Genomic DNA, 60,948 nt, shown 5'->3' on the forward strand with positions numbered 1-60,948 from the left:
AACACACCCACTTGGACTTTTGCAAGCCTCATTTGCATAACTACAAAAATGGTCATAACTTGGCCAAAAATGCTCGTTTTTTAAAACTAAAAACGTTACTGTAATCTACATTGCAGCGCCGATCTGCTGCAATAGCAGATAGGGGTTGCAAAATCTGGTGACAGAGCCTCTTTAAGTGGCTTTTGCGCACGCAAAACGCCGCATTTTTGCATGTGCAAAAACGCCACGCTCGTGTGAATCCAGCCTAAGACAGCACATAAGGATCTAGCAGGATCCCTATGCGCTGACTAAATGAATGGAGAGGAGTGCATGATGCTGATTGGTCACTGATTGGTCAGCGTCATACACTCCTCTGTACAATGCCCACTTGGTCTAAAGTAAAAACACGCCCAGTTGGGCATTAAGCAACTCATTAGCATAAATCAAAAATCGCTAATAAAGTGGTAAAAATAGATCGTTTTATTAAATAAAAAGCACTGCTGTCACCTACATTACAGCGCCCATCTCCTTATGTAGGAGACAGGGCACTTATAATGTGGTGACAGAGCCTCTTTAACACGAGAAGCGGCTGTGTGGTATTATTTCATTTGGTCTTCAGTGATAGGTCGCTTCAGTCACCCTCCCATCGTGTGTCTGATCTGCGATTGGCTGCTAGCACTGCCCGGCTGCAGCAGCACTGGGACGAGCCTGCGAGTTTTAAGGTGGAGCAAGGGTAGACGCTGTGGGAATGACAGCTATAGGGCAGGGAAGGAAGAGACCAATAGTGAGCGCGCTGAAGAGAATCAGACTGGGAAGCTTGTAAAACCTGGGGCGGCGGCACACGTAGAAGCGCGGTACTATGTGTGGGTGACAAGTTGTGTTTACAGCTTTAAGAACCCGCTCCGCCTATGATACATGGCAGCTGTCTGAGCTAAGGTGGCGGACTCATCACGCCGACAAAAACCTGGAAAAGCGGGAGGAAGTAAGAAAACGGAGGGGGAGGCGGAAGAAGAGGAAAAAGCAGAATAGTGAGGAGAGCGGCGGTGACAGGAGGAAAAGGATGGGGCTGGCATGGCCCACCTGTGCCCACTGCCTGTGCCTACTGTCTGCCCTGAGCCTCGTCCTGCTGGTCAGCTGCACCAGCTCCTCCATCAGCAGCCAGCATGCAGACAGTAAGTGCGTCTTCCCATGGCCTTATACTAGGGATCTTCCATCGGATGACTGATACACTGGTGACATGGTGTTTGCTTCACCACTTGTATATAACGCCTGGTCAGTGGGCACCCACTTGGCACTGCCCACTATTCATTGTGATTTGGTTACTGCTACGAAGAAGAATAAATATTGTGTTGTTGCCTTTGAGCTTATGAAATAGTGACATTCCTGAGGTTAGAATGCTGGATTTAGTTTTCCTAGAAGTTGTGATTCATGATATTTTACATAAGTGTTGGATACATTTATTAGAGAAGTTGATCAGGTCCTGACATGTCAATAGTGTTTTCAGGGAAAGTAAAATGAAACTTTGGGGGTAATCAGATAATGGCGCATACGTAACAGTGGTCAGGGAGGTCCTTGCAGCGCCATCCGCTGTCCCCGAGGTCGTACAGAATGGCTACTAATCTCCCAAACATCAATAGGGCAGAAAAGACCGCCTGTCCCTTATGCCAAGCGGTGCCCCCTTCAGTAGTGACAGATGATGAACCTGTGTGACCGCCCTGCCCAAAAGTATTCTCATTAGTTGCTTTTTGACATTTCATTGTTTGGTGGCACCAATACCCACATTCAGGAACAGAAGGATCTTGTAGAATAGAAGGGCAGTGTGACGTCCAACAATGGGGGTAGTCACCTAGAATGTTAAAAATGGTAACATGCACGGTTGATTCTCTCAGAACTTGGTTTATGGTGAGATTTCCAGGGAAGACAAATGACTACAAATAAAGTAATGCCCGACTCCTGGAAAACGCCATCATGTGTTTAGTACAGACACCCCTTGATCTTGTCAAGGACAGAGAATTAAATTCTGGACGCTGCTATACCACATCCATTGTAGAAGATAAAATACAGTAAAGATTAGGAACCAACTTGAAGCTTATTAGCCGGGCAGTAAGGACTTTCAACCCACCGCTAGAAAACAAACCAAGCGGTTACGCACCCAAAACCCCTATTTTAAGGCGCACTAGCGATCCTTTTTAGGCTCTAGGGAAAATTACCGACGTGCTGTAAAAATGCCACTAAGCCGTAACACTAATGCGATACGTGGATCATGAACTACCATTTGCTAAGGCTCTGGTCACGTCTGTGTTTAGCGGCCCCGTCAGGTGTTCCATTACTTTTGACAGGAAGGATAACCCAATTATAAGTCGATGGGGTGCCATTCGGATCTGTTTTAACGCCGGTCCAGCACACGCCACTATGGCTTATTTTCTCAGACCTCAATAGACCCCTAGATCAGTCCTGAAATCCATGCTTGCTACTGTAGCATTGAGCTGTCCAATGATCGCTATTTAACATTGCTCCCCTCATGACATCTCTGTCGACAATAACACTGATCAGCCATGACATTAAAGCCACCTGCGTAATATTGTGTAGGTTCCGCTCGTGCCGCCAAAACCGCTCTGACCTGTCGAGGTATAAAGTCCACAAGACCTCTGAAAAGTCCTGTAGTATCTGACACCAAGACGTTCGCAGCAAATCCTTTAAGTCCTGTAAGTTGCAATGTGGGGCCTCCATGGATCGGACTAGCCTTCGCTCCCCACTTGAATTGATGAGCCATGGGTGCCCATGACCCTGTCGTCGGTTCACCAGTTGTCCTTCCTTGGATTACTGTTGGTAGGTACTAACCAGTGCGTACCAGGAACAACCCAGAATTGGAGATGCTCTGACCCGGTAGTCTAACCGTCACAATTTGACCCTTGTCCGTGTCGCTCAGATCATTACCCTTCACTTGCTGCCTAATATATCCCACCTCTTGACAGGTGCCATTGTCATGATATAATCAGTGTTATTCACTTCACCTGTCAGTGGTTTTAATGCCATGGTTGAATGGTTTATACGGAACGGTAACTGTCAGTTCAAATTCCAATTGGAGATTCGATTTTTTTTTTTTGAGGTTCAATTAGTAAAATTCCAATTTGTTTCTCGGCCATGGCAGATCTCAAGGGACAGTCAGGATGTCCTCGTAGACCTGGTATTATCATCAGGATCCTAAACATCTCATGTCTATGTACCTTCTAGGTAGATGATATATACTAATACTTCTCAATGAATTAGAATATCATCAAAAAGTTCATTTATTAATTCAATTCAAAAAGTGAAACTATTATAATATTATATACATTCATCACACACAGAATGATCTATTTCCAGCATTTTTTTCTTGTAATGTTGATGATTATGGCTAACAGTTAATGAAAAGCCAAAATTTAGTCTCAGAATATTCTAATATTATATAAGCCCAATTTCAAAAATGATTTTTAGTACCGAAATGTTGGCCTACTGAAAAGTATGTACTGTATATGCCCTCAATGGACCAACACAGTGGACCAACATTTGCTCAGCGGTCCAAAGTCCTGTTTTCAGATGAAAGTAAATGTTGCATTTCATTTGGAAATCTCGGTCCCAGAGTCTGGAGGAAGAGTGGAGAGGCATCAATCTAAGTTGCTTGCGGTCCAGTGTGAAGTTTCCAGTCAGTGATGGTTTGCGGAGCCATGTCATCTGCTGGTGTTGGCCCGCTGTGTTATATCAAGTCCAGAGTCAGCGCAGCCGTCTAGCAGGAAATATTTAAAGCACTTCATGCTTCCCTCTGCTGACAAGCTTTATGGAGATGCTGATTTCATTTTCCAGCAGGACTTGGCACCTGCCCACACTGCCAAAAGTACCAATACCTGGTTTAATAACCACAGTATCACTGCGCTTGATTGGCCAGCAAACTCGCCTGACCTAAACCCCATAGAGAATCTATAGGGTATTATCAAGAGGAAGAGGAGACACCAGACCCAACAATGCAGACGAGCTGAAGGCCGCTATCAAAGCAACCTGGGCTTCCATAACACCTCAGCAGTGCCACAGGCTGATCGCCTCCATGCCACGCCGCATTGATGCAGTAATTCATGCAAAAGGAGCCCCGACCAAGTATTGAGTGCATATACTGGACATACTTTTCAGTAGGCCTACATTCCGGTATTAAAAATCATTTTTGAAATTGGGCTTATATAATCTATTTTTCTGAGAGACTAAATTTTGGGTTTTCATTAAGGGTATGTTCACATGAGGTCATTACGTCCATAATTGACGGACGTATTTCGGCCGCAAGTCCCGGACCGAACACACTGCAGGGAGCCGGGCTCCTAGCATCATAGTTATGTACGATGCTAGGAGTCCCTGCCTCGCTGCCGGACAGCTGTCCCGTGCTGTAATCATGTTTTCAGTACGGGACAGTAGTTCCACGGAGAGGCAGGGACTCCTAGCATCGTACATAACTATGATGCTAGGAGCCCGGCTCCCTGCACTGTGTTCAGTCCGGTACTTTGGGGCCGAAATACATCCGTCAATTACGGACGTAATGACCTCATGTGAACATACCCTAAGTGTTAGCCATAATTATCAATAGATCACTCTGTGTGTAATGAGTCTATATAATATGAGTTTCATTTTTTGAATTGAATTCCTGAAATTAACTTTTTGATGATATTCTAATTCATTGAGAAGGACTAGTATATGTATGTATATCTCCCCTCTGTTTCTGTTTCTTCCTTTTTAAAAAGCAAAAAAACAGCATGTTCCCACTGCCAACTCTTTTCAAACAATCTTATGGGCAGGTCATCAAATTATTCTGTGTGACAGCAACTCATTTGACATGAGTGACCCACATCAATCTATTAATGAGGAACGCAGAACGCATGTTGGAGTTTCCTAAAAGCAAACAAAATGTTTTTGTCCTGGGAATTTTTTTCGATCCACAATTCCCATGTTTCTTTATAAGACGTATATTAAGCCTTTTTATTGTAGAATAAACTGAATAATATAAACTGAAGCTTTCTTGCTGGGGCAATGTATCTTGTTCTGTTAGATGTGGTAGCCTAGATATCTGTATTTCCAACATTAAAATTAGTTTCTTAGGTTTTAACCCCTTCCCGACATTTGTCGTATGCATAAGTCATTTAAAGCCTGTGCTTCCCCCAAATTGCTGTAGCCATACGATAAACAGGGAAGCGGTTACTGTGTAAAATGACACAGTTACAATGTAAGGCCTCATGCACACGACCGTAGTGGTGTGCACGGGCCGTGACTTGCGGCTCGGACGGCCTCTGAGTGTCACATCCGGCCGCTCGCAAATCGCGGGCCGTACACATGGCCGTTTGCGTTCATTTCTGGCTCCTGGGCAATGCACAGATCGTGGAAACCACGGTCGTGTGTATGGGCCTATTGGAATGAATTGCGGCCGCAAAAATACGTTTGTGTGCATCGGGCCTTAAGATGACTGCTGTCCATTCAGACCGGTCAATTACAGCTATGTGCAGCTTTAGCAAATCACTGCACCGTGATATGGTGGTGATTGGTGCTGTCTAGGGCAGCACTAATCCCTACCACGTATTGATGAGGAGGTCGCGGTGGTGCCACCGCCTGATCGCTACGATTGGTCGGTCTGCATAGACAGACCAATCGCAGCCATGTGTTTCTAACACCCTGCACTAGCTCTGCCCGCCTCATTCCGGTTAGGAACGGTGAGCAGAGCTGGTGTGACCGTCTGTGAGCCAATAATTACCGATTCCGAGGCTTTCTGGTCTTGAAATCCTGCTGAGTCGTCTGCATCCAGCTGCTGTGTGATCCCTCTGAGTAGTCATCATCCTGATCTGTGCGGCTGCAGGTTATTATTTTTTTTTTTTTAGCAGCAGCACTAGTTCTGTTCCTGTATTTCCCAGCCCCTGTTCCTGTACCCCATACCGCTTTTTACGTCCTGCGGCCACTGAGTGTGGATCAGTGACCGCCATCACTGGTTTTTGGCACAGGACTTTTTTTTTTTGGTTTCTGCACCGTCTCCCTGTGTGCCCCCTGTGGACACGGAGTGCTGATCAGTGACCTCCATCACAGATCAGCATCTGGGGTAATTTTTTGGACACAAGTTTTATTTTTTGTCTTTTTCTACCCGCACCAGTTCACTGTGTGTATCCTGCGACTCCTGAGCACTGATTAGTGAGCGCCGTCACTGATCGGCATCTATGCTCAATTTTTTGCCCTTTTATTTGTTACTGCACCATCTACCAGTGTGCGCCCAGTGGCCAGTGAGTGCTGAGTCTAGAATCCGTCTCAGTGGTAATTTGTTGACACAGGCTTTTTTTTGGGTATATACAGTGAAGGAAATAAGTATTTGATCCCTTGCTGATTTTGTAAGTTTGCCCACTGTCAAAGACATGAACAGTCTAGAATTTTTAGGCTAGGTTAATTTTACCAGTGAGAGATAGATTATATAAAAAAAGAAAATCACATAGTCAAAATTATATATATTTATTTGCATTGTGCACAGAGAAATAAGTATTTGATCCCCTACCAACCATTAAGAGTTCAGCCTCCTCCAGACCAGTTACACGCTCCAAATCAACTTGGTGCCTGCATTAAAGACAGCTGTCTTACCTGGTCACCTGTATAAAATACTCCTGTCCACAGACTCAATTAATCAGTCTGACTCTAACCTCTACAACATGGGCAAGAGCAAAGAGCTTTCTAAGGATGTCAGGGACAAGATCATAGACCTGCCCAAGGCTGGAATGGGCTACAAAACCATAAGTAAGACGCTGGGTGAGAAGGAGACAGCTGTTGGTGCAATAGTAAGAAAATGGAAGACATACAAAATGACTGTCAATCGACATCGATCTGGGGCTCCATGCAAAATCTCACCTCGTGGGGTATCCTTGATCCTGAGGAAGGTGAGAGCTCAGCCGAAAACTACACGGGGGGAACTTGTTAATGATCTCAAGGCAGCTGGGACCACAGTCGCCAAGAAAACCATTGGTAACACATTACGCCGTAATGGATTAAAATCCTGCAGTGCCCGCAAGGTCCCCCTGCTCAAGAAGCCACATGTACAGGCCCATCTGAAGTTTGCAAATGAACATCTGGATGATTCTGAGAGTGATTGGGAGAAGGTGCTGTGGTCAGATGAGACTCGCCGTGTTTGGAGGAAGGGAAATGCTGCCTATGACCCAAAGAACACCGTCCCCACTGTCAAGCATGGAGGTGGAAACATTATGTTTTGGGGGTGTTTATCTGCTAAGGTCACAGGACTACTTCACCGCATCAATGGGAGAATGGATGGAGCCATGTACCGTCAAATCCTGAGTGACAACCTCCTTCCCTCCACCAGGACATTAAAAATGGCTCGTGGCTGGGTCTTCCAGCACGACAATGACCCGAAACATACAGCCAAGGCAACAAAGGAGTGGCTCAAAAAGAAGCACATTAAGGTCATGGAGTGGCCTAGCCAGTCTCCAGACCTTAAGCCCATCGAAAACTTATGGAGGGAGCGGAAGATCCGAGTTGCCAAGCGACAGCCTCGAAATCTTATTGATTTACAGATGATCTGCAAAGAGGAGTGGGCCAAAATTCCGTCTAACATGTGTGCAAACCTCATCATCCACTACAAAAAACGTCTGACTTCTGTGCTTGCCAACAAGGGTTTTGCCACCAAGTATTAAGTCTTGTTTGCCAAAGGGATCAAATACTTATTTCTCTGTGCACAATGCAAATAAATATATATAATTTTGACACTGTGATTTTTCAGTTTTTTTTTTTGTTTTTTTTTAATATAATCTCTCACTGGTAAAATTAACCTAGTCTAAAAATTCTAGACTGTTCATGTCTTTGACAGTGGGCAAACTTACAAAATCAGCAAGGGATCAAATACTTATTTCCTTCACTGTATATATACATATACAAAGGGCCCACATATGGCCATGTCCCAAAACAGGCCTTTTCCTATATTGGCATGACCACGAGAGAACTTAAAATGAGAGTCCAGGAACATGTTAGAGATATTAAAAGAGCTGGAAAAATTGTGGCAAATGATTGGGAGACGATTAACAAACTCAAATCTATCCCCAGACATTTTCGGGACCATCATAACAACAGGTTTTTCACTGTTTTGGCGACATTGCCTCCGCAAACCATTCCAACTAAATTAGAATTTTAAATGGGGCTCCTTCCCTTCTGAACCCTGCCGTGTGTCTAAACAGCCGTTTATGACCACATATGGGGTATTGTTGTACTCGGACGACACTGCTCTAGAATGTTGGGGTGCTTTTTCTTCTTTTTAGTTTTTGTGGAAATGAAACAAAATTTGCTAAACCTACATCTTATTGGAAAAAATTTAGATTTTCATTTTCACGGCCTAATTTCAAAAATTTCTGCAAAAAGCCTGTGTTGTCAAAATGCTCACTATACACGTATAGAAATTCCTTGAGGGGTGTAGTTTCTCAAATGGGGTCACTTTTGGGGGGTTTCCACTGTTTTAGCCACTCTGGGGCTTGCAAATGCGACATGGCCTCCGCAAACTATTCCAGCTAAATTTGAACTCTAAGAGTCAAATAGCGCTCCTTCCCTTCTGAGCCCTTCCGTGTGTCCAAACACACGTTTACGCGACCACATATGGGGTATCGTTGTACTCAGGAGAAATGGCCTTACAAATGTTGGGGTGCTTTTTCTTCTTTAGTCCTTGTGGAAATATAAAATATTCTGCATGTTATTGGAAAAACAAATTACATTTTTATTTTTCACGTCAAAATTCTAATAAAATCTTTGAAACACCTGTGGCGTCAAAATGCTCACTACACACCTACGTGAATTTCTTGAGGGGTGTCGTTTCCAAATGGGGTCACTTTCGGGGTGTTTCCTTTTGTTTTGGTACCACAAGACTTCTTCAAACCTGACGTGGTGCCTAAATCTAATAAAAAGAAGGCCCCAAAATCCTCTATTTGCTTCTGAGGCCAGTGTTTCAGTCCATTACCACACTGGGGCCACATATTTCTAAAAACTGCAGAATCTTCAAAATAAATATTGATTTGCGTTTCTCTGGTGAAACCTTCTGTGTAAGGCCCCATGCACACGACCGTATTTTTTTCATCCGTAATTACAGACCCGTTCATTTCTATGGGCTACGGACACCTTTCCATATTTTTACGGATGGTTGTCCGTGCCGTAGAGATTATAGAACATGTCCTTTTTTGTCTGTAATTACGGCACGGACTCCCCATAGAAATCGATGGGTGCTCGCGTAATTACGGACGGCTACAGATGTGCATCCGTAGCTGTCCCTAATTACGGAAGCATGAAGCATTACTATGCGAGGCCATGGGTTACCCAAGATTCCTCCCTGTCGTCTTTTTTTTATTTTTTATCTGTGGATCCGTAAATATGGATGCATTACGGTCCGTATATGTGGATGATTTATGGATGACTATAAATTGCTACGGATCCGTATTTACAGAACGTATTTACGGATGGATGAAATTGACGGACATGTGCTTGGGGCATTACAGAAAAAATGGATTAGAAATGAATTTCTATAAAAAAAAATGAAATTTGTAGATTTTACCTCTACTTTGCCTTAATTCTTGTGACATGCCTAAAGGGTTAAGAAACTTTTTAAATGCTGTTTTCAGTACTTTTGAGTGGTGCAGTTTTTAAAATGGGGTGATTTATGAGGGTTTGTATAGTATGGGCCCCTCAAAGCCACTTCACAACTGAACTGGTTCCTGTAAAAATAGCCTTATGAAATTTTCTTGAAAATGTGAGAAATTTCTGCTAAAGTTCTAAGCCTTGTAACGTCCTAGAAAAATTAAAAGGATGTTCAAAAAACAATGCAACTATAAAGTAGACATATGAGAAATGTTAGAAACTAGTGACTGTTTTGTGTGGTATTACTATTTGACTTACAAGCAATTCCATTCAAATTTATACAAAATTCCAATTTTTGCAATCTTTTGCTAAATTTTTATGTTTTTCACAATTAAATACTGAATGTATAGACCAAATTTTACCACTAACATAAAGGCCAATGTGTCACGAGAAAACAATATCGCTTGAATAGTTAAAAGCATGATTATCACATAAAGTGATACATGTCAGATTTGAAAAATAAGGCTCTGTCAGGAAGATCAAAAGTGGCTGCAGCGGGAAGGGGTTAAAATACTTGCTTTCTTATTTGGACTGTGCATTTATGATGAATAAAAATGTATCGGAATTCAATGAAGAGTTACTGTGTGTGCACCACCAATGGCACCACCACCCCTAATGTTTATGGCATATCGAATTGAAAGCATAAATGTTAATTGTGGGAAAACCTCAACACTGAAGCTGGCCATACAGAATAGATAAATATCTGGATTGGACTCGCAGTTTGTCAGGATCAGTTGGCAATCTAATGTGCATGGGGCCAATCACACGCTGCAGCGGTCACATGGCCTGCAACATCAACCGGAGGCCGGACTAGCACACAGAAGAGAGGGAGGCGGTAAGTATAACGCTTTATTTTTTTCTTAGCGCTGCTTTCCGCAGCGGAAATTATGTCCGAAAAGCCGCACCACATGGAGGGAATGCGCTGTGGGTTCCAGGCTGGATACGTTGCATAGTTTTTATGCAGCGTATCCGACTTTTGGGAACCTGGCCTAATAGTTATTTAAGTTGGTGGAGGTCTGTGCACATGTATTTCACCAAAGTGTTCTTATGACGTCACCGTGTGTTGGATTTCCTCTTTTAGAAATTGATTGTTGAAGTTTTCTAATATACAATATTTAGTGTAATATGAGTATACCACAGTTTGTGTGTGCGTGTGTGTGTGTCACTAATCCTATTCCTAATTTAATTTCACAATTCTTTTGCAAATATGGATTATATGGATCCGTTATATCTGTCATTGAAGCCACGTATGCCACTATACGTGGCTTCACGTTTGCCACATGCACTGAGATATTTCTCTGGTTCACGTGCCAAATGTTAAAGAGGCTCTGTCACCAGATTTTGCAACCCCTATCTGCTATTGCAGCAGATCGGCGCTGCAATGTAGATTACAGTAACGTTTTTATTTTTAAAAAACGAGCATTTTTGGCCAAGTTATGACCATTTTCGTATTTATGCAAATGAGGCTTGCAAAAGTACAACTGGGCGTGTTGAAAAGTAAAAGTCCAAGTGGGCGTGTATTATGTGCGTACATCGGGGCGTGTTTACTACTTTTACTAGCTGGGCTTTCTGACGAGAAGTATCATCCACTTCTCTTCACAACGCCCAGCTTCTGGCAGTGCAGACACAGCCGTGTTCTCGAGAGATCACGCTGTGACGCCACTCACAGGTCCTGCATCGTGTCAGACGAGCGAGGACACATCGGCACCAGAGGCTACAGATGATTCTGCAGCAGCATCGGCGTTTGCAGGTAAGTCGATGTAGCTACTTACTTGCAAACGCTGATGCTGCTGCAGAATCAACTGTAGCCTCTGGTGCCGATGTGGCCGACACGATGCAGGACCTGTGAGTGACGTCACAGATCTGCACTGCCAGAAGCTGGGCGTTCTGAAGTGGATGATACTTCTATACACAACGCCCAGCTAGTAAAAGTAGTAAACACGCCCCGATGTACGCACATAATACACGCCCAGTTGTACTTTTACTTTTCAACACGCCCAGTTGTACTTTTAGTTTTCAACACGCCCACTTGGACTTTTGCAAGCCTCATTTGCATAAATACAAAAATGGTCATAACTTGGCCAAAAATGCTCGTTTTTAAAAAATAAAAACGTTACTGTAATCTACATTGCAGCGCCTATCTGCTGCAATAGGAGATAGGGGTTGCAAGATCTGGTGACAGAGCCTCTTTAAGCCCGAACATGAAATGAACACAGCCGTGCCATGTTTTTTATATTGTTTATTTTTAATGTAGGCCATTCAAAGAGATCAGCTCATCTAAAAATGGACCAAGCTCTTCTGCTAATCAACAATGAGTTGCCCAGTGAGAAGTTTATGGTTTTTTGGCGTTCCGACCAATGTTTCCAGGTATAACATATATTTATTTATTACATTTTTCTTTTTTATCAACTGGGACTAAAAATGATCATGTACCTAAAATGAAACTGTCAATAGTTAACTGGGACATGTTTTAGACCTCCTATGAGTACAACTAGAAGGCTCTTTTTGACTCTACAAAGTGGCCCTCTCACCTTTGCCCCTATTTCATTAGTCTCTTGAGAGTAGGAATTTAGGTCAATTGGTTAAAAGGGTTATTCCCATCTCAGACGTTTATGCAGATCTTGCATGAATGTCTGGTAGATACGGGTCCCAGCTCTGGGAACCGCACCTATATCGAGAACCGGGGTCATCCGAACCCCGTTTCGCTTGGCGAAACAGATGCTGACTGCCGATTCTAGACGGCAGCCAGTGGCCACCTCGCCAGGCAAATGGGGGGTCGTGACCCATGTTTTTGATATAGGTGCAGGTCTCAGAGCTAGGACCTGCATCTATCGGACATTTATGACATATCATGTGGATGAAACTTAGTTTTCCAGCTTTATTAAAGACAAGAACTGATACCTTTTTTATTTTGTGTTATTTCAGACTGTTTTGATAACTCTTGGTTATACACCATTAGGCCCTGTTCACACTGAGTTTTTTTTACACTTTTTTGCCGCGGAAACTGCGGCAAAAACCGCAGCAAAAAACGTCCGAAATTGCCTCCCATTAGTTTCAATGGGAGGTGGAGACTTTTTTTTTATCGCGAGCAGAAAAAAATATTTGCGCGAAAAAATAGGGTCCCAACCCAATCGCATATAAAATAAATATTCGGCACACAAGGTTGAAGTTTTTTTTAAAGAAATCTTGATTTTTATGAGCGCCAAATGCAGCGGTCAGCCGCAATTCTAAACGAAGCGCCAACGACTGGATATAACAGTAAGGGTATGTGCACACACACTAATTACGTCCGTAATTGACGGACGTATTTCGGCCGCAAGTCCAGGACCCAACACAGTGCAGGGAGCCGGGCTCCTAGCATCATAGTTATGTACGATGCTAGGAGTCCCTGCCTCTCTGCAGGACAAATGTCACGTACTGTAATCATGTTTTCAGTACGGGACAGCAGTTCCACGGAGTAGCAGGGACTCCTAGCATCGTACATAACTATGATGCTAGGAGCCCGGCTCCCTGCAGTGTGTTCGGTCCGGTACTTGCGGCCGAAATACGTCCGTCAATTACGGACGTAATTAGTGTGTGTGCACATACCCTAACCAGAACGGCACAGTGCCTGTTGAAGGTCGTGTTATGACCGAAGCGTCACACTAAGCCTCTGGCATCCACTACTACTTGTATTAAAAATCAAGATTTCTTTCAAAAAAACTTCAACCTTGTGTACCGAATACTTATTTTATATACCCTTGGGCCCTGTTCACACAGAGTTTTTTTGCAGGCAGAAAATGGTGCCTCTGGAATTTTGAAGCAGATTTTGATCTGCCTGCACGCCGTTTGCCATTGAGCGCCGCGCCAAATAACGCCGCGAAAGACGCTTTCTCTGCCTCCCATTGCTGTCAATGGGAGTTCAGAGACATAAACGAAGACGGGGCATGTCGCTTCTTCCCGCGAGGCGGTTTTACCGCTCGCGGCAAAAAAACGCCTCCGCCTCCCATGGAATTTTTTTGCTTGTTTTTCAACATGGTTTCCGCGTCAAAAAACGTGTAAAAAAAACTCAGTGTGAACTCCCCCATAGCAGGGATTATGGAGACTTTGGTACATTATTAATTTGTGGTCATTACATTTTTTTTAAATACATTTTCCAAAATTAGGACTATTGAATTATGCGCAGTTCAATATGTTGTGAGTATCCAGCATGATGATGGTGGTCATTTCTTCTTTCCATTTTTCTGACAGTGCCTGTATCAAACTTTAGCTATATCAGACCAACGGATAGAACGCGCTAGTGATGTAGCAGTAGTAGATACACGACACCCAATCACTCTGCAAATTAATTCCACCTCAGGGAAAACAGCGCTCTGTCGGTGAGTTTTTAATAATTAATTTTTATTTATGCATATTTTGTTGTATGAACAACTTAGACAATTGTCCCAAAATATTTGTAAGTGCCTTAGAACAACTTCATGCATATATTTAAACCAACTCGAAAAAATAGAAGTCATAAAACCCACAAATGCACCATGAGCAGAATATTATGAATTTAAAATATACATTTTATTAGATCAATTTACATTTCAGAATAGAATAAGGATGTGGATACAACACTGAGCCAGTTCATACTCAAATTATGCAACATCGATAATATAACAACTTTATTGGATATATATGATCCCGATGAATGTAGGTAGCCACACTTATTAATCGACAGACCTATGACTGTGTGTGCCTGGATGAAACGAGTTCTAAGTGAGTGCAATGTTGCGCAAGCGTAATAGACTAAGCGATGATACAGGCATAGAGGTTTACAAAATCCAAGACCAAGTGAGACCATATGATAAGAGCGTAGTAGGAGCTATTCGGTCTAAATTTATATACAAGTTACTATTATCATAATCGGCAAGTGAATATAGTAAAACGGGAGTGACCGGGATTTTGAAAAATAAAGAATTTCAAAAAAGGACAAGCAGTAAAGTGGTGGCTTACCTAGGAAGGTATTTTGGGAGTGTAAGGGTCAGTTCACACAGAGTTTTTTGACGCAGAAACCGCGTTGGAAAACACGCTAAAAAAAACGGCCGAAAATGCCTCCCATTGATTTCAATGGGAGGTGGAGGCGTTTTTTTCCCGCGAGCGGGGAAAAAGAAGGGACATGCCCTATCTTTAGGCGTTTACGTCTCTGACCTCCCATTGACATCAATGGGAGGCAGAGAAAGCGTATTTCGCTGTGTTTTTTGCCCGTGGCGCTCAAGTAGGTATTGATATTTTGGCACAATGTATCTGCACATGGGACAACTGTATCTTCTGACAATTCCCTACAACTGGCTAGAATGAAGGGGCTGCGGCGCTCTGCCATGCACTGTGCACTGATTCTTAGATTTTCTAGATTTCCAAGCCTGGCAGACCGCACTGCAATTGACGTCTGTTGCATAGCACAGTCCTATACTTTTTAATGTACATGTCCTCAGCATAGCTAAACCAAAAGAGCACAGCACCTCTAGAGCTCAGTGGGGTCTTGGCTCACATGCCCCCCCCCCCCCTCCAAATGCTAATTTTTGAAATGTCAGGAGATAGATATAGCTCGAACATATATCCTTTTAGTTAGTTTGTCTAGTGACTCCTTTTTATCTTATTTTTCTTTATTAACTCTATCTGACTGAGGTTTAGGGCAGAAAAATATTCTAAGAACCAGAGTTGTCACGTTTTTTCCCCCTCTGAACTCTTTTTCGTTACAGCATTCATTACAGTTTTAGAGAATATGGAAACTACTCCTTGTGGGTAAAGACCAACCATTCCGGTACTAAAGATGTAACGTGTGAAATAATTATTAATCTGAACCCGGGTTACACTAACCTTCGTGAGTACTTTTTTCTTTTTTTCTCTTTAGTTTGTAATGCAACACAGTAGATGACCCTACAATTACTTTGGCTTAATGCACATAAGCTTCTTACAGCTCCATACAACCGTTCAGTTATATGGAGCCGTAATACAGCGTCCATAGACTTCGCCGGGGCTCTACTTTACCTCCGATTTAATACTAAGGGTATGTGCACACGATAACTGCATTTACGTCTGAAATTACGGAGCTGTTTTCAGGAGAAAACAGTTCCTGAATTTCAGATGTATTTGCTCGTACTCGCGTTTTGCAGGCGTCCATTACGGATGTAATTTGGAGCTGTTCTTCATTGAAGTCAATGAAAAACTGCTCAAATTACGTCCCAAGAAGTGTCCTGCACTTCTTTGGCGAGGCTGTTATTTTACGCGCCGTCTTTTGACAGCGACGCGTAAAATTACAGGTCGTCGGCACAGTACATCGGCAAACCCATTGAAATGAATGGGCAGATGTTTGCCGACGTATTGGAGCCGTGTTTTCAGGTGTAATTCGAGGCGTAAAACGCCTCCATTACGCCTGAAAATAGGTCGTGTGAACCCAGCCTAAAGGTTTCTTTCACTTGGAATCCGTATGGTGGCATGCTCCAGGGAGAATATCTACATACTACGATGACATACGGTGCACTATGCAGCGAAACAAGGACTAAAACTCGAACAAAACGCTTGCAGATCATTATTTCTATATATAATTGGCTATATTTTCCTTCTTTTTGCAGCCATCGTCATTGCCTTTTTTATATATGTGGCCATCTTTATTTTACTGTCTTTGGGATCGTTTTTGTTACGGTAAGCATAATTCTATTTCACAAATACTAGGCAAGTTCGTATTCAGTTCTTGAGAAGCTTTTATAACCTTCCTGATGCCTTTTGAATTCAATGCAGCAAGAACGTCAATTTTATCAAACATTTTTAAATTCAACATAAAACCCTGAGATACGTCATGGTCCTGGTAGATCTGGCTTGTATGTAGTTTGCCGCTATACAGTACAAAGATTATTGTAATTAACTGTACCCTTTGTATATTTATATTGTGTATTCTATTTAGAATATAATATTATTGTATCGTTTGGTAGTGTTCTATTATAATCTCATATTTTATTGCTTTGTTTTTACTTGTGCGGATGTGTGATGTTTTTTGTCTAATAGTGATTATTGGGCAATCCAAATTTGCAATAAAACAGGAACTTTTTTTATTGTTTAAATACCTCAGCATTTATGCTTCCTTTTTTTTTTTATGCAGCTGTTTCAACCATTATCATTCAAAACACAACCTATTAAACATAGGCTAAATGTTTCCTGTCATATTGCCCATGTATATTGTTTTACATATATCATATTTTTTTTTTTTTTTTTGTGGTTTGGACAGGTACAATTTATTCGCCCTTAAAAAATAAATAAAAACAAAACAAATTTAAAATATTCTGATATATAACCCCAACCCCCTGCCCAATCACACTCAGGAAGCTGAGATGAGGTGAGTTGTCTGATCGTTGTACCAGGCTATCTCCGTCAGTCCCGAAGTGCATGCATGACCATGGCCCCATTCAAATTTCTCCGCAACAAGGGGTTCCTGACCCCCATTCTAAGGATTGGTGGGGGTGCAAGCGGTTGGACCCCCATCGATCATACATTTATCACCTATCCTGTAGATGTTTGTCGTTGGATAATGCCTCCATGCGTTAACAAACAATTGTTTAATAATTAAAAGTTATATTTTAATTTTGTAGCCTCTGTTTTGCCCTTTTTGCTGCCCTAGGTACCGAGTCAGAAAGCGCCCTCTTTTAGAGGTTGTTCTGAGTATTTTGCTTTTGTAGGAAGGGTTAAAACATGGCATTTTTGCTGCAATAGTTTTGAACTGCCCCGCAAACACTAAGGACGGTAAACAAAGTCTTAAAGTGTACCTATCATTACAGAAAAAAAAAAAACAGTGCAGCCTAAAATGTTGCATATAACTTTCATACAGGGCTATCTCTAGATGTATGTGGGCCCTTGGTCGACAGTCACAGTGAGCCCACTGTCTACCCCACCTCTGGCTTTAGAAGCATATAGCATGTTTACCTAGATCGCCATGGGCCCTCCAAGTACAGTGGGCCGTGGCATCTGCCCAGCTTTGCCTGGCTGCTGGTACGGTCTACTGGTTTCTGTAAATGCATATTTTCCAAGCTTGCTGAAATTAAACGCTGTTATGTACTCTGAGCCAATCAGATGTTGTCTCCCTCCTGCTGCATACTTGCCAACAGTCCTGAATTTGCCGGGACTGTCCCGAATTTACAAGGACCGTCCCGGCAAATTATTGTCATGGGACTTGTCCCGGCAAATTATTGTCATGGGACTTGTCCCGGCAACTGCTACATTCAATTGTATCGGAGTCCTCCGGACACTGCTACAATTGAATGCTATGGCAGAGCAGGAAACTATCCGCTTCCTGCTCTGCCATCCACTTCTCCTGCAGCGTAATCCCCGGACAAAGAATTGCCGATTCTCTGCCTCGGATTCCGGTCATGGAGCCCCTGACTTCACTTTCCATATAAGGGCAGTGACGTCATGGCAGGACACCTCCTGCAGCAGAATCCCCGGCCAGAGCATTGCCATTCCCACTCATAGACAGTCATATGGGCAGTGATGTTCAGAGGGGTCCCCTGCTCTGGGGAAGCCCGTGACATATATGGGCAGTGATGTCAGGAGCAATGCAGGAGTCCCAGGCAGAGTGCTAAAAGCAGATCTGGTCTGGGACACAAGCTGGGGAAGCCCCTGACATCACTGTCCATATATGGACAGTGATGTCAGGAGCAGAGCTGGACTCCTAGGCGGAGTGCTAGTAGTGCTCTGTCCTGGACTCCTGCTTTGGGGTTGCCCCTGACATCACGTTCCGGTCCAGGAGGATCCCCTGACGTCACTGTCTATGGACAGTGACGTCAGTGGCTCCTCCAGCAGAGGAATCACCGGCCAAAGCATGGTATCTACAGGGGGGCTGTGTGGCATCATCTACAGGGGGTCTGTGTGGCATCATCTACAGGGGGGCTTTGTGGCATCGTCTAAAGGAGGGGCTGTGTGGCATAGTCTAAAGGGGGGGGGGCTGTGTGGCATAGTCTACAGGGGGGCTGTGTGGCATAGTCTACAGGGGGGCTGTGTGGCATTATCTACAGGGAGCAGTGTGGAGCACCATCTACAAGGGGCACTGATTCTGGCACTATCTATGCTGGTTTTTACACTACCAGTAGTGGTCAGCATATATTGCCTAGCCCTAGTGATAAAGTGAGACATCACCTGCCTGTATACAACCAGAAAACCAGAGAGCGATACTGGCTACCAAAATAATTGTTATCCAAACTAGTGCAGATATTTTTGTTCGTTTTATTTGGATGCAGAAATTCCACGCCCCATCAGATAAGCCATGCCCCATAAGACACAGCCACCAAAGACGACACACCCTAAGTGTCCCTGGAAAAAAAATTCAAATGTTGGCAACTATGCTGCTGCTCCCCCTCCCCTATCCCTTTTATGCATTGTAATTTAAACTCTGAGTGAGAAGCTGCAGCTGCACCTCCCTCCTCCCAGACTTGTGTTTACGGTTTTATACTAGACAGGTTTTTTGGGGGAGAAGGAAGATCCTCCCTACGGGCAGGTAAAGGGGACTTACAGGCTGTCGGAAAGTGATAAAGATGCCACTTTCCTCTAATATATTGGAAAGTTTCAGACATTCACATGTAGTACTAATTTAGGCCTCATTCACACTTGTGTATTTTGCTTCAATATTTGTAAGCCAAAGTGGAAAATAAACAGAGAAAAAGTATAATACCTCATTCATGCGGCAGTATTTGGGTTAGTATATTGCTTCAGTATTTGTAAGCCAAAACCAGGAGTGTGTCAAATACAGTAGATTATTGACCTAGTTAAAACCTGTGTGCAGAGAAGACTGTTTTTTTTAAGTACTACAATAGTAGATTTGGTGGCTCGCACTATCCCTGTGGTTTAAATATCCTATGTATAATCCATCGAACAATGGATGTAATGGATTGTATGTCTGCCTGAGTGATCGTCAGTAGGTGATATATCTATCAGATGTCTTCGGCTTTACGTATAAAATGATGTGTATTATATAATATATATATCTCTATCCACGATCTATCTCTCTGATTTAAACTTCAAATGCGCTTTTTCTCTTCTATCTTTTCAGACTGAACACAATACAAAATTGGCTATGCAAACGGATTAACCCCGTTGAAACTGATCGACTTATTAATTCTGTGAGTTTATAACTGGATCTTTTCTGTCAAGTCCCTATATTCCATTGAATCCCCCATACTGTAAATCATACATGGTTTAAATATTTTGAGTTTGTCTGTGATCATTTTTCTTCCATTCATTGACAGCAATGTTATGAGCACCGTTTTTCTTTGTGTGTTTTTTTTAAAGGAGCTTGGTTCCCCTAATAGGGCTGATCTATGCAGCCAGGATGCGCACTGTGCTACCTGGAACACTGTTCCCCAAAGACTCCGTTCACTTGACACATTTAGAGGGTAACTATTTTTTTTCCACTCAAAGATTATTACAAATATCTAGTTCGGAAAAAATGTGATCCATGACTTTAACGTTTTAAGAAACCTATATTAGCCTCTGTACACCTCTGCGTCCTGGTTTACTGTTTATAACGGAAACCAGGATGCAGGGTCCATCCTACCACGGTTACCACCGGCACCAGACGGACCCTCTTGACTTTACTGGTATCTGTTGGGTTCCATCCTGGTATCTGTGATTTTACTGGGAAAAATTATTCTTCGTGTCAAATCTCATGGAATCTGCGACGGAAGCTCCGAGCGGAGCCCCCGACGCAGATGTGAGCAGTGCCTAACACCTTCATATCCATACATTTGTCCATAGCGTTCTGTACTCTATTTTAGTAATTAGTGCTAGTGTAACAAAGTTGTTCAGCTTAAGTGACAGCCAGTTTTCTGAGCCATAAATTTTCTTTCCTTTCACCCACGCCAGTGAGATTATACAGGGAAAATATTTTTTTTTAATGTTTTACCTATTCAGAATACTGTTGTTTAATATTAGTTGTAACTGGAGTTGATCTTTTAACTCTGACAGAAATGGCTTTACTTCCCAGCTGTCGAGGTAAACGGGCACTTACTATAGCCTTCTGAATACTGATATGATAGGCATCCTCTGTAGTCACTAAACTACCCCTTTTATGGGCACCTTGTAGTTTTTCTTAGCGCCATTTATTGTGGCATATAATGTACTAGGAAACGGGGGAAAACTGTATTTGTGGGGTAGAAAATAACAGCGATTCCTCCACGGTTTTTGGCCCTTCGCAGCCTAATAGTACCACCCTGTGGCCGCCCCAGTGCCCGACCATCACAACAGATTACTGGATAGTACCCGGCTCTTCCCGATACCTCTGGTGGCGGTGGGTACCGGGGTAATAATGGGGGTTAGTGCTAGGCTGCTGCTGTGTTGTATGTGGCTGGTCATGAAAATGGGGCGGACCCCACGTCGTTTTAAAAGAATAAAAATTCATTAAAAAAATGACGTGGGGTTCCCTTCTATTTTTTATAACCAGCCAGATACAACACAGTAGCAGCCTAGCATTACCAGGGTGGGAAGGGGCATTGTTTTTGCCTTTCCCGGCCTAATACCAGCCTGTGGCCGCCCCATACCCCGACCATCAGTGCAGATAGTCGGGTACTGGATCGTACCCGGCTCTTCCTGATACCTCTGGTGGCGGTGGGTACCGGGGTAATAATGGGGGTTAGTATTAGACTTTTTACTGGCTAACACTAAGTCCCGCCTTAGTAATGGATGTCGTCAAACTGACAACTGCCATTATCCAGGCGTTAATAAAGTATTAAAAAAACACAGACATAAGAAAATATTTTTATTGAAATAAAAACTCCCCCATACAATGCTCGCTAACCATTTTATTTAAACAAAAACCATAGATCATTTCAGTAGTCCACCAAATCTACGATGTCCAATAGATCCAGTGGAACCTACAAAAAAAATAGTTAGTCCTCAAGCACACTTCAGTCAAATGCTTCAGCGTGCTGTCCTTTTTTTTTTTTATTGGATAGCACACTGACCCATTCATTTCTATGGGGCCATGCACAATTCCGTTTTTTTTTTTCCGCTGTTTGCAAGTTTTTGGGCACGTAGTTAGGACTCCCACTGACTCTGAGAACATTTGGCGTGTTTTATGCACCAAAGAATTGATCCAACAATTCTTTATTACGCCACGCGGTTTTTAAAAACGCTTGTGTAAAAAAACTAACGTTTCACTTTCCTATTGATTTAATTGGGAATCTTAATCAGGCGTTTGACGTTTTTTTCACGTGTTTTTTTATGCATATTGTATGCGCTTTTTGCACGTTTTTTGCCGCGTAATTAGGACTCCCATTGACTATGGGAACATTAGGCGTGTTTTACATGCAAAGGAATTGACTCGACACTTCTTTATTTACACAATGCGTTTTTTAAAAACATGTGTAAAAAAGCGCATTGTATGTACTAATAACGTTTTTTACCATTTATGTCAATGAAAAGTGTAATTAAGCGTTTTTTTGATGCGTTTTTCAGGACGTAAAATGCGCCAAAAAAACGCGTCTAGTACACGCTGTGTGAACCGGTCAACTAAAAAGTAATTCACCACAGGGCCTCTTGACTTGTGTCCTATAGCTTCTACCAACTGCTATTTTAAAAGCACTTCCAAAATGGGAGCCGGACACTGCTTAGCAATATGAAGACACATTTTTCTGGCTTGTAGCCAAAAATAGGGAGGGGGGGGGGGGTGAGTCTCCCTCACACATTTACAGCAGCTGTAGGTCAGGCTGCTCTGCCTGATTCACCTTGCTGTAATTCTGGGAAGTGCTCCCTCTGGTGGCCAACATAGGAAAACATGTCAAATTTATTATTTAATTTTTAATACTTTCCACCTTTTTGGAGGAAAAAAGAAATACAGCAAAAAAAACCGTAAAAAATATAACAAAAATAATTAAGTTACTTCTTTTTTTTTTTTAAATTGACAACACATTCCCTTTAAGCCCTGCCAGAGGCAGGGCTTAATAGGAGCACAAAGATGGCTGCCATAGCAACCATCGCCACACCATGATTGCATTGCGGCGGGCGCGATGAGCTGCTATTGGCGGTCGCCCCCCTCTTTCTAACGATTTAAATGCCGCGGTCGCTATTGACCGCAGCACTTAACAGGTTAAACAAGCGGGATCGCGCTCAAGTGATAACATACAGCCGACACCTGCATTGTATGAAGCGGTTCACTTTATGAGCCCGCTCCATACTTCCCCCTACCCGGCAATGACCTAGCCATACATCAAATGTTGTGAAGGGGTTAAAGGGGACTGTCCAGATCTGTGTCCTGCAGTTGTAATTTATTAGCTTATTTATTTATTGTTGAAGAAGAAAACAACCTTTTGACGCACGTAATTGTGTTTTTCTGTTAGGCTTTCTCTTATAGTCATGGTGTTTGTAAATTATGGTGGAGGAGGCTATTGGTTCTTCAAGCATCAGAGCTGGAATGGTAAGTTTTGGGCCTTCTTTTTTTATTTTATTTTTTGCTTTCATACCTGTGTGCTCAGGTTATTAACCTGTACTAATATAGGGTGATTGTTAAAAATGATGTCCCGTTTCGCTGCAAAACCTATAGAAGTGTTTATATATGTTCATATACAGCTGCAAGAAAAAGTAAGTGAACCCCTTGAATTACCTGAATTTCTGCATTGATTACTAATAAAATGTGGTCTGATTGTTCTCAAACTCACAATTCTAGTCAAACATAATGTAACTAAACTAATAACACACAAACCGTTGTACTGTTCATGACTTTTATTGAGCACATTGAGTAAACATCCACAGTGCAGGGAGAAAAAGTAAGTGAACCCCTGATTTAATAACCTGTAGCTCCCCATTGGCAGCAATCGCCTCCATCAAATGTTTCCTTTAGCTGCAAATAAGATTTGCACAACGGTGAGGAGCAATTTTGAACTATTCCTCCCTGCAAATGTGTTTACAGCCCTCTTTAGAGCATGCCATGGCATCTCGATAGGGTTAAAGTAGGGCTGGGAAATTATGCTCTAAATTAAAATCACGCTTAAAGAGGCTCTGTCACATTATTAGTGGCCTATCTTGTACATGATGTGATCGGCGCTGTAATGTAGATTACAAAAGTGTTTTTTTATTTAGAAATACAATCATTTTTGACGGAGTTATGACCTATATTCGCTTTATGCTAATGACTTTTTTTAATGGACAACTGGGTGTGTTTTTTACTTTTTGACCAAGTGGACGTTGTGGAGAGAAGTGTATGACGCTGACCAATCAGTGTCATACACTTCTCTCCATTCATTTACACAGCACATAGTGATCTAGCTAGATCACTATGTGCAGCCACATACACACACATTAACGTTACTCAAGTGTCCTGACAATGAATATACATTACCTCCAGCCAGGACGTGATGTCTATTCAGAATCCTGACACTTCGCTAACGTTTTGTGTGAGATTTACAGCAAGGCAAGCGTAATCTCGCGAGATTACGCTGTAAAATGTAATTTAAAACGAGATTACGCTTGCCTTGCTGTAAATCTCACAGAAACGTTAGCGAAGTGTCAGGATTCTGAATAGACATCACGTCCTGGCTGGAGGTAATGTATATTCATTGTCAGGACACCTGAGTAACGTTAATGTGTGTGTATGTGGCTGCACATAGTGCTCTAGCTAGATCACTATGTGCTGTGTAAATTAATGGAGAGAAGTGCATGACGCTGATTGGTCAGCATCATACACTTCTCTCCACAACGCCCACTTGGTCAAAAAGTAAAATACGCCCAGTTGTCCATTAAGAAACTCATTAGCATAAAGCTAAAATAGGTCATAAATGATCGTTTTTCTAAATAAGAAAACACTGTTGTTATCTACATTACAGCGCCGATCACATCATGTACAATATAGGCCACTTATAATGTGGTGACAGAGCCTCTTTAACTGCACATGTAACCTCGATCACGATTATTTAGGTCACGCCACCTTTCACATGACACCCCATTTTTACAGGACACACCCCCTATTTTGCATACCACGCCATTGAATTTTGGTTATTTCGTGATTAATTAACCAGCCCTACCTCATAGTTCACTGACGACAAGGTCGGGTGATGGGTGTGCAGATGCTCAACTATTAAAGCTGGGAAATTTTTTCTAATGAGAGCGTACATATCTTTGCGATTTTAAAATATTTGAAGGAAATACCACAGATTATTTATGGTTATGTATTTAATATTTAGAACAATTGAAATCAAAGTATACATTGCTTGATGACGTCTTATGTCGTCAGACGTCTCATACATTGCCTTATAAAGAAGGTCACTGTTTTTATATATGAGCATCCATATAATTCACTATACCTCTGTAAACAGTAAATGCATAACACTTGCGCACTTACTGTACTTTTTAGCAACTTTATGTACTTTTAATTATAGGTCTTACGATAGCTGATCTGGTTTTTCCATGGTAAGTTTTTTTTTTTTTTTTTTTAGTTTTTTTAATATATTTTATTCATAATGTAGGATGTGTACAGGCAGCCAGTTATGCTCCTTACATCTTAGTGCATAGGCATTTGTCTACAGCATGTTACATGTACTTGGACTGTAGCATATATGGTGTAAGAGGCGATAGAGGATATTTTCCATTGCCAAGTTACTTAGGATTTTATTTCTGTGCACTGCTATGCTGACTCTCACATGGGGTTTTTTGCAGGCAGAAAAAATCTGCCTCAGAATTCCTTCAGGAATTTTGAGGCAGATGTTGACCTGCCTGCGCTTTTTTGCAGTGTTGTTCGCCTGCAGGCCATTGAAGCTAACTTAAGGACCGCGGGCAAAAAACGCTGCGAAAAAAGCTCGAATACTACACCGCAGTTTTTTTTCTGCCTCCTATTCATTTCAATGGGAAATCAGAGGCGTAACCGCGGCATCATTTGTGAGCAGCTGAAAGCCATCCTGGAAAAAAAAGCCTCTGCCTCCCATTGAGGGGGCGATTTTGGAGGTTTTTTTTTACGCTGCTTCCGACAAATTTTCCACATTAAAATCGGCGCCAAAAACTGTGTGAACAGGCATAAAACATTCCTTGTTTATATGTGTGTAATAAATGTATACATACTGTAAAGGATCTGCCAGGCACTACGTCTGTGGATACTCCCAGGATTAATCAATCGACACCTGAGGCCGGACCTCTTAGACTGACTCCGGCTCCCACCAATCAGGGTGGCAGGCTCAGGAGTGGGAGAGCCTATCGCGGCCTGGTCATTTGGAGTTAGCTCCGCCCTCTGTCCATTTATACCTGCCGTTTTCTCTTCCTCATTGCTTGTGATTCTTCCTGGTCCTGCTCCAGTCTTGCTCCAGCCTGCTTCTGCCTTGCTTCAGCCTTGCTACAGCTTCCGCTTATCCTGCTTCGCTCTGACCCCGGCTTGCTTCCTGCTCCTTGCTCTGCGTTCGTATACTTGGTGACATCCTGATTCTGACTGGCTCGTTGACCACTCTGGTTTCCTCACGGTGTTCCGTGGGCTACTGCCCCTTCCCTTGCTTGTTCCCTGTTTGTATTCCCTTGCACTTAGTCAGCGTAGGGACCGCCGCCCAGTTGTACCCCGTCGCCTAGGGCGGGTCGTTGCAAGTAGGCAGGGACAGGGCGGTGGGTAGATTAGGGCTCACTTATCCCCTCCTTCCTGCCATAACACATACATACATACATACATACATACAATATATTAGGGTTGTCACAATACCAGAATTTGGTATCGTGAATTCAGAATTTTGTTGAATCCAGGAAAAGCGGGTGACATACGGTCTGTATCTCACGCACCGAACACTTCCTTTCCCTCACACATTAACCCAATGATGCCCATTATATTCATTATAGTAAGTGATCCCATCAAGTACCTTGCTCACAGTTGTAATGGGCAACATTGTGAGGTCCATGATGGGGTTCATTACTATTAATGTGAGGCATATAGAGGTACTAAATTCATAACATGTGCCTCACATTAATAAGTGACTTCATAATTTTCCTTACATAATGGCATCCTTGGGGTTAATGTGGGTCACATTAGTCCCAATGTTTCTCAATGCTGGCTGCCTTTATTTCAAGCTTGTGCTCTGCTGTACTACCTGCCTGGGGCCGATCTGTCACTACACTGCAGTGTGAGCGACACAGGCACGTCATCAGGAAAACCATGACATTGCCTTCCCCTTTCTCATATTCTGAGGTTATCATTGGTGGCAGTAGAGAAAGGAAGGAAGAGCGTTCCTCCCTCCAACTGTGACGCGGCCGACACTACTGATGAGCAGGGCGTCACCGTAGGAGGGAGGAACGCTCCTCCTTCCTTTCTCTACTGCCACCAATGATAATCTGAGAGTGTGAGAAAGGGGCAGGGAAAGGGTCACTGGAAGAGGAGAACATCGCGGGCGCTTTACACTGCGCGCGCGCCATGTTCTCTTGATTTATTTCAATACTAAACTGTGCGGCCACCCAGCTTCGTATCGAATTACATAACATTTTAGGCAGTTGTGGAAAAATACTGAAAAGAAGTAAGAATGCTTTCAAAAATAGAAGTGTTAATAGTTTTTGTTGTTTTTTTAATTTAAAAATACAAAGTGAATGAACAAAAGAGAAATCTAAATCAAATCAATGTTTGGTGTGACCACCCTTTGCCTGTAAAACTATCAATTCTTCTAGGTACACTTGTACAAAGTCATGGATTTTGTAGGCGTATAGTCAGGTGTATGATTAACCAATTCTACCAAACTGGTGATAATGATCATCATATTTATATGTAGGTTGAAACACAGTCATTAAAGGGGTTTTCCCATGAGGGACATTCATGACATATCCACAGGATATGTAATAAATGTCAGATAGATGCGGGTCCCATCTATCTCTAAACCCTGTTCTAGCTTTTTGTGCTCACACTGACTCCCGGCCACTTCCTGATTACATGGTCGGGCGTTACGGAAACGGCGTTACTGAGCTACGCTATTTCCATAACTCCCATAGTAGTGAATAGCAGTTACGGAAGCAGCGTAGCATGCGAGATACGCTGTTTCTGTAACTACTATTCCGTTCTATGGGAGTTACGGAAACAGCGTAGCTCAGCGAGTTACGCTGCTTCCGTAACTCCCAACCATGTAATCGGGAAGTGGCCGGGAGTCTGCGTGAGCACAAAAAGCTAGAACGGGGTTTAGGGGGCCCTGTTCTAGAGATAGGTGTGTGTCCCAGAGGTGAGACCCGCATCTATCTGACATTTATGACATATCCTGTGGATATCCAAAAAATAAAGTATTTGAAGCCACACAAATCCCGATATCAGGAGCAGTGTTAAGCTGTAAAATCAGACAAACCCAGTCTGACGTAATGTAATCCTCAGAAAATATAATATATTTATAATATTTTATATGAGAACAATGCTATGCATGTAATTGTATACATGTGGGAGTTTCCCTATGACGTACTGATGTTTTGATTGGATTACCTGCACCATGTGATGTTGTATACTTTCCTATTTAAACTCACACTGCTAGACACATTGTTAGGCTTGAGAAAGACCCTCCACTTGTCACAGGTCGAAACGTTGCCATTTTTTACTGGATGTTTGACCAATAAAAGAATATATTGATTGAAATTTGGGAGACGTGTGCTGCTGTTCAACCACGCTTTTTCTGAGGATATCCTGTGGATATGTCATAAATGTCCCTCCTGGGAAAATCCCTTTAACTGTAAGAGAAACCGCTGTGTAGGACACTTAGGGTGAGGAACAGCCAATCTCTGATACAAAGGTGAGATTGTGTAAGATCATTTAATGCCACAGGTCCACCATGGCAAGACTGAGCACAGCAACAGGGTAGTTATACTGCATCCGCAAGGTCTCTCCCAGGCAGAGATTTCAAAGCAGTCTGGGGTTTCAAGAAGTGCTGTTCAAGCTCTTTTGAAAAACCACAAAGAAACGGACAAAGTTGAGGACCATAGACGCAGTTGTTGGCCAAGGAAACTTTGTTCAGCAGATCAGACACATCATGCCTACTTCCCTTCTAAATCAGAAGATGTCCAGCAGTGCCATCAACTCAAAACTGTCAGAAACCAGTGAGAACCAGGTACACCCATCTACTGTTCGGAGAAGTCTGGCCAGAAATGGTCTTCATGGAAGAATTGCAGGCAAAAAGCCATAACTTCGAAGTGGAAACTAGGCCAATCGACTCAACTATGCATGAAAACATAGGAACTGTGGTGCAGAAAAATGGCAGCAGGTGCTCTGGACTGATGAGTCAAAATGTGAAATATTTGGCTGTAACCGAAGGCAGTTTGTTCGTCGCAGGGTTGGAGAGCGGTACAATAATGAGTGTCAGCAGGCAACAGTGAAGCATGGTGGAGGTTCCTTGCATGTTTGGGGCTGCATTTCAGCAAATGGAGTTGGGAATTTGGTCAGGATTAACCCCTTAACTCCTTAACGCCGAAGGACGGATATATCCGTCCTCAGCAGCTGCTAGTTCGCGCAGGAGGACTGATATATCCGTCCTGTGATGGCGCGGGTACTGCCGCTGTACCCACGCGATCAGCGGCAGGAGCACGGCTGTTATACTCAACCTGGCTCCTGCTGCAACTGCCGGAATCGAAGCGCGCTCCGATTCCGGCAGTTTAACCCATTAAATGCCGCTGTCAATAGTGACGGCGGCATCTAATGTGTTTGACAGAGGGAGGGAGCTCCCTCTGTCACCCGATCGGCGCCCCCGCAAACAAATCGCGGGTCGCCCTCGGGTTTCCATGACAGCCGGGGGTCTAACAAAGACCCCCAGGTCTGTCTTCCGCAACTGCCTGCCTGTCAAAACAAATAACACATACACATATATGGTATCGCCGCGATCGTAACAACTTGACCAATAAAATGAACACATTAATTAAACCGCCGGATGAACGGCGTCCAAAAAAACCGCAAAAAACAACGGAAAAATTCTCTCTTTTCTCCCATTTTCCCCATATAAAATAAAAGTTAATCTAGAAGTCCTATGTACCCCAAAATAGTACTAATGAAAACGACACATTGGCCCGCAAAAATCAAGCCCACATACGGCCACATTGACGGAAAAATAAAAAAATGACGGCTCTTGGAACGCGGCGATGGAAAAACAAGTAATTTTTTTCTAAAAGGGTTTTTATTGTGCAAACGTAGGAAAACATATAAAACCTTTACATATTTGGTATCCCCGTAATCGTGCCGACCCATAGAATAAAGTTAACATGTTATTTACGCTGCATAGTAAACGGCGTAAATTTATACCGTGAAAATTAATGCTGGAATAGCTGCTTATTTTCAATGCTCTCCTAAAATAAAGTTAATAAAAGTTAATCAATATATTGTAAGCATCTAAAAATGGTACAATTACAAAATACAACTCGTCCCGCAAAAAACAAGCCCTTATACGGCTATGTCGACGGAATAAAAAAAAAGTTACGACTCTTGGAATGCGACCATGAAAAAACAAAAAATAATCCTTGGTCATTAACGTGCAAAATGGCCCGGTCATTAAGGGGTTAAAGTCCACGGCATTTTTTTATTTTTCCGTTTTACACTCCCCACCTTTCATGAGCCATAACTTTTTTTTTTTTCCATTTAATAGTTTGAAGGCTTGTTTTTTGCAGGAGGAGTTGTAGTTTCTATTGGTACCATATAATGTACTGGGAAACTGAAAAAATTCTATGTGGGGTGGAATTGGAAAAAACTGCGATTCCTCCATTTTCTTTTGGGTTTCGTTTTTTACGTCTTTCACCATACGGTAAAAATGACAACTTAACTTTATTCTGCTGGTCAATACAATTATGGCGATACCAAATTTATATAGGTTTTTTAATGGATTACTCCTTTTACAAAGAAAAAACGATATATATTTTTTTGTCAATTGAGCGGTGTGAGGGCTATTTTTTTGCGGCACCAGCTGTGGTTTTTATTGGTACCTACGATGGTACATACGAATTTTTGATCACTTTTTATTTTAAAAAAATTTCACCGCTATGTTGACCAAAAAAACGCAATTCTGGTGTTTTATATCTTCTTTTTACGGCGTTCATGTTAAATAATGCTGTATTGTAATAGTTCAGACTTTTAGGGACGCAGCGATACAAACTTTGTTTATTTATTTTTTACATCAGCGGAAAAATGGGAAAAGGGTTTCTTTTTTTTTCACTACTAAAATTGTTATTTTACTTTTTTTACACATTTTATTAGTCCCCCTAATAGACTTGAACCAGTGATTGTTAGATCGCTGGTATAATACACTGCAATACAAATGTACCATGACAACCATCGGCACCCCATGATCGTGTCTTGTGGGGGGCATGAGCTGCCTGAAGGGGCCGCCCCCTCTTTATAATGCCTCAGATACTGCGGTCGTGATTGACAGCAGCATTTAAGGGGTTAAACGGCCAGGAACAGCTCGATCGATGTAGGTGCCGGGTGTCAGCTGTAATACACAACTGACACCCGCAGCATATGGAACGGGCATAGCTCGTGAGCCCGCTCCATACATCACTCCCTGCACCATGACGTGCACTTAGGGGTTGATGGTGTCCTCAATGCTGAGAGATATAGGCAGATACTTATCCATCATGCAATACAATCAGGGAGGCGTCTGATTGGCTTCAAGTTTATTTTGCAGCAGGACAAGGACCCCAAACATACAACCAATGTCATTAGGAACTATCTTCAGCATAAAGAAGAACAAGGAGCCCTGGAAGTGATGATATGGCCCCCACAGAGCCCTGATCTCAACAACATCGAGTCAGTCTGGGATTACATGAAGAGACAGGAGGATTTTAAGAAGCCTACATCCGCAGATCTGTGGTTAGTTCTCCAAGATGATTGGAACAACCTCCCTGCCAAGTTCCTTCAAAAACTGTGTACTTAGAATTGATGCTGTTTTGAAGACAAACAGTGGTCACACCAAATATTAATTTGATTTAGATTTCTGTTCATTCACTTTGTATTTTTGTTAATTTATAAAAAGAAACTATTCACACTTCTATTTTTGAAAGCATTTTTCCACAACTGCCTAAAACTTTTTCACAGTAAAAAAAATAAATATATATATAATATTCAAAAAATAGGCAGCACTCCGCAGTAAATGTGAAAAAAAGGGTACTTTTATTGCCCCCTGTGCAACGTTTCAGCTCTGTCCTCTAGAGCCTTTCTCAAGCAACTAACATGTGATACATTCCAAGTATATAACATAGTGACAATCAAATAAGTGTAATCAAGTATAATCAGATAAAAAGTATATAACAGCATCACAAACGTAATACAATAAATAAGTAGTAAAAAGTGACACATCAGAGTTAAACATATAGTGTCAAAGTAAGACGGATAAACAACAGTCAATGTGCATATAACTCACAATACAGTTAAAGTATCCAATTAAGAGCAGTGTTCACATGTGTGTGACTTAAAAACAAATTAAAATCGAAAATTACCTCATAGGACGTGGTATCACGGCGCCGCCATAGCGGTTAGCGAAAAAAACGCTACTGCGCATGCGTGGGATATTGCCATGTTCCAAATACTACGGATATCCGGTATGCATTCGCGCATGCGCAATGAAGCGCAGACGCGATGCGGCCATCTTTGAATAGGGAAAAGTTACGTTCTTTTAAGGGATATTTTAGTAAGGTATGTATATAATTATCAAATAGCCAAACTACGCCGTAGTAGGGACTATATGGCTCCCAATCTAAGGCAAGCCTTTATCTAAGGAGAGTGAAAGTACATTGCAGTGCCTATATAGGCAAATATCCATATAAAGCATCCAAAAGGAGAGAGGCATAAACGCATATATATTAAAGAAATTGCAGCACTCGAGATGTCAATATTTTGTATAAATGCCTCATAACCCATTAGGTACTGCAGAAACAAGGGAGGCAGAGAATGGAGCCACTAACCGATCAAATGATCGGATCAAGCCAGCGACCTAAAAGATTTAACATTTGATAGGGCGCTCAGGAGCGCACTGTGCATGCCCATAGTAGGATATACACCTACCCCAGTAACCGGATCACATGCAAATGTGTTCGGGCCAATGCTGGAGCAGAAACAAAGCCTTCCTAGTTAACAGGTGTGTCACCCCCCCCATTGCACAATACAAACACGTGCACTGGAGTTCAATACTCAAAGGCGACAATATTGACTACTGGTAATGTAAAAAGTGGTCATACATTATGTACGTACAGAATATTTAAATCAAATAATGTGACAACACTATCACAATCCATGTGCACCGCATGGGATTGGTCAGATTACTCTGTTGTACAAAAATAAAACGTAGGGTGGTCTTGTATAGGTGTCATCACCGTCACATATATAATTCTCTCTATGTTTGCTGTGTTTTGCTTTGTGTGATATACTGTTTGCACACTTGTTGACGTTTTAGAGCTTTCTCTCTCGACCTTTTATCTATCTATGTATATCTATCCATCTGGTCCCTTTTTTTTAATTTATTTTTTTAAATTCTAGGTTTGTCTTCATTATGGGAACCTCCATCCATTTGTCCTTAAACACTATGCTGCGTAAGGGAAACTCCAGATGGAAACTGTTTTGGAAAGTTCTTTGGCGAAGCATTCAGCTTTTCCTCATTGGATTGTTTGTGATAAATGAAAACTACTGCCGTGGACCATGTGAGAATTAAAAAAAAAAAAACAAATATGAATGTTTCCTGAAATTATGAATTTTAACACCTTCCATATGAACAGAATTTATATTGGTAAATATATAATTTCCAAAAATGCACAAACTTAGGCCGGAGCAGGTAAAGAAAGTCCAAAGTACCTATAGAGCAATAAACACAATGTGTACTTTATTGGCACAGATCAGTCCAATCTCCTCTGATTTTTAGTTGTTATAATCTGGACTCCACCATCATCGAGTAGACGTGCAGCTACACGAGTATCTCTCGCTGTAATTTCGCTGAGACTTATGGTTCTATCCAGATATGATATCCATTCACCAAAAGAATGTATCAAGGACCTTGAAAGATCAAGGGTACATAGAGCGGTGGCACTGTGAAATGTTCATTTCTTTTTTTTTTTTTTCAAATAAGAAAGGTTTAATTGTACTACAAAGGTAAAATGTTGTACAGGCACATCTAAAAAGAATAGGCACATGCCACGCCAAGTAGTTAGCCTGACCCAGAGTTTCGCCATTACGGCTTCTTCCCTGGCATGCAGGGAGAGCGGTACCTGTGTAGCTGCACGTCTGCTCGCTGATGGTGGAGTCCAGATTCTAACTAAAAATCGGAGGAGATTGTATTGGCAGATCAATCCAGGCTGTTAGGACGGTAAAGTACACATTGTGTTTATTACTTATATTGGTGTAATACCTTCGGTCTAATATGAATATCAGCAATTTGGATAATGCCATATATAGAAGTATCCCCTTACCAGTTAAAGCACAACTGCGGTCATCACTTGTACAACCATTTGCACAATAGAGGCATCCCCTAAAGCTGCTATAGGGCTCATAAATGAAATATTTGCCCCACCCCCCTTCCCTATTGGCTAATTGGACGTATTAATGGTTCCTAATTCTACGTTGTCTTTCTCTTGAGAAAAGATGGGAAGGAGAGTGGTGAATAAGCGCTGTGTACCACAGGGGAGGGGACTCTTGGAACAAAACCCTACTGCAGAACGGAACTAACGAAAACTCTGGGCATTACAAGAAAAGTAACTGCTTATCCTCAAATAATTTTAAATATATTGGGGGGATTTATGAAGATTGGCGTTTCATATGCAGTTTACTCCAGCGCTCTTTAGATTAAGAAATGCAAGCCTCTTAATAAATTAGGTGTATCTATGGCTATCTACGCCACCTCAGAGCTGTTGTAGATTTCAGCTATAATTTACAGCAGTCTCTGCAGTGGATGGCCCTGCCCACTTTCACTAAGCTCCACCCACTTTAAAAAAAAGTGCCGGAAAAAACAGTTGTAAATTGCGACTCTTCGACGCCAGAATGCTGGCATTGATTGTTTTAATCCCCCCCCATTATGTTATTTAAACACCCATAACTACAGAACAAATTTGAGCACCCTGGACATACAGCCAGATTATTTTAATGTCAAGTTGGGTTTCGGATCATTTTGTCGGAAGCAATTAATCTGCAAGAATGGGCACGTCTTAGCAGTTGATACCTGCTCTTTAAAATGCATGAACCTTAGTGCTATTTTTGTAAAGAAAATGTTTGTGTATGTATGAATAATATATCTTATTTTTTTTCTCAGTATCTTGGAGTGAAATCCGAATTATGGGTGTTCTTCAGCGGCTTAGCCTTACTTATTTTCTGGTTTCAGTTTTGGAATTACTGTTTACAAAGTCTTTACCAGATCCTATGCCCCAGGTGATGAAACTACATGTGCACATTACTGTGCCAAGTGAATACATTTGTCATTGTGTTCTTAAAGAGGCTCTGTCACCAGATTATAAGTGCCCTATCTCCAACATAATGTGATTGGCGCTGTAATGTAGATAAGTGGTTTTTATTTTGAAAAACGATCAATTTTGAGCAAGTTATAAATCATTTTAGATTTATGCTAGATAGTTCTTAATAGACAACTGGGCGTTTTTTACCTTTTTGCCACCTGGGCGTTGTACAGAGGAGTGTATGACGCTGACCAATCAGTGACGAATCCGCGTCATACACTTCTCATCGTTCCAGCCCAGCTCTCGCTATGAATGACAGCATAGCGTGATCTCGCGAGATCACGCTGTGATGTCACTCACACATTAACTTTACCGAAGTGTCTTGAGTGTGAATAGACATCACCTCCAGCCTATTCATACTTCGGTAAAGTTTCTGTGGGACTAAGGCCGGATTCACACGTTTTGCGCGCGCAAAAGGCACTTAACAGCTCCGTGTGTCATCACCATATGAAGCGCGGCTGCGTGCTTTTGGCGCAGCCGCCATCATGATGACACTCTGTTTGGATGTTTTGTAAACAGAAAAGCACGTGGTGCTTTTCTGTTTTCATTCATACTTTTCACTGCTGTTGCGCGAATCACACGCGTCCCAAGGAAGTGCTTCCGTGTGGCATGCGTGGTTTTCACGCACCCATTGACTTCAATGGGTGCGTGATGCGCGAAATACGCAGAAAGAACGGACATGTCGTGTGTTTTACGCAGCGGCCTCACGCTGCGTAAAAATCACGGACTGTCTGCACGGCCCCATAGACTAATATAGGTCCGTGCGAGGTGCGTGAAAATCACGCGCGTTGCACGGACGTATATCACGTTTGTCTGAATAAGCCCTTACTCACACAGCACAGCGTGATCTTTCTGTGTGTGCAGTGAAAGAAGCTGGGCTGGAACAATGAGAAGTGTATGACGCTGATTGGTCACTGATTGGTCAGCCTCATACACTCCTCTGTACAACACCCAGTTGGTCAAAAGTAAAAACACGCCCAGTTGTTCATTGAGAAACTCATTAGCATAAATCTGAAATTGTTCATAACTTGCTCAAAAAGTATCGTTTTTCAAAATAAAAACCACTGCTGTTATCTACATTACAGCGCCAATCAGATTATGTAGGAGATAGGGCACTTATAATCTGGTGACAAAGCCTCTTTAAAAGGGTTTTCTGGTCTTATGTCAATAAAGCTTAAAGTGTAACTATACTTTCAGAAAACTTCTGACATGTATATGTGATGTGTCAGAAGTTTTGATGGGGGCGGGTGTCTGAGCACTGAGACCCCCCACCGAGTGCTAAAACGAAGCGGCAGAAGCGCTCATGTGAGCTGCTTTTTTCGGAAAGCCAAGCAGTTGGTGTACGGGCTCAGACTTTCTATTGAGTCCGTACACCTTTACCTCGGCTCACCCAAGCGCTTCTGCCAGTTCATTTTAGCGATCGGTGGGGGTCTCAGACCCCCACCGATCAAAACTTCGGACATGTCACATAGACCTATCAATAAGTTTTCTGAAGGTCTAGTTACCCTTTAAAAAGTTATTCCCATCTTATAAAGTGATGGCATATATAGCTAGCAGCTGTGCAGGGAACTGCAGCCCAGAGAATTGCCTAGATTGGATACAATTGTATCCACTTCTTAGCCGAGAGCAGAACTAGCTATGTGCCGGACTGCTGCATGTACACATGAATGTTCTCATTCACCGACCGCAAACTAATATCTTAAAAATGGTGAGAAATTTAAACAAAGTAGATTTGAAACTAGTAGAACTTTTCATTTATACAGTGATTTAAGATTTATTTACATAAAAGTGGAAAAACCCCTTTAAGGGGAGTTCACACTCAGTTTTTTTGCTGACTTTTTTGACGCGGAAACCGCCCCGCAAAACGCTCCAAAAAATGGCCGAAAATGCCTCCCATTGATTTCAATGGGAGCCAGAGGCTTTTTTTTTCTCCCGTGAGTGGAAAAAACGGCTTTTGGGAAAAAGGGACGTCCTATCTTCGGCCGTTTACGCTGCGTTTTATGCCCGCGGTGCTCAATGGCCGCGAGCAAAAAAAGCAGCGAAAATCGCCATGCAGGCAGAGGAAAATCTGCCTCAAAATTCAAAACTGAATTTTGAGGCAGATTTTCCTCCTGCAAAAAACTGTGTAAACCCAGCCTAAGGCTATGTTCACACGGAGTATTTTGGGGGAGGAATATCTGCCTCAAAATTCCGTTTGGAACTTTGAGGCAGATATTCCTCTCCCTGCACGCCGATTTTCGCAGCAATTATCGCGCCGTTTTTCGCCCGCGGCCATTGAGCGCCGCGGGCATAAAACAGCGAGAAATACGCTTTCTCCTGCCTCCCATTGAAGTCAATGGGAGGTCGGAGGCGGAAGCGCCCGAAGATAGGGCATGTCGCTTCTTTTTCCCGCGAGGCAGTTTTACTGCTCGCGGGAAAAAGACGCCGACGCCTCCCATTGAAATCAATGGGAGGCGTTCTCGGGCCGTTTCTGCCGAGTTTTGCGACGCGGTTTCCGCGTCAAAAAACTCGGCAAAATACCCCGTGTGAACATAGCCTAAAGGAAATCCATCAACAGGTTCCTAAATCTTCGCTTAGTGGGCTATATGGCAACTTTGAGTTGCCTGACAGATTTAACCTTGGGGTGTGTTCACATCCGCGTTCGTTTCCGTTGAGGGGTTCCGTCGGAGGTTTCCATCGGGTTAACCCCTTAACGGAAAGGCAAACGGAAACCTCAGCTTCCGTTTCCCTCACCATTGAACTCAATGGTGACGGAAACCTAGCTAATGATTTCCGTCTGTCACCGTTGTGCAGGGTTCCGTCGTTTTGACAGAATCAATAGCGCAGTCGACTGCGCTATTGATTCCGTCAAACAACGGAACCCTGTCACAACGGTGACAGATGGAAACCATTTGCTAGGTTTCCGTCACCATAGAGTTCAATGGTGAGGGAAACGGAAGCTGAGGTTCGCCTTTCCGTTGAGAGGTTAACCCGATGGAACCCCTCAACGGAAGGGCAACAACGGTGATGTGAACAGGCCCTTAGAATTGTTGTAATTTATGCAACGCATGTGTCTGTGACATCTGATTGCAACAAAGTTGGAGTTGACACAACTCCGCCACGCATCTTTAATGCGTCAGCGTTTTTGTGACGCATTAAAAATGCACAATTTTATCAATGCTTCCAGCATAGAACTTCTGCTTGTGTGCATGAGACCTTAGTTGCTCTCGGACCCGAACAGCCTCTTCTCTGCATGTGTCTGTGATTACAGGGCATAATGCTTTTTATGTAAAGCAAGTGGAAATGAAATAGTTTGGAGGACACACTTACAGGTTCTTATATACAATATATTTTTACCTATAGAGACTGAAAATCTGAACTTTTTTTGTTTCTTACAGAGGGGTCTTATAGTAACTACAGTACTGTGCAAAAGTTTTAGGCAGTTGTGGAAAAATGCTGAAAATTAAGAATGTTTTCAAAAATAGAAGTGTTAGTTTTTTTTTTTTTATCAATTAACAAAATACAATTTAAGTGAATGAACAGAAGAGAAATCTAAATCAAATCAATATTTGGTGTGACCACCCTTTGCCTTCAAAACAGCATCAATACTAGGTACACTTGCACACCGTTTTTGAAGGAACTCGGCAGGAATGTTGTTCCAAAAATCTTGGAGAACTTACCACAGATCTTCTGTGGATGTAGGCTACCTAATATCCTTCTGTCTCTTCATTTAGTCCCAAAAAGACTTGATAATGTTAAGATCAGGGCTCCTTGTTGTTCTTTACGCTGAAGATAGTTCTTAATGACATTGGCTGTATGTTTGGGGTTGTTGTCCTGCTGCAGAAAATGTTTTAAGACAATGAGACGCCTCCCTGATGGTATTGAATGATGGATAAGTATCTGCCTGTATTTTCCAGCAATGAGGACACCATTAATTCTGACCTGTTGCCTGAAGACACTCCTTATTGTACCGCTCTCCAGCCCTTCGGCGAAGAAACTGACTTCTGTTACAGCCAAATAATATTTAAAATTTTGACTTGTCAGTCCAGAGCAGCTGCTGCCATTTTTCTGCACTGCAGTTCCTATGTTTTTGTGCATAGTTGATTCACCTGGCCTTGTTTCCACATCGAAGGTATGGCTTTTTGGCTGCAGTTCTTCCATGAAGACCATTTCTGGCCAGACTTCTCCAAACAGTAGATGGGTGTACCTCGGTCCCACTGGTTTCTGCCAGTTACTGAGCTGATGACGCTGCTGGACATCTTCTGATTTCGAAGGGAAGTAAGCATGACGTGTCTCATCTGCTGCTCTAAGCTTCCTTGGCCGACCACTGCGTCTACGGTCCTCAACGTTGTCCGTTTTTTCGTGCTTTTTCTAAAGAGATTGAACAGCACTTCTTGAAATCCCAGTCTGCTTTGAAATCTTTGCGTGGGAGAGACCTTGCTGATGCAGTATAACTATCATGTGTCTTGTTGCTGTGCTCAGTCTTGCCATTGTCGACCTGTGACATGAAATTTTCTTCCACAATCTCACCTTCGTAGCCGAGTTTGGCTGTCCCTCACCCAGTTTTAAGCCTCATACACAGCTGTATCTGTTACAGTTAATGACTGTGTTTCAACCTACTTATGAAAATGATGATCATTCTAACCTGTTTGGTAGAATTGGTTAATCATACACCTGACTATAATCCTACAAAATCCATGACTTTGTGCAAGTGTATCTAGAAGAATTGATGCTGTTTTGAAGGCAAAGGGTGGTCACACCAAATATTGATTTTGATTTAGATTTCTCTTCTTCTGTTCATTCACATTGTATTTTGTAAATTAATTAAAAAAAACTATTAACACTTCTATTTTTGAGAGCATTCTTACTTCTTTTCAGCGTTTTTCCATAACTGCCTAAAACGTTATGTATTTCGATACCAAGCTGGGTGGCCGCACAGCTTAGTATTGAAATAAATGAAGAGAACATGGCGCACGCGCAGCATTAGGCGCCTGCGATGTTCTCCTCTTACAGTGACCCTTTCCCTGCCCCTTTCTCAGATTATCATTGGTGGCAGTAGAGAAAGAAAGGTGGAGCGTTCCTCCCTTCTACGGTGACGCCCCGCTCGTCATTCGTGCCGGCCGCGTCACAGTAGGAAGGAGGAACGCTCCTCCTTCCTTTCTCTACTGCTACCAATGATAATCTGAGAATGTGAGAAAGGGGAAGGGAGGGAACGTTCACGAGCGGCACAGGTTTCCTGATGACGTGCCTGTGTCGCTCACACTGCAGTGTAGTGACAGATTGGGCCCAGGCAGGTAGTACAGCAGAGCACAAGCTTGAAAAAAGGCAGCCAGCATTGAGGAACATTGGGATTAATGTGACCCACATTAACCCCAAAGTTACCATTATGTAAGGGAAATTATGAAGTCACTTATTAATGTGAGACATATGGTGTTCTATTTCTGAAAGCATTTTTACTTCGCAGCATTTTTCCACAACTGCCTAATACTTTTGCGCCAGTAGGGTGTGTGGAAGCCATATCCATGTAAAAGGATCTTCTATTGCTTACAAATACCACTTTTACATTCTAGAACCGTACATGTTTCCTATTGCAAGATGTGATCCTTTTCTGGCCTCAGTGGCTGATAATATTAGTCCTACAAGCAGGCTGGCTGTGTTTGACTTTCCTGCTTCCTGTGCCTGGATGCCCCACGTGAGTTGTTTTAAAATATGTACTACTAATAAATGCATGTGTGCTGTACACTGACGGGTTGCACTTTATGTAGAGTGTCTGATCAATACAGGTTCAAATACATCGGGTGAAATTTATCTGGTGCAAAGGAAAAGTAGAGCAGTTGCCCACTGCAACCAATCAGATTTTTTTAGAGGCCCTTTTTGAATTAATGTTGCAGCACAATGGGTTGCTATGAACCACTTCTCCACTTTTTAGCACCAGATTTGATAAATTCCCCCCCCCCCCCTTAAATCTTTTAAGTTAACAAAACCATTTGAATAATGTTGGCCATATACAGACAGATACTGTTCTATAGATTGAGTGACATTATGTCTCTTTCAGCCAATACTAATGCGCATCCTCTGGCTAAATTGTAGGATTATAGCCACTGGGGGAGATGCATCAAAAGTGAAGCGGTTGTCCATGGCAACCAATGGGGTTGCTGCTTTCATTTTCCAAAGGGCCTCTGAAAAATTAGAGGTGGAATGTGATTGGTTGCCATGGGCAACTACTCCACTTTTCCTTGCACCAGTTTTGAGATATCTCCATTACATCTACAGTTCTAATATAACTACACAGGCCAATGGGATTATTTTTTTTATGAACGTCATTGTGAGCCCATAAATGTTATGATATAAGGCCACATGACTGATAGCAGTAACATACCAGATAGATTAGATAGCTTGTGCTGTACATCTAGTCTAGGGCTACACTGCGACTTTTTGTAACACGAATATCAAATTTTAACTGTCGAGCAACAGCTGCAGTCTACAAAAGTAAATGGAGTTCAATACGTCCTCTAGACTACAGCTGTAGTTAAATTGTTTGTTTAAATTAGAAAGTTGCGGTACAAAAAGTTGCCGTGCAGCTCTATCCTTAGTGTTGATTTGGCATCATTCCTGAAATTAGTCTTCCAGAATTTTCTATTTTACAGGGGTTATCTCGGACCTGGAGGTATTGGTGATTTTGGGAAATATCCAAACTGTACAGGAGGGGCAGCTGGTTACATTGACCGCTTAGTTCTTGGTGAAGACCATGTGTATCAACATCCATCTTCTAACGTGAGTTCAAGCTTAATACTACTACAGTCACTTTTTTATTTTGCTATAAGTGTCAGAGCTATGTTGTATGGCACTAACATATACTCAATGGCCCACATTTATTAACCCCTTCCCACATTATCAGGTACATGCTTGTCATGGGAAGAGTCCCTTTCCCGCTTTCTAACATGCATATATGTGATATTGAGTGTGCAGGCGCATGAAGCTGGGCCCACACGAGCCTCGCGGAAGCCTGGCTGTGACTGATGGCCGTGATCGGAGAAACCACCGATCGCGGGTGTTGAACCCCTTATAGGCCACGGTGCATACCAACCGTGTCCTTTTAAGTGTTTTGACAAATGGAGTGGGCTCTCTCTGTCACCCATCGGTGGCCTACGATTGCCGAATGCCAATAGGTTGCCATGTATAAAGGCTGGTTGAGAATAGAAAACAAAATGGCGCTACATAGTGTGAGTACGTCAGGATAGCATTCGTTTTCTCTATTAGATATATCACCTTTTGGGGGTTGTGCATGGATCGACACAACACTATTGCGGAGCCAGTTGGTTGGGAAGGATGCTGCTAGTGTCGTAATCTCTAGGGAATCAGGTGCCAGCCTTGCCGGAGAGTGAATGCAAGTAGATAAAAACAATGGAGACCATTAAGTCCTTGTCTCATGTTTACTTGATAAAGGGGTTGTTTTTCCCCGAAACGTGTTGTACCTCAAGAGACTTTCTCTTTTTTATAATCTATTATTTTAGGCAATAAATTTTAGATATTTTTTCAAAAAACCTTTTGGACTCGTGGAAGTATTGCGCCTGGATAGTGTCTGTTCTTTTCACAGTGGATCCCATCTGGTTCCCATTGTTTTTATCTACTTGCAATAGGTTGCCAAGGCAGCCGATGACCTAGTAAAGGTCCCCAGGCCAGCCATTACTAGATATACTAGTCCTTCTCAATGAATTAGAATATCATCAGAAAGTTAATTTATTTCAGTAATTCAATTCAAAAAGTGAAACTCCTATATTATATAGATTTGTTACACACAGAGGGATCTATTTCCAGCATTTTTTCTTTTAATGTTGATGATTATGGCTAGCAGTTAATGAAAACCCAAAATTTAGTGTCTCAGAAAATTAGACTATTATATAAGCCCAATTTCAAAAATTATTTTTAATACCGGAATGTAGGCCTACTGAAAAGTATGTACAGTATATGCCCTCGATACTTGGTCGGGGCTCCTTTTGCATGAATTACTGCATCAATGCGGCGTGGCATGGAGGCGATCAGCCTGTGGCACTGCTGAGGTGTTCTGGAAGCCCAGGTTGCTTTGATAGTGGCCTTCAGCTAGTCTGCATTGTTGGGTCTGGTGTCTCTTATCTTCCTCTTGATAATACCCCATAGATTCTCTATGAGGTTTAGGTCAGGCGAGTTCGCTGGCCAATCAAGCGCAGTGATACTGCGGTTATTAAACCAGGTATTGGTACTTTTGGCAGTGTGGGCAGGTGCCAGGTCCTGCTGGAAAATGAAATCAGCATCTCCATAAAGCTTGTCAGCAGAGGGTAGCGCTCTAAAATTTCCTAGTAGACGGCTGCGTTGACTCTGGACTTGATATAACACACCTTGATCTAAGACCCCCACCGATCGCTAAAACGAAGCAGCAGAAACGCTCGGGTGAGCGCTGAGCCACTTGGTTTCTGATCGGCTTTTCTCCATAAGGCAAGCAGTTGGTGTATGGGCTCAATAGAAAGTCTATGGTGCTGTACACCAGCTGCTTGGCTTTCCAAAAAAAGCAGATCAGAAAATAAGCGGCTCAGTGCTCACCTGAGCACTTCTGCTGCTTAGTTTTAGCGATTGGTGGGGTCTCCGTGCTCAGACCCCCACCGATTAAAAACTTCTGACATGTCACTATGACATGTCAGAAGTTTTCTGAAAGTTTAGTTACCCTTTAAGGCCAAAATTGGCAAGGTTCTTAATGGGGTTACAAGCATACAAAATGCAAAGTAACCTGAACAGCAAGATAGACTATGCACAATTCCATTTATATAGCCTTATAAAATTTGCACACTATAGATATAAATTTAGATGGTATAATAGGACAATAAGGATGCAGTGTATCGGATCTATAACCAGCAAGGCATAAGTGTGCCCAGGTGTACACTGCATTATATACCTTATCATTTTCTCTCTATTCACATCAAATATACATGAATATATTGTAACTTCCAGAAACCTCTGCAACTGGCCTGACAGCATGTGGACTTTTCTGCAGGTGGTGTATAAAACAACAGTCCCTTACGACCCTGAAGGAATATTGGGAACTATAAATTCAGTTGTGATAGCATTTCTTGGACTCCAGGTAATGTGAATAATTTTCCTATGTTGTTTATACTTAATTATAAGCATTATATCCTGTATCTAGATCTTTACTATGGACCAGGCCCTGCAAAATTTTGCTTACAATGAGTAGATGAGGGTGAAATTATATATTTTAGGCCTGGATCGCGCGCACCGTTTTGATGCATTTTTTTTTGGCTGTTTTTTTTAAGCCCAAGCCAGAAGTGGATCCAAAAGGAAGGAAAGGTTTTTTTTTTTTTAAGAAAAAAGATTGATGTGTCTCCTTTCTTTTATGTCCTATCCTGTGTTTGAATCAAAGAACGGAATTAAAAACTGTGTGTGTTCCTGACCTTACACATTAATTTAATGTCCGTCTATATGAAATCTATACAGTAGTGTTAGAAAAAAATTAGCAATGAGTTTAAAAAGGCAAATAAAGCGTGTGATGGTGCATTATGTGTGGTTTAGGCCGGATTCACACGAGCATGTGCGTTTTGCGCGCGTTGCAGTTCCGTGTGTCATCAGTGAATGCTGCGTGATTTTCATGCATATGCCATCCTTATGACACGCGGTTTTGATGTTTAGAAAAAGAAATGAAGTGCATGCTTTTTTTTCCTTAATTTCTTTATCTACTGGTGCGCGACACACGGAAGTGCTTCCGTGTGCTTCGCGTGATTTTCACGCACCCATTGACTTCAATGGGTGCGTGAGGCGCGAAAAACTTCCAAGTATAGAACATGTCGTGTCCCTGTAACGGCAGTCGGCCGGTGCCTTGGCCTGACCGGCCGCGTGTTGCACGAGAGACAGAAGCAGGAACAATCTATTGCCATCCGGCATCTTGGTTCTCTCCCTGTTATACTTACCTTCAGGGTATGTGCACACGAGAACTGTCTTTTACGTCTGAAAAGACAGACTGTTTTCAGGAGAAAACAGCTGCGTCGTTTCAGACGTAAAAGCTCCTCCTCGCATTATGCGAGGCGTCTTTAACGCTCGTAATCTTGAGCTGCTCTTCATTGAGTTCAATGAAGAACGGCTCAAATTACGTTGCAAAGAAGTGTCCTGCACTTCTTTGCCGAGGCAGTCAATTTACGCGTCGTCGTTTGACAGCTGTCAAACGACGACCCGTAAATGACATGTCGTCGGCACAGTACGTCGGCAAACCCATTCAAATGAATGGGCAGATGTTTGCAGACGTATTGTAGCCCTATTTTCAGACGTAAAACGAGGCATAATACGCCTCGTTTACGTCTGAAAATAGGTTGTGTGAACCCAGCCTCACAGAAGGGCACGCTGAGCACTGGGGTAGACTATCTGCATCCTCGGGCCTACACCGTTCCTTATTTCTTGTCCTGCCCAACTGAGGCCTAGTTCAGCCTTCCAACAGCAGACTAAATTTCCTCTGACGGCCGTTAGCGCTGATCGCATAGACGGCCTTCTGCATCCAAAGTTTGGACCCTTGCGAATTACAGGGGGGGAATAAGAGACTGTGGGAAGCTGATATCCTTCCACCCCAGGGGTGTTACCTTACGGCCTTGCCTGGCTCTGAAGCAGAAAATAAAGTTGCCCATCACTGCCACTAGAGTCTGCTGTTACTGCAGCGTTCCTGTACTACATATGGTATAGGAGCTTTATTACTACCTGTTGTATTTTGGATTATTGAAATCTTTTACTGAGGATTACCTATATTCTTTTGGATTGTACTCATTTTTGCTACTGGGACGTTCCTCCTGTTGATCCTTGCTTGGTGACTTTTCACTTGCTTATATACTAAAAGAATAAGCTACCATGACAAAACGTAGGGGCAAGACTGCTCTCAGGAAACCTATGGAGTATTTTGCTAACCCTGCTCTGCCACAGGATGAATGTTCTCTACTGGCTGTTCCTTTCACTCCGATACCTGGGGAGATGTGCCCTCCTAGCCTCTCGCTACACGTTGATGGGGCGCCTTTTAAGGATAAAGACTCCTCGATGAACTCAGCAAATGGCGGGGATAACGCTAAATAGAGGAATGCACTCTCCCCTATTGCTTCGCCTACAGTTAAATGTCCAGCCAAACAGAAATCTTCACAAATAGATGATGTCTTGTTGTCTCAGGCTTTGGTGGATGCGCCCTATGATATTACTCAATTTCCCTCTTCTGATGCCCCCATTACAGTGGACACATTTAAAGGCATGGTAGTCCTTCTTCAAAATGGCATCAACAACAGCGTTTCCTCTCTAGTCCGCGAACTGCAATCCAATGTCAACGCTTTGGGAGATCGTACCGACCACTTGGAACGCAAAATGGAAGATTTCTCGTGGCACACAATGAACTTGTGGATGCACATAATACACTGGTAGAAGTTAAATGGCTCAAGGGTAAAGCCACAGATGCCGAGGATCGCTCCAGGCACAATAATACTAAAATAAGGGATATCCCAGAGTAGGTGACCTCTTCTGTTCTTGCAACTTATCTAAGACGTCTGTTCCTCACCATTGCACCATCTCTCTCACATCTGGACTTGACAATTGACTGGGTACATAGAATACCAAAATCCAAAGCGGCTCCAGACAAGGCATCTAGGGATGTTCTGTACAGAATACCTTTCTATCTCCTAAAGGAAAGATTGATGTGTTTTTTTTTAACTTTCTTTTTTATTTGCCTTTTTCCAATTTTACATAATAACATTTCAATACAACATTGAACTTTGAAAAACAATTGAACATTTGCCAAAATGTATCGACATCGTTACCTTCACAAAATATTACACAGTAGAACGTCCATACAAGTAAGAATTTAGAGTTTACAATTATTTCCGACACATAGCCAACCATCCCATTCCACCTCCAGTATTCTGTCCTACCAAAAAGACCTGTGCAAGTAGTCTAACAATACCTGGTATTGTCCTAATATCTTTCTCCCTGACACCTCTAGGGTATCTCCAATGCTCCCAAAGAACCACTAAGGTGTTCTCTTGCGTACCACGCTGTCTGTCTAAACGAGGTCATTAATTCTCTCATCTCCTGATCATCGAATTGAGTAACAATGAATCTTTTCCATTTGGCGAAAAAGTGTGCCGTTTCCTTTTCTTTATGTCATTCTGTTTCTAGACGGTCTATATTCAAAAGCTTCTTCAGCTGTATAATCACCTCCGATAGTGTTGGGGCTTCCCTAAGCAACCAGTTCTGCAATAGACATCTTTTTGCTACCATGAGGACAGTATGTATTATTGAGGGCACCCGTCTAGATATCGCCGTGTCCTCTTCCTCAGGTGGTCTCACCTGATGAAATAACATACATTGTGGAGACATTGGTAGGGATGTTGCCCAGAATGTTGTTGCAAACCTGCACATTTCCCCAGAAAAATTTTGGGTAGCTTGACAGCTCCAAATCCCGTGGTACATAACAGATTTGGCCAATTGACATTTAGGACAAGCAGTTATCCTCTCCGGATTAGAGGCAGAAGCTGGTATGTTGAAACCATAAATAGCATTATGCATCATTTTGAAATACGACTCCCTCCATCTCTCATTTATAATTTCCTTTCGAACGGTCTTCCACCCTTTCAGTATAACTTCCGCTATATCCGAATCCCCCGTCACTCTCTCCGACATTTTATAGCCATCCTTCGGATTCTGCTTAATGACTCTATTTCTAATGATGCTATATAATGAGGATATCGAAGCTTTTTCCAATCTCGGGCCTATAATTTCATCAAAAGTGTGTACTAGCGCTTCCTCATGCAAGATTGATGTTTGAGGCGAGAAAGATGGGTACGCTGCCTAACCCTTACACTTCCATCTCTTTATTTCCGGATCTCTCGGCTGCCACTCTTCAAGCTTGAAGGGACTTCTTTCCAGTTACAAAGATTTTGAGAGACCACAGCATGAAATACAAGTGGGGATTCTCTACCAAATTATTAATAACGAATAATGGTGCCCTCGCTGCTGTCGCCTCTGTGGAAGGTTTTTCACTGCTACGAAAGTGGAACGTCCCCATTCCTGAACTATCCTCTAGATCTGGAGGGACTCTGGCACCCGCTTCGTTGGTTCCAGAATGGCACACCGTGGGCTCCTGTCAACATGCTACCTGACCAAGCTGATCATTTATTATTGCTTGTGTGAATCCCCTGAGATTCCAGTATCCTTCTTCCAGTTAGCCTTAACTCTACAATTGTATTGAGCACTTCTAACGTGCTTTGTTTTTCCTCCCCCTGGAAAAATCAGTGCGTGTGAAAACAGTCATAGTGTGGTAGTTTGCTCAATTATGGTTTGTTTTGTTCTACTATTATATGTACTGCTGGTTCTGTTACTCGGCTGCAAAACATCTAACTTCGCAGACACTTACCTACTACTGCATTGTCCAGGCTGTTGTGTCCCAATACTGTATGGGTATTGTTTTACTGGTATCTTCACACGTCTAATGGCATATGTTCTTTGATCCTCCTTTATGGTGATACAATATTCCTCAATTAATGTCAGGGGACTTAATAGTCCCTTCAAACGAAGTCTTTTGTGGCGTGAGGCCAAGTCCTTGCAATGTGATATCTTATTGGTACAAGAAACGCATTTTCATGTAGATAAATCCCCTACATTTTCTAACAAATATTTTCCGCACATTTTTACCTCCTCCTTACCAGCTAAACGTAAAGGAGTTATGATTGCTGTCAAGAATACAGTAGCTCTTACCTTTAAATCGCTTATTCAAGATCCTCAAGGGAGGATTTTAGGATTGGTGTGTGAAATTAATAATATTTTGTACACTATATTTAATGTGTATTTTCCCAACAAACGTCAACATCATTATTTAAAATCTTTACTGCCAAAAATTAAGAATTCAACACAGGGCTTGTTAGTTATTGGTGGAGATTTTAATATGCCCATTGAACCGTCTATAGACTCCACTGCTAGATGTAGACCAATTTCCCCCTTTGCTTCAACTCTGTTAGAGGAGGGCCTGTATGACGTGTGGAGGTGCCAGCATGGGGGAAAGCGGGATTATACCCTTTTCTCTCCCCCACACGTTTCCTACTCCAGGATTGATTTATTTTTTGCTAAAAAAAAAATCTTCTCCCAATGGCGTTTAAATAATTTATATCCTCCACCACTCTGATCATGAACATAAATGAAAGGAAGAATTGACACAGTACTTCAAACATAGGAACAGTTTCCTGTCCACATGTATTGTGGAACGCCCACAAGGCTTACATGAGAGGGATGTTCTCAGGCCAAACGAAAAAGGTGATATTTGAACAAATTCCAAAAATCTCAGATTTAGATTTAAAAAACAAAGCGTCCCCTTCAATGATTTACTCGACTGAATTGCGGTCCCTAGTTTCAATTTACAGTCTCTACTTTCTTCCCAGCATGACTTATATCTCAAACACATGCAAATGCATACTTGCGTGCATAATAACAAGGCTGGCGCACTCTTGGCTAAGAAAATAAAACAAACCTTGCCGCACTCTCATTGCCTACCTTATAGACAAACAGGGGCATACAATTCTGGATCATAGACTGATAGCTGAGCAGTTTCAGGCGTATTATAGCACTTTATACAACCTGCATAGAGATGTTAACATTTACCAACCAAGTCCGATATCAGACTTTCTCAATGCGGTCCTATTGCCACATGTCACAAACCCAGCTACAGGATCTCTCGGCCCCATTTACTGAACCGGAAATACATAAAGCCATAACTTCCCTGAAGTTATTTAAAGCTCCTGGCCCTGACGGGTTTATGAACAACTATTACAAAGTGTATGCCCAAATCCTAGCCCCTCGTCTATTGCAAGTCTTCAATAAGGCTGCCTTGGAAGGTGCTTTCCCAGACTAAATGCTATCTGCCACTATAGTTACCCTCCCCAAGCCTGGGAAAGATTCTATATCTCCAGCTAAGTTCCGCCCGATCTCTCTCTTTTAAATTCGGATGTCAAAATATATGCGAAGCTTCTCTCCAATAGACTTTTCCGAATTGTCCCTCAGTTAAATCAGATCAGGTGGGGTTTGTGGCAGGACGACAGGCTCCGGACGGAACTCGTAGGTTTATGGATTTGGTGCAGTGTGCGGAGATTACTCTAAAGCCTTCGCTGCTCCTAGCCTTGGACACCGAGGAGGCGTTTGATCGAGTGCATTGGGATTATTTGTCTCACCTCTTGGAGCACTTTGGTCTTAAAGGTTTCATAAAATCCTCTATCCTTGCATTATACTCGTCTCCTTCAGCTAGGGTTCTTTAAAAAAAAAAATGTCACGCGACAAGTCTGCCCACTATCCCCTATCATATTTTCCCTGGTTATGGAACCACTGGCAGAGTTAATACGTAGTAATTCAAATAGTCAGGGTATTACAGTTGGATCTACGGTTCACAAAATCTGCCTCTATGCGGATGATCTATTAGCAATTTCTGATCCTCTTCAATCGTTACCCGCTGTTCAGGATGTTATTTCAATGTTTGGTAGGATATCCTAATATAAAGTCAACTCCTCTAAGGCCCCATGCCCACTTCAGTTTTTTCCTTCAGGGTGCTATCCGTTTTTGTCACTGATGGCACCCTGAACCCATTCATTTCAATGGGGTCATGCACACTTCAGTTTTTTTGACGGTCCGTTGCTCCGTTCCTATCCAAAGTAGAGCATGTCCTACTTTGGTCAGAGAATCCGTGAGGCCCATGCAAGTCAATGGGGCCGTCAAAAAAAACCTGAAGGCACACGGAAGGCATCCGTGTGCCGTCCGTGTGTGACGGAGCCGTTGCCTAGCAACCGCCGGGCGGGCAGAAAAACATTACACTAATCGGCAGCCACTTGTCTCTATCAATCACTGATAAGAGAAAAGGGGCTGCTGATTAAAGATAAAATAAAAGGAATTTCATACGTACCCGGTCGTTGTCTTGGTGACGGGTCCCTCTTCTTCCTCCAGTCCGACCTTCTTTTCTGACGCGGCAGCCTGTGATTGGCTGCAGAGGCCGCTGCAGCCTGTGATTGGCTGCAGAGGCGGTCACGTGGAATGAAGTGTCATCCTTGGAGGCCAGCCTTCTGATGTCATCCTGACGTGCATGACCACCGCTGCAGGCAATCACAGGCTGACATGGATGAAACGTCATCGCTGGAGGCCGGACAGTAGGAATGTAAGTATGAACTTTATTATTTTTTTATTTTATTTTCCGCGCGCCGAGCATGGTACTGTCAAGGTTGCTGAAAGAGTTACCTCCGATCAGTGCAGCCCATTAACTCTTTCAGCACCCTGGACAGTACCATGCTCGGCACACGGAAACAGAAACACGGAGTGCACACGGGAGTGCACAAAACGGTCACACGGATCTGTCACAAACGGCCGTGAAAAATGTGTGGCGGAAGTGTGCATGAGGCCTTAGTCAAACGATTCTGGTGTGAACCCATTCATGCACACAGGACCCATTAGAATACAATACAAATATACGCATATGCTTACAATATTTCAGCTGTCTATGGACACTTGCCCTTACAGTCACCGTTAGGAAGAGTCTGTGCCAACACAACATATAAAGTTCATTGTGAAGCAAGAAGTCTAGCATTGTTAAAAGGACCGCAGGACAGAGTGAAGAGGTATTGGAAAATAATATTTTGTGGTCATAGCTGCTATGCAGTCATGACATATGAATTGTGAAAAGTTGAGAGTTTTTAAGTAACATTTAGGGTATGTGCACACACACTAATTACGTCCGTAATTGACGGACGTATTTCGGCCGCAAGTCCCGGACCGATGCAGGGAGCCGGGCTCCTAGCATCATACTTATGTACGATGCTAGGAGTCCCTGCCTCTCCGTGGAACTACTGTCCCGTACTGAAAACACGATTACAGTACGGGACAGTTGTCCTGCAGATAGTTATGTACGATGCTAGGAGCCCGGCTCCCTGCACTGTGTTCGGTCTGGTACTTGCGGCCGAAATACGTCCGTCAATTACGGACGTAATTAGTGTGTGTGCACATACCCTAAAAGCTATAAGAGTTAGTCGTCTGGTCCGAGGCAAAGCATTGCGGAGAATAGGTGCAGCACAGAAGTAGACTCGGAAACAGGAGAAAACTGACACGTGCCCATAAATCTGGCGCATTTTCCGATTCTTCATAGCCACGTCTTTCTTTTGACACTTTTCAGAAATGTTGAGGTAGGTGTAACAAGTGTTACTAACAAGATATTTGGCATGCAACTTGCCATTGAATTCTGGCTTGTTTAGCAAATCTCCAATGTCTAAACTTTGCCTTTTTGTATTTTAGAACCTTTATAATATTGTAGTACACTAATAAGTGACTGTTTTTAAAAAAAAAAAAAAAATTCTAATCCTGCACAATCTCTGTAGGCTTCGGCCACATGGAGACTTAAGGCTTGTCCACACGTAACGGAATTGCTGCAGAAAATCACACCATTTCCTGCGTTTTTTTTTTTATTGCAGGAAATGGTGCGGATATTGTTGCATTTTTTTCAATGCTGAGAGATGGTGACATGTCCTCTGAAAAACGCAGCAATTCTGTTCACTTTCCGCAGCAGGAATTGACATGCTGCGGTATGAAAAATACGCACCGCAGGTGAATTTCTGCTCAGACATTTTATGCAGCGTGTGGATGGGATTTGTTGAATCTCACCAACTTTGCAGCTACTGTATTCTTCTGCGTATTTTCCATCCGCAATTCCGGATGGAAAATACGCAGCAATTCCGCTTTGTGTGGACAAGCCCTTATTGTATCACCACTGATCGAGTGACAGCTGCAATCCACAAGTTTACATACAATTTAATGTAATCTTTTGGACTGCAGCGGTAGATTCGCATTTCGTTTTTACCCTACTTTAGCGTGTATGTTGGAAAAGCTCCCGACATATACCCTAAATGTGTCCATAGGGCTCCATTAGCCCAGTGTCCTTTTGGCCTCTGTCGGACTGGTATACATCGATATACCAGTTTTTGGTTTTCTTTTGAGCCTATGTGTGATGGATGCTACAGTATGTCATCAGTCAGAGTTATACGTTAAATGTATACCTCGGCGAGCTTCCCCGGGGCCGAAGTCCCCAGGAAGAGCATCAGGTACTGCTCTGGCCGGGGACTTCAGGACTGGAGAAACCCCTGACGTCCCTGTCCATAGCGCTGTGCCCGGGGAGTTCGGCCAACTTATCCCACTATATGCCTATACAGTAAGATACGTTAGGACTCCCAACAGATACCTCAGATGAAAGGATGAAAACGCGATATGGACGAGGCCTAACAGTTAAAGGGGTTGTCCGTAAATAGGGTGTGTGAACCCAGCCTAATACTCACCTTACCAATCCCTTGCCAACGTTTCCCTTTCCCCCTGCCGATCCCGGTTTACTCAGCCTTCAGAGAGGACGTGTCGACATGACATGTAATCACTGGCTGCAGCATTGACGTGTCGACATCCCTAAGCTCACCGCTAGAGGCCAAGAAACCGGCGGGATCCTGGAAAGTGGTGGCACGGGATTGGTAAGTTAAATATTACTCCCTTTTTGTTATTTTGGACCATTGTAAGATGTTTCTTTAGAAAACTAAATAAACAAATCATAAATTATGGGGTTGGACAACCTTTTTAAAAATCCATTAGTTGTGCTGCAAAAAGTCTGCGTAGACCAGGTCTTAATAATTGGTTTATGGATAGGACAGCCTACTCTGTTAATAACGTGTATGTAATTTTTATCACTGTTACAGGCCGGTAAAATTCTCGTGTTTTACAAGAATCAGCACAAGCAGGTGCTGGTGAGGTTCTTCACGTGGAGTGTGTTCATGGTATGTAATGGGCAATTGTGTGTTTTTGTGGCTTATTTTATGGATTGCTGCTTACCAGGGGTTTCATGTCTAAATTATTTTGCCAGTGATAACTGCATTTTATGTATTCGTCATCTATTACAACTTCATATAATATTCTAGAATTAGCTTTCCTAGCCATGTTTTCATGTGCAATATGAAAAAAAACCTTTAGTAAGACCAGTACTCCAGAGAAAAAAAAATTGCTGTACGTTCATGAAACCAGAAGTAGAGACTGTATAGATGTGCAGAATATACACTGAATATGTAATGAATAAATCTATGCTGGCGTCCTCCATATTCTAGAATTGTTTCTTCTGTTTCTAGGGTGTTCTCTCTGCAATTTTGACTAAATGCTCAACAAATGAAGGATTCATTCCAGTGAACAAAAACCTGTGGTAAGAAAAAAAACCGCTGACTCTCTTACCCACATCGCTAGACGATTGATATTATTTATAGGTTTATATTCTGTACGGTTACCTGATGTGACCCGTGTCTGGCTACAGCTGGAAGGTGTGACCGAGGTGCTCCACGGTGCCCACTTTGGATTGGCATCTGTGTAATCCTAAATGGAGTTTGATGCAAATCCATGACAATTACGAATAGTTTTTGTGAATAACTGTAAAATAATAGTAAACCCCATCAGCAAGTTAATCACTTTCTAGCTTCAGATGGGGTTGGATGTCACTGGACCTTTTGGGTCCTATTATCAAGCAAGTGCCCACCAAATCATTCTCTGGTGGACCAGTTCAAGCCTTGCTGTGACTAGATCTTGCTCTTCTAACATGCTGTCAAAAACAATCCCTTGAATCTGCAGTACTTGCTTGGTTAGAGTATTCCCACCGATCTGACAAGGTGTAATGTTTTTATGAAACACCATTATTTGCTGAAAAAGAAAAACTCATAATCACAGTGTAATGGAGGATGGATACTACAGAAAACTTGGTCGTAGGTCCCATCCAAATGGCCGTTAAGAATTAAAAAAATAAAAAAAAACAACATGGTAGCACTCAAATACTTTTTGTAAAGTAATAACGCACTCTGCCCTTTTTTTTTCCAAATCTTTTACCCCAGGTAATCTTTTTTTAACCCATCACACCAATGCTGTATGTATTGTCCCTGTACTGTGGCACACAGTCCCGATAGGTTCGTATTACTGACTCGCAAGTACCACGGTGTAGAGTACCGATACGTAGATTTCTATGGGCGCCATAGTATGGATCTGTACCATACAGATCTGTAAAAAGGCTGTTTTGATGAAGCCAGAACGAGTTTTTAATAATGGGTATTTCATAGATGAAATATCTCAAAGCATAATGGCTATTTTGCCTTGTTTATTTCAGTGATGGTAATTTGGGCTCACACATTGCGGATTTTACTCTTTGCAACACAGCCTGTGAGCTCAGTCTAAGGCCTTATTCAGATGAGTGCGTCCGATTTGCGCCTGCAAAGAAACCGAGGGTATTTCAAGCATTTCAGTTCCGTGTGGCATTATTGTTCCTGTTTTTCTTTTTCCTCATCTTTAGCAACTTGTGCGCGAAAAACAGAGAGCACACAGATGTCGTCCGTGCGCTGATGGGTTTTTCACGCACCCATTGACGTCAATGGGCGACGTGGTCTGCAAAAACTGACCAAAATAGGACATGCGGTGCATGTAAAACTACAGACATGTGAATAACCCCATTGAATTACGTAGGTCCGTGTGCTGTCCGTTTTTTAACACACAGCACACGGACGTATAATACGCTCATCTGAATAAGGCCTAAGAGTTCACAACTCATGTCTTAGTTTAACCCCCTGTATTCCTATGCACACGTTGTCTACATTCTGCAGCACGCTACTGTAATAGCTGCTAACTTTTAATATTTTCATTGTTGCTTTTAAACTTTACAGGTCCATCTCCTATGTGACAACCCTCAGTTGTTTTGCTTTCTTCCTGCTCATGCTGATTTATTTTCTGGTGGATGTCAAAAGGGTTTGGATGGGCGGCCCATTTTTTTACCCAGGTAAGAAACTGTGAAAAAAACTAAAATACATTTAAAAGGATGATAGTGCAGTAGGCCTTCCACTCCTAATCGGCTTTAAATTATTGTATGTTTTATTTGCTGTAAAAATATCTATCCGTATTTCTTGAGTTTATCACCATATGATAAATTCGTTATAAAAGGGGGTGGGGCACGTTTTACAACTCTGAGCATTAGCTGTATATTTAGAGCCAATGATGGGGTTAGATATTGTCAGGGAAGACGGTGTTTTGGTCATAATACAGTTGTATGCTGCAACTGTGCTTGGTAAAACTACGCGGAAAAAAAAAAAATCACGCATCCCCTATAGACTAGCATCTATGGATGGATGCGTTGAAAAAAAAAAAAAAAAGGACATGTACTATTTTCTCACGGACCCTTCACACAGTCCATTGAAACAAGGCCACATTGAATTATATAGGTTTGCGTGACTGCCGTCACATGGACGTTTTAACACGTTCGTGTGAAGGCCTTAGTGTCTTATTGATTTTAAAGGTAAATGGCACCGCTGAAAACTACACGGCAAGGTGCCGATTGTTGGCATGGCAGCTTGGGGGCCTGATGAAACCCCCCCCCCCAGGTCTGCCATCTTTGGGCCGGAGGCAGGGCTTCATAGGAGATTGTTAGTGTAACAATATACTGCAATGCATTAGTATTGCAGTATATCATACAAGCGATCCAACAATTGCTGTTTTTTTTATTAAAAATAATTAACTTTTTCAGATACAGCTGCTTTTCTATCCTGGATGCGCTGCAGCTGTATCATGCACTGAAGCCGGAGTCAGTCAGGTCAGCACTACTGATGGGTTCAGGGAGTGAGTCCTGCGTGTCAAAGTTCATAACTTAAATGTGATCGATAACTAGTAATAAAGTAATTAAAGTTGCACCAAACACAGGCACAGAAAGTTATATTTTTTTTAAAAATAAAACAAAGGTGTACATAGCCTTTATGTCCACACCTCTACTTTTGAAAAGACTATAGATGATATTTATATGCTTATGTTTTGTACTGTTAACTGATGTGACCAGTGTCGGACTGGCGCACACCTGCCAGCTGTATAGAACCCACTTTTGGTCGTCATCTGTGTAGTCATAAGGCAGTAGTCGATACTGGTATCCATTCTGTCAGCAGCCATACTGGGTTTGTCGATACCTGCATGGATTGTTCGTATCCAGAAATAAATGAAATTTTTGTCCGTCCCCCAATTTTAGGAATGAACTCGATCCTGGTTTACGTTGGCCATGAAGTTTTTGAAAACTATTTTCCGTTCAAGTGGAAGATGCAGGACAATCCATCACATACACAGCACCTTACCCAGAATCTTGTAGCTACTTCTATATGGGTGCTGATTGCATATATCCTGTACAGGAAGAGACTATTCTGGAAGATATGACCACCTACATAATCTACTTGTAACCAGGGAAGAGCCATTCACAAACAATCCTAGATGGCAAGAATCTTTTAAAGTGGAGAACAGGACCATACACTGGCATCAGTTTGTAGATTTGTTTTTAATGTCATCTGTCTCATTACATGAACCACTGTAAGACGGCGGCAGGGAAAAAGGGAACGTTTTAATTTATAAAGTTGTCAGTGCCCTTTAGCAATCGAATTCATGTATAAATTACAAAAGTGTGTAAACACTGATGCAATTTAATTCAGAAACTTTCCCAATTCACCTCTCATCTCTAATAAGATATTTATACATTACCTCTCCCAACAGTTCATATTGAAGTCCTGCATAAAATAAAATGTCTACTTTTCCAATATTGCAAAAATTTATTTTTATTTGGTTTTAAAATATTCCATGAATGTTATATTAAATGTATTGCTTCATAAACAAATCTGTTAAAGTATGGGGTGAGATGTTTTTATATAGTAATATTTGTAAATGGTCTATTAGCCCTTTTTAAAGGGCACCAGTCAGCTCTTCCGACATGTCTGTCTTCGAAAATAATTGTATTCCCCTCGAAATAACAATTCTGGATCATTTCTCAGAACTTTACCATTCCGATGTTGTACCTCTTGGAAGTGTATGAATACATTGACAACTGTGTTTTACCATTCCACTTTGAATGGCTTGTATTTACTAGACATGTCAGGAGAGCCGCCAGGTCGTCGTCTAATGCAGAGCTCTCCTGCTATAAAATAGGTGATGTTGAGAGACATTAAGAATTAAAAAGAAATAAACAGTCCAGCCGAAATCAAATCACTTCAATTTATTAATTTACTAATCAATACAAAGAGCAGCCAAACCGAATACTGTAAAAAGTCCATCATGATTCCCATCCAAGTGTCCGTGGTATGGTTCTGACCCTGGTGCCGAGGTTTGGTAACGCTGTAATTTCAGCTTTCAATAGGTGGGGTGTCACATGTGGCTTCAGAGGGGCAAACCCAGAACTAAGCAGGTCTTTCACTGCTCCACAATGAAACTAATCTGAATGGATAAGATGTGAGGATGAGGCAAGCTGAAATTTCAACCATTATTGAATGTAAAATGTAGCATTTAGACACAAACTTGCTGTCTGGAGACCCTATACAGACAGATTAGCTGCGGATACCGGATCTTATGGTTTGTGTATCCCCAGAACAGCGTGGATCATTAGTAAATGACTAGGAAATACCTACATTGGGGTTTTATGTAAGAATGAGCCAAAGTTTAATGTTTTTCATTGTGACCTTTCCTCCCTCCTGACATGAGTGAGAGCCACAATGGGGGGGGGGGGGGGGAGTCAATAGATCTCTGATATGCATCCCTTTTAGGCTGCGTTTCCACAGGTCTGATATGCTGCGTATCGGACCTAGAACCCGCACCAAATTGTGGTGCAGCTTTTCAGGCGGAATCACTGCTGTGGGGGAGTTGGGGGGATACCTCACTGACGTTGCCACAGTGATGCGCCCCTCTGTTCTCCATGCAGCCCGGCCTCCTGTGATGACGCTGCAGCGGTCACATGGAATAAATCATCCCTCGAGGCCTAGCTACACAGAGAACAGCCAGGGAAACAAGGAGCCTTCGCTATGACATCAGGGGGTAAGTATAGACTTTTTAACCCTTTCAAGGCCGAGCTCATTTTGACCTTCATGACCAGCCCCATTTCTCAAATCTGACGTGTCTCTTTATGTGGTAATAACTCCGGAATGCTTTTGCCTATCCAAGCGATTCTGAGATTGTTTTCTCGTGACATATTGTACTTTATGTTAGTGGAAAAATTTGGTCAATAAATTCATTGCTTTGTGAAAAACACCAACATTTTGAGAAAATTTGCAAAAATTATGATCTCATTTTAAATGTATCTGCTTGTAAAACAGATAGTAATACCACACAAAATAGTTACTATTTTATATATTCCATATGTCTACTTTATATTTGCATAGTTTTTTGAACATTTTATTTTTCTAGGACGTTACAACGTTTAGAACTTTAGCAGCAATTTCTCATGTTTTCAAGAAAATTTCAAAAGGCTATTTTTACAAGGACCAGTTCAGTTCTGAAGTGGCTTTGAGGGCTTTATGTACTAGATAGACCCCATAAATCACCCCATATTAAAAACTGCACCCCTCAAAGTATTCAAAATAGCATTCAGAAAGTTTCTTAACCCATTAGGCACTTCACAGCAATTAAAGCAAAGTAGAGGTGAAATTTACAAATTTTATTTTTTTTCCTGAAATTCATTTGTAATACATTTTTTTCTGTAACACAGAAGGTTTTACCCGAGAAATGCAACTCAATATTTATTGCCCAGATTCTGCAGTTTTTAGAAATATCCCACATGTGGCTCTAGTGTGATAATGGACTGAAATACCGGCCTCAGAAGCAAAGTAGCACCTACTGCATTTTGGGGCCTCCTTTTTTTAGAATATATTTTAGGCACCATGTCAGGTTTGAAGAGGTCTTGTGGTGCCAAAACAGTGGAAATCCCCCAAAAGTGAGACGGTTTTGGAAACTACACACCTCAAGGAATTTATCTAGGGGTATAGTTAGCATCTTGACCCCACAGGTATTTTGCTATATTTATTGGAGTTTGTCTGTGAAAGTGAAAATCTACTTTTTTTCTGAAAAAAAATATTTGCAAGGAATAAAGATTAAAAAGCACCCCAGAACTTGTAAAGCTACTTCTCCCGTTTACGCCAATACCCCATATGTGGTACTAAACTGCTGTTTGGACCCACGGCAGAGCTCAGAAGGGAAGGAGCGCCATTTGGATTTTGGAGCGTAGATTTTGCTGGATTGGTTTTCAGTGCCATGTCGCGTTTGCAACGCCCTGGAGTAAGCAAAACAGTGGAATCCCCCCAAAACTGACCCCATTTTGAAGACTACACCCCTCAAGAAATTGTTCTAGGGGTATAGTTAGCATTTTGACCCCACAGTTTTTTTGCTGAATTTAGTGGAATTAGGCAGTGAAAATGAAATTCTACTTTTTTCTGAAAAAACATAGAAATGTTTAATTTTTAAAATGAATAAAGGAGAAAAATTACCCCAAAATTTGTAAAGCAATTTGTCCCGATTACAGCAATACGCCATATGTGGTAATAAACTTCTGTTTGGACCCACGGCAGGACTCAGGAGGGAAGGAACAATATTTGGCTTTTGGAGCTCAAATTTAGCTGGAATGGTTTTCGGGTGTCATGTCGCATTTGCAAAGCCCCTGAGGTACCAAAACAGTGGAAACCTCCCAAAAGTCCCTTTAGGGGACTGGAACGAGCGATCATTAGGTCGCTGGTACAATACACTGCAATACTAATGTATTGCAGTATAATGTCATTTTACAGGCTCCTGTAACAGCGCGATCACTGTTCCTGTCCGTTAGTCCCGGGTGTCAGCTGTAATACACAGCTGACACCTGTAGAATATGGAGCGTGCACAGCGCATGAGCCCGCTCCATAAATAACCCCTCGCACCACGACATGCTATTAAGTCGTGGTGCGCCAAGGCGTTAATGCGCAGCGGATGGTGCAAAGTGAAAATTAACATTTTCCACTGATATGCCATTTTAATGCACAATATATTGTGCCCAGTTTGTGCCACTGAAGACAAATACCTCATACA

The 60,948-nt window shown here is 42.3% G+C and overlaps 1 protein-coding gene across 1 annotated transcript; it reads left to right on the forward strand.

Moving 5' to 3' along the window:
- The first annotated feature begins 714 nt into the window (after positions 1-714).
- HGSNAT (heparan-alpha-glucosaminide N-acetyltransferase) lies at positions 715-58,110 on the forward strand. The gene is made up of 18 exons (XM_075861520.1): positions 715-1,151; positions 11,903-12,015; positions 13,879-14,006; positions 15,372-15,493; positions 16,245-16,314; positions 19,706-19,775; positions 19,945-20,048; positions 22,989-23,065; positions 25,023-25,053; positions 33,086-33,246; positions 34,845-34,960; positions 40,593-40,714; positions 41,670-41,796; positions 44,048-44,134; positions 53,781-53,858; positions 54,204-54,274; positions 55,770-55,882; positions 57,113-58,110. The coding sequence occupies exons 1-18, from the start codon at positions 1,040-1,042 to the stop codon at positions 57,292-57,294; spliced, it is 1,884 nt and encodes a 627-aa protein (XP_075717635.1). The 5' UTR covers positions 715-1,039; the 3' UTR covers positions 57,295-58,110.
- The last annotated feature ends 2,838 nt before the right edge of the window (positions 58,111-60,948 follow it).

The sequence above is a fragment of the Rhinoderma darwinii genome, chromosome 1 (assembly GCF_050947455.1).
Source record: "Rhinoderma darwinii isolate aRhiDar2 chromosome 1, aRhiDar2.hap1, whole genome shotgun sequence".
Classification (NCBI taxonomy): domain Eukaryota; kingdom Metazoa; phylum Chordata; class Amphibia; order Anura; family Rhinodermatidae; genus Rhinoderma; species Rhinoderma darwinii.

What these genes read in the sequence shown, in the direction of transcription:
- HGSNAT (XM_075861520.1), top strand. Translation starts at nt 1,040, where the DNA reads ATGGGGCTGGCATGGCCCACCTGTGCCCACTGCCTGTGCCTACTGTCT. An exon ending in CAAGCATCAGAGCTGGAATG is followed by an intron (nt 23,066 to 25,022) that starts GTAAGTTTTGGG and finishes TTTTAATTATAG; the next exon opens with GTCTTACGATAGCTGATCTG. An exon ending in AAACTACTGCCGTGGACCAT is followed by an intron (nt 33,247 to 34,844) that starts GTGAGAATTAAA and finishes TTTTTTTCTCAG; the next exon opens with TATCTTGGAGTGAAATCCGA.